Source organism: Chamaea fasciata, unplaced genomic scaffold (genome assembly GCF_029207755.1).
Source record: "Chamaea fasciata isolate MVZ Bird 193981 ecotype frontalis unplaced genomic scaffold, bChaFas1.0.hap1 SCAF_2, whole genome shotgun sequence".
Lineage (NCBI taxonomy): Eukaryota > Metazoa > Chordata > Aves > Passeriformes > Sylviidae > Chamaea > Chamaea fasciata.
The window spans coordinates 50,582,492-50,654,580 of NW_027094087.1; the positions used below are offsets into that span (position 1 = coordinate 50,582,492).

General features: G+C 37.2%; 1 long non-coding RNA gene across 3 annotated transcripts; it reads left to right on the forward strand.

Annotated features, from left to right (window-relative positions):
• Nucleotides 1-16,125: 16,125 nt before the first annotated feature.
• LOC136285937 (uncharacterized) lies at nucleotides 16,126-44,112 on the forward strand. 3 transcript variants are annotated; one of them, XR_010719597.1, is made up of 9 exons: nucleotides 16,126-16,286; nucleotides 18,633-18,683; nucleotides 29,012-29,123; nucleotides 32,263-32,419; nucleotides 36,566-36,669; nucleotides 37,466-37,501; nucleotides 39,544-39,616; nucleotides 42,707-42,770; nucleotides 43,119-44,112. It is a non-coding gene; the product is annotated as an uncharacterized lncRNA (long non-coding RNA). The 3 variants fall into 3 exon arrangements; XR_010719599.1 differs by lacking the exons at nucleotides 42,707-42,770; nucleotides 43,119-44,112 and adding an exon at nucleotides 39,995-40,099; XR_010719598.1 differs by lacking the exons at nucleotides 18,633-18,683; nucleotides 29,012-29,123.
• Nucleotides 44,113-72,089: the final 27,977 nt, after the last annotated feature.

Consider the following 72,089-nt stretch of genomic DNA (forward strand, 5'->3'; position numbering starts at 1 on the left):
TTCTTGTTCTTCTTCTCCTTCTTCTCCTTCTCCTCCTTCTCCTCCTTCTTCTCCTTCTTTTCCTCCTTTTCCTCCTTTTCCTCCTCCTCCTCCTTCTCCTCCTCCTCCTCCTCCTCCTCCTTCTCCTCCTTCTCCTCCTTCTCCTCCTTCTTCTCCTCCTCCATCTCCTCCTCCATCTCCTCTTCCTCCTCCTCCTCCTCCTCCTCCTCCTCCTCCTCCTTCTCCTCCTCCTCCTCCTCCTCCTCCTCCTCTTCCTCCTCCTCCTCCTCCTCTGGTGTAATGGATTTTTCTTCCACAAAGCTAACCCAATCCAGGAAGTCATCTATCTGCAGTACTGTTTCTTTCTTCCATGAAAGAAGTAGGGATATTTAAATGAAACTTGCTAGTTTCATTTAAAATAGGTGTCCGTTTCATCCCCATGTGATGGTGTATTAATGTTGCCCAGTAGCTCCAACACTGCCTGTCCATCTTGGTGTTTACTCCCCAGTGAGTCTGCAGGAAGAACTTTTTCTCATTTATCGAAACAAAGCAGCCCAAGCTCATTTAATCTCCTTGCATAAACCAGGAAAGAGACACGGTATCAGTGATCATCATAAAGTTCTTCTGTCCTGTTCTTATTTGAATTAATTCTGCCCAAACAGTCTGATGACTGGTCTGGAACTGCAGCTTGGTCTACTGCTCAAAGCAGCAAGGATGTCTCCTCCATTAGAGGTCACAGAATCTCATGCAGATCCCAATCAGATTCAAAGAATATCAGGAAAAAAAAAATCACCAGAATAAATTAAGCTATTCTGACATTAAAAGGGAGAGGAGTCCACAATTAAAGTAGTCTCTCTGGTCTGTTGATGAGGAATTTAATTCTTTCAAATAGTAAACATCAGTAAAAGAACTTCATTGCCAAACATGACTTGTGAAAAACAGGATTTGTGAAAAACATGACTTCTAAATTCAAAAAGAAATTGGACTGTTAAGACTCAGGATCTGTTTAATTTTGGCAAAATAAAATATTGGACTGTTGCATTTTACATTTTATTCCTGTAGCTTTGGAAGAATTAGAAATACTTTTGAGACTTCACAATCAAGACTGTTTTAATAGCCCAAGTTTCAGGTTAGGTAGTAGACCCCTGTTTTGAAAGATAAGTTCACATAAAAATATCCTGAAAAATGGCAGTGACATTCACAAAATCTGAAACTGAAAACAACAAGCTATTGTTCAACCTAAGTACTACAAAATTCTGCTGAATTCTTCACCAGTCAACTGGCATGATCAAGCTTTTTCCCAAGAAGTCTCATTTGTGACCAGTCAGATTCTGAGTTTATCTTTCTTACCAAGCATTACTCTAAAGAGATTACGTAAATTTCTAAAGAATTTGTGGGAGAAGATATGTTCATCAAGGGAGATCATGGTAGTGACTGTTAAAGTCAGTTTACTGAGGGACTTTCCAAAGCCATTCGGATTCATTCCAATGCCCTGTACAAGCCTTGGGCTAGGTCATTTATACTTGTAACCATACACAAGTAAAGTTTATGTATTCCTGTTACTTCTCACAAGGGAGTTTCAATCAAACACAAAGACAGACATTTCTTTATAGAATAAGGATTCCAGGTGAAAGCATGTAAATTATGTTTGTACAATAACCATTGGTCTGTAAGTAGTATGTCTCTTTTAGATTTGGGTTAAAAATACAGAGAAGAAAAGTCATGTGTACAGTTAACACAAATTACAGTTCTGACTGCTTTGTTTTGAAGTGGGTCATTATCCCCACATACATCTCTTTTGCATAATTTAAAATTGTGCCATTTCTCTCTGTGTAACTTTTAAATATTTCTCTGCACTAAAGTGTTCTAGTCTCCTCTCCTTCATTGAGGGAAGAAAACTAATACAAGGTTTTTTTCAAACTGGAGCATCTTTGAAAAGTATTCACACCATTGGCATCTACAATTTTCACTTCCTAGTGAAGAGCCAGTCTTGAACTTACAAGTACTAAAGATCAAGTGTGAAAATCTCAAATCAATGGATAGACTACTATATGAGAAAAAGTAGATAGTGAAATTTGGAAAAAAATCAGATTTTTTTAAAGTTCATAGTATTTTTTCCCTTCCTCTTCTTCCCCCTGCCTGAAAACAAACTAATACAGCAAATATTTCAGTGGGAAAATTGTTATCTGATGTACTGCTGGAAATGTGGAGGGTCAATGCTGTCATAGCTTCATTTGCTTAAGTCCTCCTAGAGCCACACACTAATGACTGACAGAAAAAGGCTCTTACTGAAGGAGTTGGGATGCTCTCCCCAAACCTAGATTTGAAAATATATTTTTTATTCCATCTCTGAATTTGCTCAGAAAAAAGCAGGTGACTTCTACAAATACTTAGAGTGTGATTGAGAGATGAAATTATCCCCAGCACAACATTCAGTTATTCTTTGAGTCAGAGTTGTTCATCTACCAAATTATTAATTTTTATTTGATTTACTTTCATTTGGATGTACCAAATAGCCTCCACCCAGATAGAAAAGTGTCACAGAAAATGAAATTCAAAGGCATGTGAGGAAGAAATGTTTTATGCAAAAATGCCATTTAAAAAACATACATAGTGATTATTTGGTCTTCAGTGAAACCATGATTTTGAGCCTATGCTTAAAACTCTGACCTGTGATTAGAAACTTATATTTCCTAGGCACAAGGACAGACAGAGGAATCTTTTATTAGTGCAAAATATTGCAAAGCATAATAAAAAAAGTAATGGACAGAAGCAAATATTCACTTACTCATTTCTTCTTCAAATTATAGTAATTACATTAATCTTAGCACACCCTTGAGCTCCATTAGTTTTATCAACAAAATAGTGTCTTAAGCAGAATGACAGTTTTTACTAACAAATATACTGCTCATACTCCAAACAAAAATTTAACAGCTAGTAGTCCAAAATATTGAAATTGTAATGCAGGCAACCAGGCTCATAGTTTCACCCACTACTCTCCTCACAGTCTACTTTTTTTTTCCTTTTTTCCCCCTTCTTCTTCCTTGGGTTTTAGTTCTCTTAGGGAATTGGATAACAGATGTAGACTGTGGAGAAGCCAATAGCATGTGTTGTTTGTTGCTTTCCTATGCATAATAATCCCTTGGTGCTTTGTCTGTAGCTGAGCAAAAGTGATGGAAAACATGGTGGGAGAATTTTATGACATGCAGAAGAGTCACAAAGGCCAACAATAGCAAACTTGTTTCCTTTGAACTCTCCAGAACGTAAAAATGTTAACAGTTACACTTTGCCAACCTCAAGCTGGAATCAAAAACATTCAACAGGTGCTCACCACATTGAAGGACTGCAGGTCAGTCATTTACTCTACCCCCCTAATGTAAATAAAAAAAAAATGTTTAAAGTGGTCAGATTTCATTAATCTGAATAGTGAATGAGTAATAAAATTCAGCATTGAGGTCTCAATGCTACTTTTAATGATCAGAATGATACGAAACAGCAAGTGAAGTTGCCTTACATGATTTGCTGAAAAGTGTGTTTATTTCTTATAATCTGTGAACAGCTATTGGTACACCTTAGCTCTCTTGCACTAATAGCTTCTGCCTTTAGACAAAAAGGGAGCAGAAAAATTTCAGAGCCTAGAATTGTTGTTCCCATATTTCATTTCCCTTTTGTGCTTGCAGGCAGCATCAGAGTAGTTGAGTTGTCAAACAGTGATGACAAGTGCTGTGAGATTCCCAGACAGATATTTCCATTCTCCAGATTTTGGATTATTCTGTTGAGGTTATTCCCTTCAAGGAAAAAGTATCTAATTGGGATTGTTCTACACCTCACCATTTGAAGACCAGTTTTTAAGGTTTTGAGCATTAGATTCAGTTACTTGTAGAAAGTAAGCATTGGAAGGGGAATTGTTCTCTCATCTGTTCCCTACTGTGCCACACATATCCAGGCTGCCAGATTAGCCTTTCTGTTATTTCTGACAGATGTCTGGGAAATGCCCAAACACTTGAATAATCTGGTCTACCTCGTTGATTCATTCATTCATTCATGCATGCATGCATGCATGCATGCATTCATTCTCTAATTGCTAGATCACTTCTACTGATGTTCATTCCAAATTTCGTTCCTTCATTTTTGCTGACCTTTTGTGTTTTTAGATACATTTCTTTATTTAAAGCCTCATTTTTCTCTCCCTTTTGATTTTTTAAAATTGAATTTATCCTCACTGCTTTTTCAGATCTTATGTCAAAGGCTGTATTTTCTAGATTGCTGATGATTTGAGTCAGTTCTTTTAAGTTATTTTGCACTCCAAGGAAGGAAATGTACACCATTTGAGACCTAAGCATCACTGACTAATGTGGAAAGACTTAATATTTTAAACATGTGAAGCATTTGCCCGCTCACAGACTCATGAGGAGTTGTCCATAATTGTGCAACTGATTATCCTATCCATTGCAGGACTTTGTTTTTGGTTGTTTGGAGTAAAAGATGAGCTTTTTCACAACACATATTTCACTTGACAAGGTAATTTTTATTCTGTCTCTCAGTGTGCTTCAATATGTGAAGATATTATTCCTACGTGTATGAAGGCTTTGGTGTGACCTAATTGCAGCTTTCTATAACCTGAAGAGAGTCTACAGGAAAGATGGAGAGAGACTTTTTACAAAGGCATGTAGTGACAGGATGAGGGGGAATGGGTTCAGACTGAAAGAGGGTAGGTTTGGATTAGGTATTAGGAAGACATTCTTAACTGTGAGGGTAGCGAGGCACTGGAGCAGGTTGCCCAAAGAAGTTGTGGATGCCTCATGCCTGGCAGTGCTCAAGGCCACGTTGAATGGGACTCTGAACAATCTGGTCTAGTGAAGTGCCCCTGCCCATGTCAGGGTGTTTGAAACTAAGTGATCTTTAATGTCCCTTCCAACCCAAATCATTTTATGATAATCCACAAGTTTAAAGTGCATCATTAATGAAAATATTAGTACTACCAAAATTTGGAATAGACATATTTTTCCCTTACCCGCTTTTGGGGATGTCAGCTAAGACAGTGGTCCCCTTTTGCATATTACCTACCCACAAAGTTTGTTAAATTTTTGTAAGAAAAAATTAAGTTACTCTTGACAAATTGACCTTGGTAGCTATATAATTCCTTGTTCTCTTTTGCTATTTTTGTGAAATTTGGTGTTAAAACAGATGGCCTGTTAGTCCTTTATTCCTTCATTTCTCTCTTCTAAAAGAAAAGATTTGTCATGCTATTTGGGTTCAAAGCAAAATGCTAGCAACTTGGGGTTTATGTGACCCATTTTTTAAAGTCTGATTTTATGAACTACATTAGGCCCATATTTATTTCTTAAATATGCCCCGACATTTCTTGTCCCTGGTTTAGTTACTAGTGCTGCTAAAGGTGTTTGCTGCCTGACAAATCCCTACACAATGACTTGGTGAGGACTGACAGGTGAAGGCATAAAAAACTTGACCAATCTCAGTGCCACCTGACATTCCTGTTAAGTGGCCTCACTCTTTTCAGCTTTTTTACTGCATAGGGTATTATTACCTTATGTGTCCTTTGTTGATTACCTCCCTTTTCTTGCCCTATCTTTCTGACCAAGTCCAAGTTTTTACATTGCACCAATATTTTGTGGCACCAGCCACCCATCCTGTTAGAACTTTCACCATTTCCACTTTCCTTCTTACCTTGCGATAAGTTATCAGAATGAGGATGAATTTCTACATACCACATGGAGATTTACACAGATGTTTCAAATTCACTGTCTTGGAGACAGGATCTGTGTTATAGTAACAAATGTTACTCAGAGCACTTTCAGACTATAAATTATACACATCTTTGATCAGCAAAAATTACTGTAGAGCTTGTTAGAGATTACTGGTGCATTGTATAGTAAGACATGCTCTTGAAAAGTTGGGAAATAGATTTGGCATTAAAACAAACCTGGTTAAACAGGGGAGGATTTTTAAATTTGCTTGTTTGGTTTGATATTATTTGGGAAGCATCTCAATTCAAGTAGAGAGGATTATGTGTATCTGTTAAATGTTAAGTAAATATTTAATTTACTTGACACACAAACACACTCTAATGGTCTAATTTAATAGTGTTTGATTTCCTAAATCCTCTACATCCACTCTCAAAGGTGTCAATTTTCAGACTTTAGGAAGTCCTTTTTTAAAGTACAAAATATTTGCTAGGTCTTTCAACTTATTATTTTTGATTCCTACAAAATTACTTCTTCTTTTATAAACATTTTTTCCCCACAAAACCATTGACATCTGCAGAAGATTTTATGTTAATTTTCATTAATTATATTTACTTTCATAGTTTTTATGTTGCTAGTTTCTGTTCTATTGAGCTTGAATAAGGAAAAAAGTTACTGTATATATTATATGCTATTATATTTCTTCTACTTTGTTTTTCTTTTCATTTAGCAGCTCAGTAACACGTTTACTCTTTAAGTAAGTGTTAAAGGTTTGAAATTATTATCAGTTCATTCTCTGTGGGCTAGTGAGGCCTTTAAGCTTCTGCCATAGAAATCACAAATCCATTTGGTAATACCTGGGCCTTTATTCTTAATGTCAGATGCTCAACAAGATTTTTAGTCTTATCAAGTTGTCGTCTCACCACATTCACAGTTGGAAGCAAATGTGGAGCATCATTAGCTGGGAAACGAATTTGGCACAGTGTGCCCACACTCAGCAATGTGGCAAGAAAGGGTAATGATGGGTAGGTCCTCTAATCAGAGGGCAAAAGTCATAATATGAGGAAACACTAAAGGGATTTGATGTCTGCTGTAGCAGGCAGAAGACAGGAGAACAAGCATAATCAGAGATTTTCAGTAGATCAAAATTTTTAGTTTTGATAAGCTTGTACCATTGGAAAACTATTGCATTTTAGTCTGAATTAGTAGGAGCTCATGTTCATTTAGTTACAGGAGTATGTAGATCTCGTTTATTCTATGCTGTCATTCATTCAAAGAACTTACAGGTTCATTTTGTGTTTGCCAGCTAGTTGAAGAGATGTAACCACAAACTATTTGGACACAGGCTGCTTTGAACACCAACCTCCTTTTGTACAGCTCCAGCCTTAATGATAACACTGCTAAACATAAGCATGAAAATGACCACAGATGGTAGCAGAATCACTTGGCTTCTAGTTAAAGGTGGACATATTTATCTCAGACCTTGAAATATCTTGCCTTTCCGAAATATTCATGTTTCTTGTATCTGTCTTCATGTTTAACAGTTAATAGTCACCCCAAGACAATGTTATAAAATTCTGATCTAGAAATAAGTCACACTAAGACACAGAACTGTATCTGAAAGTGGAAGGAGAATCACACTTGGGAGGGGGTGACGAAGCATGGATCTTGCAGTACTGTGTGTGCTGTGTAGAAATGTACCTAGAGAGATAACTGAGGTTGGGTGAAGAGGGAGATGTGGACAAAGGGAAAGGTGGACAAAGTGAGAAAGGAGCAGAGGAGAGAAAGGTACAAACGAACTATTTCATGAACTTCAACTGAATTACATCAGGTTTGGATTAGACCTATCTTGTGGTGAACTCATTAAGTAATGGAAATGCTTTTTTAAAATCAAAGCTCTCCAAAGGTTGCTACAGACATCAGTTTTCCATATCACAGTTCTGGTGATTTGTAACTACTCTTTACCAAAAATAAAACAAAATAAAGAGTCTCCATCACTTAAAGTCTGTTTTTATTATATTTACTCCTTATAAAGTCATTTGCATTGTTTTTTCTTTCTGGGCTCTTGTTCGTGTGAAGCATATTTTACTCTGTGGTGTGTGTAGGAATAACAGAAAGATGAGATGCAGATTTCTTTCTTTGGATTACTTATGAGGCCTTTAAATTTATTTTATAGCACTTTTTAGAAAACTTTCACTTCAACAAAAAATCTTAGTTTTAGACTAAAATATACCATAGAGACCTTTTCTGTAACTGGAACTGAATTGGGGCGTTGAACACTGCCAACTTTCCAAAATCTAAAGAAAAGTCAGGTACATTACTTGTTGGCTTGTCCTGCTCACAAAATTCTTCTCAGAACACTTTTAAAGAAATTTCCTAGGAATATGTTCTACTGTGCTATAAATAAATCTTAAAGTTTATAAAAAGCCATGTACTGATCATGGAAGTAAGATCGTGCAAACTGTGGAGTACAAATTTGTGTAGGCAGGCCAGAGAACAAAACAGGGTGCATGCAATTTTCCAGATTTTGCATTTTCATTATTCTACATAGTACTGAAGGATGTGTAACAATATCCTGTAATGTGCACTAGTTTCCAGAGATGCCTTGTGCTTTGAAATGATTCAGCAGGATATATGACCATTTCTTATCTTTACCCAGATTCTGCTTCCTTACTGTTGCTCTGTTTCACTGTGAATTTATTTCATGATTCTGCAGAAAGGCCGCGTTTTTGGGGAAAAAATCTGCTTGTTGAGCATTATTAGTGCCATAGTTATACATTTCCCACAGGGGCCATTGAATGTGTCAGGATAACATGTTGGAGACTATAGTCTGCTCTTTGACCTGTGTAATATTGCTAAAGCAGAGAGATGGCAGCAATGGATTACTTGATTACTTGTAGACTTCAGGAAACCAGCTGAAGTCACTTTTAAATATTCCTGCTTAAAAGAAAAAAAAAGGAAAAAAAAAAGAAAAGAAAAGTTGTGAAAGGAGCATCATTTTTTTAATGGAAATTGATAGGACATGTTGGCAAGTGAAACTGAACTCAAAGGATTGGACAAATCTTTTTTTGCCACAAAATTTGGTCTCTGGCCATCTAAAGCAATGTTCTTATATGATTAAGAATCCCAAAGGCCTCTTAGGGATTCTTAATCCAATCCCAAAGGTTGCTATGCTGAAACTGAATAACCAAAAATTATTTTTTTAAATTGTAAACCAAGAAATTTAACTTATTATGCATAGGATCAGAATATTTCCCAGCAAATGTGACGAAATCAGACCTGTTTCCAAGCACTTGCAGACACCTACCTAAAGACTCTGATGCTGGTACAGAAAAGTTCCTATCAAAAAATAACTCCTGCACAGGGAATTAGATCCCTTGGACAAAATTATTTGTTACTGTCTGATGTCAAAAGGAGTCTCAGTTTCAGGCATCCTTGCAATGATGTCTTCAGCTTGATGAGGTGAATTTCACAAATCACTTTTCTGTTCCTTTGTCATAACCCAGCCGGTCATGGTCCTACATCACCAGTCCAGGTCATACATAATTACTTCCTGTAGATTATCTAAACTATGTTAAAACCTCTAAATATCCTGACTATCCAAAAAACAGGCATGCTTCTATCGACTGTTTATAAGTAAGTATCTATGCACTGTTTGATCAATTATGTAACAGGAATTATCTGGGAATCTTTGTGAGACTACAACCAAGTTGTTTATCAGTACAATAAAGCATGAAACTTGGAGTACCACAGCAGGACCCACTGGGTAATTTGTCTGACATTTTTACCTGGAGAACTAATGTATCAGTCAGTCAAACATTTTTGAAGATGGTGCAGAGTTCAATCAGTCACCACCTATTTTTAGGTTGATCTATTGTCTGAGACCAGGCTCTTGTCTCTTCTAGGCAGATAACTGGCTGGGATGTTTCTGGACCACCCAAGGCTTGGATGCACTGGTTATATACACAGATGCAACCCTAATGCTCAGCCAGACCAGGGCTGCAACTAAAGAAAAACCTTGAATTTCATGCTTATAAATCACTGGCCAGATCAGTTCCATACCTTTTGACATTGGTGTGAAATGGGAAATGAATGCTGTGAAGGCTGAACTAAATGTAGTTTCATGGTTGTGCTTGTGAGGAAACTATGGAGTAAAACAAACAACAACAGGTATCAGAATATTTATAGTGGGAGATGGGGTCCTTGAAACTCTAAAATAAATCAAAAAGTGCTGACAGGTTTAAAGACATGGACTTGACTCTGGAGTAATTCAGAGAAATTACTGGGGAGCCTGGGGATTTAGTGGACCTGGTGACTCTGGTGGGTTATGTTTAAGACCTAGTAATTACCAGGTTTAAGTGAAGTGGGAAACAGAGAACAGACTACTTTACATCAGCAGCAAAACTTGTGATCTCAAGCTGTCTGACTCAAAGCCAGGGGAAAACTCCCATGGACTCAGTGACTTTTTAGGTGTTCTTGTTTTGTTATATAAACGAGAGCCTGATGCTGAGTCTTTGCACACAGTGCTGCTGAAAATATTTTGTCAAGTCTAGCAGTCTGCTTCCATTCCAGTTACAGAAAATTACCCTGGTGTTCTTTCTCTCTTTTTGTTCCCATAAAACTTCTGCCTTTAGCTGAAGTGCTAAGGGGAAGCATCTAAATTTGTTAGTGTGGTCTAGAAGGATGTGAGAAAAGATGGATTAGTATCCTGTCCACCAGTACAAATGGGAAATGACTCTCAGTAACTCATGACTGGACCCAAAGCCATTAAAACAGAATTTGGCCATCTTAGAAACTTCTGGTGAGTATATGACAATACTTTAAAAATGATACAGAACTTCAAGAGACTAAATATGCTGGCCATCATATGTAGGCTTCTGTCAGGCTTCACTGTGCTCCAAACTCATCAGCTTGACAAATATAAGTAATATTCACGTTGGGTAGAGGGTTGTCTGAGTCACAGGCATGTGGGTGAACCATGTGCTTTTGGTTACTAGCTAACTTGATATGTGCTATCCAGCTGGCCCATTTTCACTAACAAAGGTTGACTTCTGAATCCTCTGCCATAGACGACCAAACATCTACATATGATCTAGCTCCTAATGGACAGTAAGAGAAGAAAAATACTCTGTGAAAAATCATATCCAGCAGACATTATTCAATAGACCTTCTGGCTTCAAGATTCATATGCTATGCTTTCCCTGTATCAGAAGCTGAACTGCTTTTAGCATTCTTCTGCAGAATCTTTGTATGATCAATGGCAAGATTTTTGGCTCATTGTATTGCTTTAACAATGGCAATAGGCAGGAAAAAAATATGCCATAATTAGCATTTGTCTACATCAGGAGTTCAAACTTGAGTCAGAGTCAATCAACAATGAAGCAGGCATAACAGACTTAGAGAGACCCCCTTCCCATATGAGGTTTAGAAATTCTATTTAGCATTAGAATTCTGATATAAGAGGTGCTTGCTTGAAGGTCTGTGTCAAATATTGCACTCAATTCGACCCCAAGCATTTATGTCATCATAGCAGTGAATGTCCCTGGTCCTTGTGATGACTCTGTGTAAGGAGGATGAATTTCAGAATGAATGAAAACATAAATAAAAAGTGGGTGAAAAGTGAAGGAATGTGCTGCCTTTTACAAAAAAGCACTGCAATTTCCTCCAGTATTTTGTTTTTAACTTGAAAAAGGCAACCTTTTTAAACTGAGAACCCAAACAACTTCTCTTTCTTAATTTAGTCTTAGTACCCACTCCATAGATTTGTAATTTCTGCAGGTAACTTATGTGTGATTGAAACACTGAAAGAACTCTTCCTTTTAGGAATTTTCACTAGACCTATGAACTCAGTAATTATGTTCAATACTTTTCTTTAGAAAACCCCATTTCTTTCTTGACAAGCCTGACAGCTTGTTCCACCTTTTGAGTGTATTCAGTGCTTCAGAAGACCTTTATTTGCATGGGTGAAGTGGAGTTGGAGAAATTTTATTAACTCATTTTAAAAGAACTCTAAGGAATACTTGCAAATGTGATGGGGTCTTCTGTAAAATTTTGGCTTTCTCTTTTCACCCGTTTAGTTTCCTGCTTAGTTTCCCATAAGCGACACCTATTTTGGATAATTTAAATAAACATGTTCATTTTTTTTTAACCAATGAAGACAGGGAACTCAAATAAATGTACACAGTGCTTTATACATGAAAAACTTTATAGCAAGACTGACAATTTTATTGATTTTCCATACAAGAAACCATGCTGCAAGATGAAGATTGTTTCTGAAGACAGATTGTTTCTATACACATAGACAAAGAGAGCAAATAAACTATATTTTATCCTTCGTGAGAATATTGAGGGAATAAAACTTCTGATACTTGGGTACAAGCTGTGCTCATTGACATTTTTGTTCTGGTGATGTTCAGAGTAGCTATATTGTATTTGAGTGTCCCTTGTGCTGTCTCCATCTTAGAGATTTAACGCTTATATGCAACTGGATCCCAGCTAAAACTTCATACTGAAAGAACCCTTGCCCTATCAACTGCCCCTTTTGCTAGTGGGAGTAAAGAATACGTATATGCTATTTTAGCTGTCTGTGTTTTATCCATGTCTGTTTCATGTGTTGTTCATACAACATGAATGCTTCTGCTGATATTGAGAAAAAACTGTATTTTACTAAGCTAAGACACTAAATGGGGGCACCCTAACATTAAGGTTCACTTACTAAAATAAAACTTGAGATCTTTATTCTGCTTCACATCCTGTGAACACAGAGTACAAAGTGAAGAGGTGAGGTTTACTTTGAGCTGTTGAGGTGACCGAGGGTAAGAAGAGGTCAGATCATTGTAGTAGGTGTCAGCATCTATTAGAAGAGGGATTATTGCTGAAAGCCCTGTGAGGTGCCTCACTTCTTTTTGCTGTATATATCAGCTTGCTCCCACCCCCAACCTGCAGCTAGATCTACATGAGTAATGGAAGTGGGAAAAAGAGGCATGAGCAAATAAAATTAGTAAATATTTCCTAAGGCAAAGAGCAGAGGTTTTCTTTAGCCTTGGGGCTAAAGCAGTATAATTTACAAAAACGCCCCAGAAAATCTGTGAAGTGGCTCTCTAGTTATAACTGCCAGTGGCAACGAGCTGCTGTGGATGCAAAGCAGCTTCCTGAATGCTGCCAGCACCCATATGAGGGTAAGCAGAACTGTAACTTAGAAGTTAAGAGAAGTGTTGTTCTCTTTGGCTTGAAATTTCCCTTATTTATTTTTTCCAGTGTTTTTACCATGTGTTTCAGGGTGATGAGAAGTGAAGAAGTCTACACTTTCAGTCCGTGATGTTTCCTAAATCCTACTGGCTCAGGGCTGTTGTGTATGTAAATAGTGTCAAGACATGAATCACAGCAGCTGTCCTGCACCAGTCATTGATGCAAGGAGATATGAGAGGGTGCTAAGTTACACAAGAGCAGGGAACCATTGCTTATGCATCCAACATGAGATCTTCTAGCTCAACAAAGACTGAAATTCAAATGGTGGATGGCTAACTCAGTAATTGCATATTTTATGCATGAGAAATTTTTTTACAGATGGAGTGGAAATTTTGGAGATTCTGTGAAAATATCACATATTTAACATTTTCAGTAAAAATCAGAATCAGTGGGGAAAAAAAGTGTTAAGTTGTATGGAAAAACAGGGGCAAAATCTATAAATCTGGTACCTGCTCTGTGACCTACTGAGGTAAAATGCTGGGGTAAAGGAGAGTGCCCCCTCTCTGAGGTGCTGCATGGACTCCTGTGGTCATGGGCTCAAGTTGTCTTGTTGCTCTTCTCTCCAGGACCCACAATAGTGTGTGACTCAGTGCTCTGAGTACAACATGGGTAGCCAGGCTTGTTCAACAAACAGTTAAAGAGTGAGGTCTGCTGAGATCAAGATCCCAGGACGCCCTGGAGGTTATGTCTTTTAGAGGTATCCAAATTAAACCCAAGGATGTGAAGTTGGGAAATGGGTTAAATTTTGTATCTGAATTTGTTGATCAAAATTCTCTAAAACAAGAGAAACTTGGTGCATTGGGTTTTAACAAAGCAGTCAACAGAAAATGCCAATTTTTGACTCTGATAGTTGAAAAACACTCTCTACCTATAATACAGGACTATGAAATTTATATATATGGATTTGTTTTGTGTCTCTATTTTAAAGATTTTTCTGAATGAAACCTAATTTATTTTTAACTTCTTTGCATCTGCCTGCCCATATTTCAGCCTTTTTTTTCACACTCTGGAACAGAATGGAGTACAGTGCCTTCTGTATTCATGTGTGTTGGCTGAGAAGTGTCAATGTCATTTTTCTTATCCCTTTGAGACAGGATGAGTTGAACCAGAACTTCCTCAGAATTTGCTTATATCACTATTCATGTAGGATGGCTGATAATAGAAGTTCCTTTCCAGAAGGGCCAAACAGGAAAACAAACCTCTTTGCAATTATGCAATGCTCACATGGGAAAACCAAAGCCTCTCTGTTTGTGTTGCTTCTCAAAGCAAGGAAAGATCTGTCCACTAAGGGGAGATAGAAGTCTCTAAAATTTGCATTATTAATGTGAATATCATTTACATTCAAAAAAAGAACCTAAAATCAAAGATTTCTCAGTAAAAATGAAATATTTTTTCAGAGAAGTGTACATGCTTTCAGAGAAAACTATTTTTCTGTCAAAATAAAAAAAGGCCCACCTAAAAAAATGCCCACATCTAATGATTATTCCTTTTTGTTTCACCATTCTCCTAACTGAGAACAAAGCATTGAAAAAGCACAACATGAAAACCTTTTTCTTACAGAGAGCAGTAGGCATGGAAAAGGTAGACAGCTGGCTGCTGACAGCAAACCACTATGAAAAAGAAAAATCCAGTTATTCTGTCCACCCTATAGGGCCTGGGAAGCTTTGCTGCATGCTGCAGCTGCTGAAGGACTGGATGGTGTCCATGGGAATAGACTAATAGTTTCATTATCAACTGTACCTCTTCTGCTTCTCACAGGATGCCTTTGAGTTAGAAAAGCAAGAACTAGCCTATACTTTTGGGGTGAAATTCCCTTTATTTCTCAGTTCTGAGGTCCATAGGCACAGGCATTCTGAGGTGCTTAAATTTGCTTTGTCTTTGTGTCTTCATTCAGATCCCTCCCAGACACAACATAATGATCAGGAGTATGGTGTCAAGTATGTCTGACATTTCCTCCTGTTATGGTTGAAAGCTGAGGAACCATTTTGTACTGGATGCATACTCCAGGGAAAATTCTGCATGATAGTGAAGGCTGCACAGCTACAACACGAAATACTCCTTATGCCTGGGAGCAGATTGTAACCACGTGTTTTATAAAGTTCCCACTGTTGTAGAGTCCGAAACACACAGCTGCACTCCTTTCCTTTGAGACCTCTCCAAAAGGAAGGAAAAGCCTGTTCATTTAACCATGATGGGTACTCAGTGATATATTCCCATTGGTTCCAATAGCTGCAGTATCTGACATCTTTCCCACAGAATCAGAAAATGCTCATCTAAGCAAAATTGCCACCCACCACTTGTTGAGAATATCTGTGAAATTAAGATAGCAAGTAAAAATTCTGGAAGGAGACTAAGATGCAAGAGCAACAAAAGGGTTTGCAAGAGGATTAGAAGCAGATACCACAAGTAATTTTTCTCTTCTCTGTAGTGGAGCTATTGCTTGAATAGAATCAATTTAATCATTAAACTGGGCTTTCATTCTTACAAACACTTCAGAATATTTCTAAAAGACTGTTCTCTGAATGCACTGAAATATAAGTATGGCATCCAGAGCAGATGTGCAACAGTATTTTTAAATGTGGACATATTTGTTTGCAATGTAAAAAATGGGGGAATTGTATCACTGCTGGATGTTATTTATCTGCTTTTAGCTTTGACTACACACAAGTGACAGAGATCCCCTAATCCTGCCTGCTGTTGAAGTCTCAGTCACCCACTGAAGTCAACAGGAGTTAAAGGTGATGTCAAAGTCTGCCTTTGATCATAAAGATTATAAATATTTAAACCATAAAATAATAAGGATTATATATTAAAATGTATATTTCCCTATATTTTATATATATAATAGATAGCAAAATAATAAATGTTAAATGTGTTAATTTCCCAGGAGGGCCAATGGGAATTAAGGTGCTGGATAGTTCCTAGATGTTTGTCTGCTAAGATTTATGTTTGGCTCTCTGCCCCCCCCCCCCCCCCACCTCCACTGATCTTAGTAGAACAGAAATTCAGTATTTCCTGGAGTAAGTATGTTTTATTACCCCATATTAATATATGTCTTTAAAAATGGTGGGAAAGCTGAAAGTATTTTCAGCTGTATCAAATTTGAGAAATATCTCATTGCTATGTAGACTATAGGGGAGTTAAACTTGAGCCTTCTGGAGTCAGTGGAGAGGCTCCAGCTGAATTAAATGGGCTTTGGGTCAGATCCAGAAAGGCAGTAGGGACTTGCAATCAGACAGCTTAAACTTATCATAAGTTTGTCTTGGAAATTGTACTTAGAAAAGGCTGTCTCATCTGGACACAGAAAGACTCCTGAACTGCTGTCTAGTGAGAGATGCTCTCATTTTTATAACTGTGAGTAGCTTTTGCACTCAGTGTGATTTAGGACCTGCACTAACCCTAAATGTATGGAATTTTATTAATAACAGCAACATCTTACCTGGTGTAACTTTAAACAGCACTCTGATATACAGTGAATTTGGACTGGTGAGAGTTTTAATTAAATGATAATTTAACAAACTTTGTTTCATGCATGTTTACCAAAAATGTAAACACAGCAGGAGCTCTGAGAAAGATAATTACTAATCACCTTTGAATATTTTCAGTCTATCTCTAGTAACGCTATTGGTTTCATTGAACATGTTTTGAGAACACACTATGGCTTTCCTCATGCTGTGGAGGTGTGAAAAAATGTCTTGCTCTTTTAAAATGTGTTATTATGGGTTTATAGTTAATTTTATTCTCATGTGTAACTTAGACATTGTAATACATTGCAAAACAAACATAGACAATGTTCCCAGTATTTTTTGTAATTTTATTCAGTGTTTTTTGAAGGAGGCACGTGCTAAAGGTGAATTCTTTCTCTTGGTTCTAATCAGACTGGCTTTTTAAAGATATTAATTACAATAGAATCTTTCATAAATATGAAAAAAATCAGTTTAGTTACTAAGGGAATAAAGTTTTGGCACAATAATAATAATTTTAAAAAAGCAATCTTGCCTCAATTAAATTTTGAGTGTATGTAAGCAGAAGGGAAGGAAGCAAGAAAAGACAACATGCATTAAAGAAGTTTTATCATAGTGCAAGATACTAATTTTTTCCCTATTTAATTTTAACAAAAAAGGAAAAGATGTTCTGTCTGGTTTCAATACTTATTGTGACTCATAAAATAAGCTAAGATTAGGTAACTTTTTCCTTAGGCCGTGTAATATGAAAACAGTAATGGGAAAAGAGCAGGATGGAATAAAGAGAGTAACACCAAGTTCAAATTTAACAGTGTAATGTTTAAGAACATTACAAAAATACATCTACGATTTATTTTGCCCCAGAATATCTTACATTTATGTAGTGTTTATTAACCATAAAGGTCTTTTATACTATTTCACATCACATATAACATTTTAAAATAGTTCTCCAGGAGTCTATGTCTGTACTGCACTATATTGCACACAGAAGGAAGGGTGCTGCAAATATTTCTTGACAGGTGTGTAGGACTTGTGGCTGGCGAGACAGAACCTGCATTGCTGATGAAGCAGGTGTAGCAGATGACTTGTGACAATGAACTTCCCTGTAAAGGGAGTTTTTGGCTCCTGCACCTTGCCAGCGTATCATCCATGGCAGCAGTGCTGGCTTTGGAGACAGGGCAAGTTTGATATGGTTGGTCTGCAGGATATGCAGCAAGACCACAAAAGATGGGAATTAGATTTCTGCTTACTCTCACTAAAGCACAGCTTTCAGTTGGCAATGCTTGTGAAGGCTTGGTATCTCAATTTTGGTGTCCCTTGCAGGACAGAATTTAGTTCACAGATGCAGGACAGGAGCTTTGGTGTTTAACTGGTGGGAAGCTTTCAGATGTGGATTTCTGCTAAGTCTTACCTGTGACCCTTTTCACAATTAATCTATTTAAATCTGTTTTTTATAGATTTTTTTAAATGATGTGTTTGGCGGTTTTTTTTTTTTTTTTTTTTTTTTGTGTCCAGTAAAACTTTTTCTGCAGTTAAATCATTCATATAATCTCCCTCCCCTTAGACTCTTTGTTGTCCAGTAAATGGTGAGCTCATGCTGCACTCTTTACTTCACTAAAGGGTGTTTATATTCTCCTTAATGTATACTGTCTCTGCATAAATTTTGTACTTTTGAGATCTTTATCTCTGTCAAATCTGGTTGAACTGGACCAATGTATTCCAAAATTTTTTGCGAGGTTCATAGACATAGAAAGAGATTATGTAATCCTACATTTTTTTAACCTAGGAAACTAGGTTGAAGAAATTATTTTCTAAGCACTTTCAATATGATGAGAGGGCAGGTAAGATTTGAGAGAGCTATAGCAAAGTTTGCATTTCTTTCTTCATGTAGTTTAGAAGAGGCACCCATAGATCCATACAGGTCATCTTGTAGATGTTTATGACAGATAAAAGAAATTCAAAACATTGCAACCACATGTAATCATAAGGAGTTTTTGTTTCCTTCCTGTTTTTGTTTCCTCCAAATTGTGTGCATTTTAAAATCAACAAAAAGCCCACTATGTCCAGCGGGAGAATTAGCTGCAAGTGAACCGTTTGGGACAGCAAGACCACTTTAACCTTGGATGCTTTTCCATTCACAGCATTGGAACACAAATATATACATATGGGGACCATGAAACAAACTAACAGATTTTTAACTTCACCATTTGCCTTTATGTGCCCTGCTTTTGTTTAGGTGAAGCAGACTGGAAAGTTTTGTTTTGTACAGTGGATTGTTTTCCCCATGGTAAGTTTTGAGAGACATTCTATGTCGTTTTCTTGGGTGCTGACACTCATGATTATGCCTGCTTTGAAGTGTCATGACTCCTAAATCCAGTAGTGACAGCTTTCCTTTTCCTTTGCAATACAGAAACTAATTTCGCTTCTTAAAGTGCTTCTATTAGTTCTTCTCTCTCACACTAGAACAAAATGGTTTCTCAGATCTCTTTCATTTTCACCACCTGTGACATTTTCAGCCTTGGGGCCACATTAGGGATATCATTTTTCTCTCCTGACTGTGTAAGACACTATGGGGGCATCCTCCTAAATGCTGCCTGAGTCCTACTAGAGAGGTAAACCTTTACTGCTAGTCCCTCAAAGCAAATAAGACAGAAAGGGATACTATACAAAGATTTTAACTGCAGACCTATTCACCGGATCCATATGAAGGCCAGCTAATGAAAAGGGCTGCTGTTCTTCTGTATTCCCAAGTATTTTGCCTTGCGACTGCCACCTCCCCTCTTTCTAAATAATACCACGTCAGATTGGTCGAGTTGGTTGAGCTTGTGTCTTTACCACAAGGTGCATCAAAAGATTAATTGCAAGGTGTTTGCATGTGAGCCAGAGATAAATCCAATTTTGGAAATTTTACAGTTATTTTTGGAACTAGAATGCTCAGTCTTAAGTATAAAACACTGTGTCATCACATTTCTGAATTGCGAAGAATTGTGCACCGGTTTATCCACATAAAAATCCTTAATCCAAGTGACTGCAGGGTGTGCATACACCACAGTGATCTTACAGTGGCAATGGCCGGCGTTTTTTGAAAAACTGCAATAACCTTTCTTCACGTGATTAAGTAAGGTCTTCAATCCTTTTCCACCTCCCCAAGAGTCTTATGTAGGCTGACAGCATCATAGCTCCTTGTTTATTTAAAAAATGTCCAGATCACAGCCAGTGCTAATTACAGGCTTTGCTTAAAACTTATGGAAAGCATGAAGGAAAGGGCTTTAACTCTTTATTCAAGCATGTTTTCTTGTCAATATAGCTGTGTTCTGCAGAATTTTCGTGTCCAAACAAGCATGCTGAAGTATGGGGTCTTTGCTGCTTTTGGAGCATTTCAGTACCTCAAATCTCCTTTCAAGGAAGTTGTTCCTGGTTTTGCAGGGGATATAAATATTTACCGTAGTTTCATACCAGCACTTCTGATTCAATTGTTTATATTGGCAGCCTCAGAGATGACCTTGTATTTGAGGAGCTGGTGATCTTGAACAGGCTTTTTCTGCTTGCTGGTTTGGGCACTGCGCTCAGAGCCGTGGCAGCCACTGCATGTGAAACTGCAGGTGTGCGCTGTGGGCCCCTGGGCACTGTGACAGAGGAACCTGATGTGTCTAATGTGTCTAATCTGCTAGGGGAAGATACCTGATTCTGCCTGTTATGCAACAAGAGCACTGTGGCATGGGAGGGAAGAGGGACCTCTCAGTGGAGGGAATCTGTGCAGCATGCAGTTGGAAAATCCTTGCTGGAGTCTGTCTTGTGCTGCACAGATGAGGAGCTCCCAGCATGTGGAGGGATGGAAGATTTTTCACTATCTATAGTACCATTGTTACTCATCTTACGAAAACTGCTATTTTATTAAGCCATTTGTTGTTGGGTCTTTCTGTCTGAGATCCAGAAAGGACCCTTGAGTGTGTCTCTCCTTCCTCATTCCCCCACTACATGCAGAAGTCTCTTTTACGACACATATAAGTTTGCTGCCTCTCCATTATACTGCAAGTTCATCATGATGTTATGAAAAGAAAAGGGTGTAAAAATTGAAGATTTCTTCGACCATTTTCTAATTTGCATACTCTCAGAACTGGTTAGCTTTCCTAGAAATCCTTCTTTCCCTTTATGGAGAACATATTTGATAATTCAATAGTCTGACTTTTGGTTTTCTGTCTCCCGGTCTCATGTTCCAGCAGTGCCTGTTCTCCAAGTTTTGCTTTCATTAGTTGAATTATATGGCTATAGTATACCCAGCAAAAACTTCCTGAACTCTTTGACCTTAATCCAGCAATGTGCTTGATGTTAAGAATGCAACTAATCCTAGCAAAATGAATGGAGCTATTAATGAATTTAATCATGTTTTCAGGTGAAAGCTGGTATGAATTATCCTGTTGCTGTCATCCCAAGGTACTTGATTGTGCAGGCAAAGCACTATAATGATCCAGCCCGTCAATGTAAAATTTTATTCACAAAATATTCTAAGCATAAGCTAAAAGGGGTGCCAAAAAAGACTTCTAAAAAAAAGATTTAAAAAGTGAAAGAAGGACCCAAGAGGAATGCTGGGGCACATTTCTGATATCCGTACAGCCGAGAAGCTTAAGGTATTAATGAAATTATCTGAAAAGGCATCTATATGCAATAACAGGGGTTTTTTACATAAACTCCACTATGTTCCAGATAAAATATTCTACTTATCAAGCTTTGTAACACATTTACCATGAAATATACTGTTTTAAGACGCATGCAGCTAAAGATGTAACACAGAAACATAGAATGGTGAGGGACGTTAAAGATCATCTAGTTCCGAGTGCCCTCCCATGAGCAGGAACATCTTCTACTATACCAGGTTGCTTAGTGCCCCATCCAATCTGGCCTTGGACATTTGCAGGGATGATGCATTCACAAATTCACCGGGCAACCTGTTCCAGCCCCTCACCACCCTCACAGTAAAGAGTTTACTTCCAATATCCAATCCAAACCTACCCTCTGTCAGGTTAAAGCCGTTCCCTCCTGGCCCTGTCACTACATGCACTTGGAAAAAGCCTCTCTAGTTTTATGGTATGTTCAAGGTGTGCTGGGTGAAGAACTGGGTGAAGGGTAGGCAGGGCTCAGGGGGCTGTAGTGAATGGGCCTGTCTGGTAATGGATCTCCAGCAGCATTTTTTCAGGGGTCAATTTTAGGTTCAGTTTTGTTCAATATTTTTAAGCAACGATCTGGATACAAGAGTTGAGTGCATCATTAACAAGTTTGCTGGTGAAATCAAACCGAAAGGTGCTGTTGGCTCTCTAGGGAGACAAGAGACCTTGCAGAGGGATCAAGATAGATGGGAAATTTAGGAAATCCTGAATGGGATGAAATTTAACAAGAAAAAATGCCAGATTCTGCACCTGGGATGAAGTGATGCCAGGCAAAAGTACAAATTGGACGTGGAATAGCTGGAGAGCAGCCCAGCAGACAGGGATCTGGAGGTGCTGGTGGACAGAAGGCTCAATATGAGTCAGTTGTTAATTTTATTGCATGCTATTACTAGTCATTATCTGGTGCAAGCTGCCATCTGGGGTCTTTACATGAAGAACTAATGAATTTGAAAACCATAACACATGAATTGAGTTTATGAGAACAGAGCTACTACAAATCTCTCCTACAGACCGTGTCTTGAGTATATGATTGGCTTGTCACAACTACAAAAATCCATATCAATTTTGTTGAGTAGTGCTTTTGTAAACAACTGTGACCAATGTCTCTGACTGAATCACCTTTCAGTCAAAATGTCTGGAATGAAAATGTTTTTAGTAGTAGTGAAGAATAAGTAGGTATTATCTCTTTTGTCTCTTGAACCTAAACATATTTTGCTGATCTTATTAACAGCAGAAGAAAATTCGTGCTAATACAAAAATTTTTATGTTATGAGGTAATTTGTTCTGCAGAATTTTTCTGACTGAGGCTGATTCTAATAAAGTTGATCTTTGAGAAACAGTATGTCAGGCAGCAGTAAAAATAAATAATGTACTGTTTGATTCAAATTCTATCTGGATTCAGACTGTTCCCAAATTCTTGTCATAAGTAACACCATCCAGAAGTACTGATGCTTGCTTCTAGTCATATTCCAAGTGCTTTGTATGGTGTTGGAGTGAACAGTGGTGACTCATTTCAACATAGAGTCATCAGCCTGACCTGTAATTTAGACTTGAGGAAAGCATCAGACAGATGCCAAAGCCACATGTTTATTTGATTTATTTGTGTTTGAGGAGAGAAGACTTCTTTGGAACCCCAGAGGAATTGTCTTCTCTGTTTTCTCCCCTGCATCCTTGTGGCCCTTGTGGTCCTTCTGGCCAAGAGGAATGGGACACACCTTTGTGAGCTGCCAAACACTTATTAGCCTGGAGCTGGACTCCCTACTGAGGACAGTCCTCAGCTTATCATGAGAAATACAGAAATATGACCCAACAGATTAAAGTACCTTTGGGAAATCTCCATATAAAATAGAGACAAATGCCTTCCACAAGTGGAAATTATCTTCCTTTTTCAGCTTGTGAACTGTGCATTACCTTCCTTTTTTAGCTTAGTGCATGAACCTGTGGTGTGTTCCTTTCTGCAGGGTGCCAGTGGCACTTTATAATCACTTTGAGGGTGATATATAAATGTACACCTGGATGGAGGAGATGGTGATGTTGGAGATCTGTATATTTTATGTATGGCTCCTTATATAAGGCTGATGAAATAAGATTATACTGTCTCCAGTTTCTTGGTAATTTTGTTTATGAATGCTGGTGCAATGCATTTGAAAAGCTGATGTTTTGTGTCACATTCTGACATTCTATCCGTGAAAGGATGAGATTCCATATCCAGCATTATAAGCCACAATGCTGTGAATTACAACCTTTTATGTAGGACAGCCACTTAGCACCCACACAAATTTATCTGCTCTAGTCTGAAAATAATTTTCAGTAGAAATAATACTTTTAATGAGAAGAGTTATGAGGCTTGAAAGGAACAGTGGATTCACTGCTAAGTATATTTTGGGATCAGTTTAGAGTGAGAAGGATACTGGTATAGGCTTTGATCTTGCCTGCATGTGCCATCAGACAGGCTTATTTTCCTCTTGCTCACTGAGAACCTGACTGAGATTTGTCGGAATTCACACTTCTGACCATGAATACAAGAACTGTAACCCTGGTAAGGCAGTGAACTATGTCCTCTGACTGAATTATCTTCAGCATAGCTCAAAGAATGTAAAGAATGGTTTTTCATTGAGGCAAGTGGCAGCAGACCTGCAGTCTCTTCAAAGTGTTAATTTTTTTAATTGTTCTTCTTAATACAGAGCAAAACATTTACATGATACACTGCAAAAAAGAACAGATGGCCCTACATCATTTTGCAAGTGCAAAAATTATAGATGACACAGTGAATTACTCAAAAATTGCTTCTTAATTAAGAGATGCAGTAAGATTAGTGTTTAGTTAAATTCCAGGTGTCCTAGCAAGCTGTTTCTATTAGACATGTCTCATATCTAAATTGACTTGAATGTAGATGGAAATTTGGAAACATGGAATTTCTTAGAATGCTGTTTTTCAGTTCAAATTATTATACTGATGTCATTCAGGGCAGACTCAAATACAGAGTATTAAAATCTCTAAGGATTAGAAGTCTGACATTTTCTAGCTAAGACAGTTCTAACCATACCTTCATCAATCATCTAAAGTTTATTTCTAATGAGACATTTGAAAATGAAATAAAAAATAAATCAGCATACTTTAAAATTATTTAATAATTTAATGGAGGCATTAAGAACTTGAGAACAAAATAATGACCACGTGGACTGGGGAAAGAAATAAACAACAGGAATGTGAAGGGAAAGTGTGCACAGAGGGAAGGTTTGCAGACTCATGATTGGGTTGTAATTTACTTTCCACATCATTTTGAGAGAGGCTAATCTGTAGAAATCTCTTCCCTGGCTGCTGTTTATAGCTGTGTCTGGAAATAAAGACAATATTTATATTTTTACACATAACAATACTTTGCATGATAATGAAGCAACGAGAAGTTTCATGTGCTGAAGAGTAAACCAAAAACACTTCACGAGTCTCATGGGTGTCAAGGAAATTATCTTTTTTATTTTTCATTTGCCCTCTTACAACATTTATACACTATATATCCTCATGGCTTCTCTTCTGCTTTCCTTATTATAGCTTCTGTGGTTAAGGTATAGGATTTAAACCTTAACATTACAGTAAAGGTTTTATTAACAATCACTCATGAATTACTTTAGGTACAGCCTAAAAGAAATTCTTGAATAGACCCTTGAGGCTCATCAGGAAATACAAAAGTTTTGTTACAGGGTTTTTGTTTCGAGTTTGAATTTTTCTGGAAGAAGGCAACAAAAAAATACGCTTTTCTGTTCTGTGCCAAGGTATCGCAATTTGCCTCCAGTGGCAAAAAGAATATAACAAATAACTTATACTAATCAAATAGCTTGTTTTAGCTAGATCATAGCTATGCTGTGACACATTGTGACATTTACTGATTGCTTACTTTGTAGCCCAAATGTCCTTTTTTCTGTTCATTACTACTTATTAGGCATTTGTTTCCATCATTGGTACAAGTGCCACTTCTTTAAATTTAACTCTACAAGTAGATATAAATCTTCCTATTGTTAATAACCAATCTATTTCCATTTAAGTATTTCTTTCTTTTTTTACCTTTAAACTTTTTTCCTTTTTCTTTTTTCTTTTCCTTCTTCCATTTCCTTTTTTTTTTCTCTTCTGTAAATTTAGATAGTCTGTAAACATATAGGTTTAAAAGAAAGTCTTTTGCTTGTTAAAAATAAAGAAATTTTTGGTTTCTTTATAAATTTTCACAACTGCTTTATTGAATTTCTTGGAATTCCTCTGCACTCGCTGTGCTTGTAGAGAAGCAGAAATAAGAATAGATTTTGTTGATCTTAGTGTAACAAATACTGTAGATGTATAAGCTGCTTTCCAACAACTGATCTTTCTAATCCCTCAATAACAGTGAAACTTTTTTAAAAGTTACGTGATAAGGATATTCCCTGAAAGTTTGCAGGGTCTGTCTGCGTCACCATAAGATTACAATTTATGAAACACAGAAACCTACAGACAACACAGTCTTTTATCTAATCTGCTGGAGGAAGTGGAAGAGGCTTAAAGTTTGTTATTGTTGTGCACAACTCAAACAATAGCAATTTTCCAGAATTGGTAATTTTTTAAGCCAGAAAAAGAACCAAAACTGATAAACTCCAGTCACATCTAAAGCAGGTATTTTTATTGAGTCTTGCAAGTCCCCTGTGTAAAAGTTGGCAGCATTTCTAAGGTTTGGAAGAAAATAAACAGGGAGCAATTTAAACATTAGCCTTATTGAAAGATGTTCTAGAAATTTTCCAGGAAGTAAAAAAAAGTAAAAAAACCCCCCAAACCACTCATGCATAAAACTTCCTAAATTATTTACTGATAGATGAAATATCTCTAGAGGCTTCTTTGATGAAATAAAGCAGCTGTCAGGGCTTGGTCTCTTCATCTTAAGTGAGGCAGGTGAGTGATTGCTTACAGCTCTGTGAGGAGGTGTCAAGAAATGTAGCTGAACACCCATGCATGAAAGGACAAAGCTCAGAGCACAAAATTCTAATGTTCATCTTATGGCTGTGGGTCACAGCTACAATTGCTTATCAGAAAGAACTCTGGGTTATAATGTTTTACATCTTTTGAATCCTAGTGTCATACTCTGATATCTAAAAACCCCATAAAATATCAGTCTTAAAATATCATCTGTGTGGTCCTTCAAGGTTCAGATTAGCTTTTCTTTCTCAGTGTGAATATCTTATGCTTTCTATGTAAAACATTCTTGTCAGCAGTATGTCTTTCATTTGCATGTTCCTTAAAAGATTTCTTTTCAAACAGAGGTTTAATGGTGTACTGAGGTCTACATTTAAGAATGGAATACTGAAGTGATGCCACTCTGATCATTTAAACTTCCATAGCTGGGAGGAAGCTTTCTGGTTTGTTCTATCTAACAAGGAAAAATTTAATTTTATTATTCATTTAATAATTTTCAGTCAATATGTAATTATAGTGGTTTTGTTATTCTTGGCAAGGCATATTCCCCTGTCTGGCCCTATTCTCTTTTTGTGATGTGGTGCTTATCAGACAATTTGTTTTCTAACATGTTAGCCTAAAAAATTCTTCAGAAGGGGTAAATATCACTCTGTTTCAGATGAGACTGTTCTTTTTAAATATGTAAAGTCAGGACCGTATTACAGGGTAATAATTTTGCTCCATGCTTAATTATGCCGAATGTTTTGCCTTCTGGGAGACAGCATGAATGTGAGGTTTCACCCCTTTCATGCATGGATAAAAACTATTACTCTTATTTTTAAATCCCCCAAAATCTTAATAACTTAATGGATTTCCTTAATACTGGGGAGAATATTAGAAGAAAGGAGGCAGGTGTTGTGCTTGCAGACACAACCACACACTCAAGTGCACATTTTCCTCCCAGCCTTGGAGTTTGGCTGGCTGGTGCTCTGTCCAGTGGTTCTCTACAAAAGTAGACAAATACCATCTGCACTTTATCGGGCAGCAGTCGATGTCTCTGTCTCTTTCCTCACTTACTGTGGCTGAAGGGAAAGTGGACCTAAGCTTCAACCCAATCAGTGGTGGATGCTTTTGTCTACTGTGGATTCCTTATGCATTTAAGACATTGTATTTCCATGTATGCCAAGTAACAGTTACCTAATTCTACAGGAAACAACAGAAAAATCATACTAAAAACTTTTCTTCATAGTACGTATGTAAGTTTTGTTAAGTTCAACACACTAACTGTTCAACTAGACTTCTAACTTGCTCCAGGGAGTGGCCAAGACAAGGTATTTCAGATGCTGGGTGTTTTTACTGTGCAATCAAGGAAAAGCTTTTTTTTTCTATCTCTAGTCAATGTAGAGATAACCTTATTCAGTGTATTCTAAAATCTACTCTAAATGTTAAATTCTAATCTAAGGTAAATATTTATCTTCTTACATTAGTCAGTAGAAAAAACGTAGATACAGGATGTTTTTCTTTACATATGAAAAGAAAAACATGTGTTATACATACTTGCTTCAGAGTGACACAAATCATATACCAAAAAATTTATCTCAGTTGGTTACAGAGTGATCCTAAATTATTAGCTAGTCCACATACTTACTTTAAGATAGCCAGAGTTAAGTGAAATTAAGTGAGATAATTCTTAGTTAATTATTCCAATCTAGTAATTGCATCAGCACTGAAATTCTGAGTCTATTAAAACTAGAAAAAGTATTTAATGAGGCAGCAGATTACAAGACAAACAAGGAAAGTTTGCTAAGAGGTATTCAGAGGGCTGTTAAAAGCTACAATATTGTTGAGGTGGTAAATCGAGCCAGATATATTGCATGGGAAGACCAAAAAAATTAAAAGAAAAAAGCCACCTAAATGAAGGAAGTATAATGTTATTGAATGATAGATTACAACAAAAGAAAGCATCTTTGTTCCATATTTTATGCTGAAAAGAGAATTTAAAACTCACTTTCATCAGAATCCCTAGTTAGATCCAAACGCAAGAATAGATCTCTGACTTAATACATTCTTTCATATTTCATGCCTGTATTCCTTAGGAACTTCTACTGCTTGAAGATATGTTTGACTCATTGCCATGAATGAATATATGCTAAAATACTGTATGTGTGTTTCAGAACGAGAGAAGTAGGTTAAGAATAGATAAATTTTAAATTCATAGTTTATTTGACCTTTCAGCCAAACTGTGTAGTGTCACTGACAGAAAGTCTCACAAGTAACCAGATAAAATCTCTGTAGCTCTTGTCCTGAAATTGAAAAGGACAATATGGGAGAGAATTACTTAGACTAGCTCAGATTTCTGTCTCAATGCTGAATTAAGCTCAAGAAAGACTATAATAAACTATAGAAATATAGAATCAACAAAAGTTTCAGTAGTTTGAAAGGAAATTTTAAATATTACTTGGTCCAATCCCTATAGCTTGGGCAGGGACAGTTTCACTAGATCAGGTTGCTCAAATCCTCACTGAAATTGGACTGTTCCAGGGATGGGGCATCCACAACTTTTCCAGCCAGTCTTCAAAACCTGTAAGCTGGGCAAAGGTACAAAGAGAACTGCGTGGATGAACAAGGTGGGATGCTTCAGATGGATATTTCTCTATTTGATAAATACTTAAATAAAAAGTTTCACCTGCCCAGTTAACCTAATCTTCTATGTTCTTCTTTATCTAATGCTGTAGCGCAGGTAGCTTTTCAAAATACATATCGGTTTCAAGGAATAGGCATAACGGATTTCTAATTCATGTCTCCATTCTCACTACATCAAAGACTAAAAAAAGGTGGACTTCATAGCTATGAACAAGTAGACTGAAAAAAGACATGTCCAGCCTGACAGCACTGGGGTCTCTAGAAAACTTTCAAGTATCATACTACAGAAAAACCTCAAGATCACTTTCTTATTATATTCGTATGCACAGACTGCAAAAATAGATATTGAAACTGCTTATTCCACTCTTTTTTCTGACTGTCGTGTGTCTTTCTGTAGGTTGGTTTGTCTTCAAGGGACACAGGGAAGAGACACCTCTACTCACAGCACCGCTTTCTAAATTAGCTTTTACATCTCTGTAGAGATCTGGAAACACAAAGCGTGCTAGGCTGTGAGTAATTGCCAACTTGGCAAGATGAGATTATTTTGTCCACTTGTATGTGCCTGTTAGACTGGGCTAAATGCTTCATTTCTGCCACATCTACAAGTCACCATATGGTCAGCATATGGAGTCATCTCTACGGGAAACTCAGGATTGTTTTGTACCTCTTGTAGCTCTTCTTGGAGGAGAAGGAGGGAAGATTCACAGTGTAAGAATATCTTTTATCCCTCTGTATTTTCCAAGAGGTCATAAGATGAGTTTGGAACTGTGAGCTCCTAGTCTGAGTGACAATGCAAAAGAAAAATGTTAGGAAAAAGAAACCATAACTTTATTCCAACGTGAAGAAACACACACCCTCCTACTGATCTCCCATTCTCATTGCCATCTTCAAGTTGGGATTTTGTGAGGTATTAAATCATGAAAAAAAGAAACCCCAATGAAATATATCTGACAAAAGCACCCTCTTCTAGAAATGAGGGGCAAACTTTTGATAATGAAAAATACAGTTGGAAAACTTTTAGACAAAAACAGTTTGAAGGAAATATATTCATGTCTTAGCTTACTTTGAAAGGGAACGTTTTTATGTCTTCAGTGTTACTGCCCTCAGGAAAGAGAAAAAAGATGGGTCTGTTGGGACAAAAAAACCCTCAGACTTGGCTTGATCAATTTCATGTTTTCCAAACCTGAAATGATACATTAGCTGTGTTTTCAGAAAGACAGTTTTTACTAGGAAAGTAAAATCTGACTCATAAGTTAGTTTCTTGCATAAGCAATGCTGATTGCGGTTTGTATCAAGGATAACATTTACACCTCTCCAGTTGGGTTATCTAACAACATAAATTCAGTGGCTCACCTGAGAAAGTTCCTAGTTTCTTAAATACCTAGCCTTGTAGATATTTCCTGGGATACACTTGGACTGTGCTTTATAGAGGTGTAAAATTGTGAGGAAAAAGAAACTTTCCACCACTTGAATAAGCTATATGGGAGTTAAATGCTTTCCTGTCCCATTTTACCCTTAAATTCAAATATAAAATATATTGAGAATGGATTTACTGTCTCCAAATGTATTGTGAGAAGAGGTCCTATTCTGCCTCCTTCAGGAGGTTGAATATTGCTTTGGTGTGTCTGGGAATCCTGGGAAACCATCTAGTCCTACCCTCAGGAGGGAAACTTGATCTTGGAATCCAAGCCTTCTCTAGCTCTTGATACTCCCCTGGCTGCTGGCCTGGCTCCATAGCATGATGGCAGGAACAATATTTTGTTGTGTATTTGCAGTATTTTCTAAATTTCAGTAAGGAGATGTCCTCACTTTGTCTGTTCCTGTGTCAGATCCACACACTCAATGTGAATGGCACAAGTAAGAGCCCAGAGAAGCTGACTTTAGTCACAGAGTGGTTTGTAGTGGTGCAACCCCTCCCTGCTTACTTGAACCTCAGCTCAACTGCTGAATGGGCAAGGATGTCACCATCCACCCACTGTTGGGTGGATGGTGACAATGATGATGATCATGATATTATTCTTATTCTTATTCATCATCTACAGCAAAGTTCATCATCTGATTAGTTTCATTTATACTATAAGGTTTGAGTTATCAATGGGTGCTAACCTGACAACAACTACGATATTTTCTTAATTTGGTGCAAGTGTTCCTCACTTGTCCTCATGTAACTAGAACCAGGATCTAGCTCTAGAATGGAAATACCAGGTGACTAGAAAATCTGAATATCCCCCTTCCCATGGAGATCACCCCAGTGGTGATCTCACAGATATGTAAAGACTGAGCTTGGTCGTAGTCCTTGTGCTTTATATTTCATTTAAAAAACCCTTCACTGAAACTGTGCAATGTGGAAAATATACATTATTTCGATATACCCTGACATATGGTTATTAACATATGCACATATTTGCAAGGAAAACAGAGCTTGGCTTCAATGGTACATGTCTTCTGATTTAATTTGTAGGTGTACTTTGATGCTTTTTTAAATCAAATATTTATAAAACCAGTTATGAATGAATATCACTTTACCAGTTTAAGCATTAACCCAACCAGAAGGACACAGAAAAGCTGATGATTTGTTTTTTAAGAGAGAATTTTTAATGGGAATCAGTTTAGGCTGAAATTTTTCCTCACTACACATATTTATTAACATAGCTCATGTTTTCACAATCAAGAGAGTCTTTCATGGAAACATGTATGTAATGAATGGAAACCAGAGAGGCTTTGCCACAAGCTTTTCTATAGGTTTCAAATTTATTGTAAAGTTACAGTCAGGCTGATACATTTGAAGGTTTATGGCTTAGCTAATCTTTTCAGTCTTTTCTCAGGAGTAACTAGCATTTATAGGTTTTTACCTTTACTATTCATCACTTATGACAGTGCAGACTAGACTGATAAAAATTAAATTAGAAAGGTGTGTTTACATCTTCTATTACTGCAGCTATCTGTGTTCAGGGAAACAGTCCAGGTAATTTGTCTGATTTCCCTTCATTTTTCCAAGTGTTAAAAAGGCTACTCTAAACTAATTGTTTTGTCTGTTAGTGAATGTAGGACATACTTCCTTCAGGGCAAACTGTTTCAGACAGATGAGAGCAGGTGAATCATTCCACCGACTACTGAGAAAGCCTGAAAAATGAGGCTTGGCAAGACATCTTAATTTTGCTAAATAAATCAAATTGAATTCTGCTTTTACTAGTCTAGTATTTCTAAAGCCTTGAACACAGGATGGAGGTGTCCATGTACAAAGTGAAAACTGGATATACCAAACTCAGCGTTAGTCCACAGTAACTTGCTCCAGAAGAAAAAAACCTCAACCCCATCCTTGGGAGTGTAGCCAGAAGTAGCATTTCTATATTTGCATGTACTTAAATGGTAGTTTCAGGAGGTGATGTTTCTGCCACACATTCTCCCTTTTGGAGCAGAAGGGGTTTTTTTCCTTCACTAACCCCCTTGTGTGCTCATGGTTAATGACAGTGCACAGATGCCTGCCTAGATATGACACCAAGATTATATGTGGTAGCAAGTTATTTGTTGGTGCCATGGACTTTTTCTTACATCGTGAACTTTTATTTTTACTTTAGTGTGTCAGTTACTGAAATGGTGAAGGCATGTTTTAATCTGTCTTCTGTGAAATTTTTATTTTTTTTTCAGGGTTTGAGGAACCTAGGTTTAAGGAAATACTGGGTCTATAGAAAAAAGTCACACCTCTGTTTGTCTTACAATGTCAGACACTTGGAAGCACTTTTTATGACCCTATGACCCTGAAAAAGAGACGGTAGATCAAGGTGACATGTCAGTCCACAGAAAGGTAAGAAACAAGACATTGCTCTTTTATCTCCTTGAAAGCAAAATTTCTTTGCTTTTTGGTCTTTGTGACTTCCCCAGGATAATTTGCTTGCAAAAGACCTACACAAACTGAGGGGTAGGTTTATGGGAAGAAAATCAAAAGAGATCTTTGATGTTGTTCTGTGCTAGCATCATCAGAGGTAACACAAGCCTACCTCAGCACCTGACTCAAAGGCTGATGGAAACAGGACAGTCCTTCATCCACACTGTCCCATCATGCACACATGCCTTTCTTCGGAATTGTAGTCTCGTGCTTATGGCTGGATTGTTGTACTAAAACCATTTCAAAGATTTCACATTTCTCTCTTTGCTGTTCAGAGTGCACACTCTTGAGCTATTTTGGCACAAGTCTGCTCCCAAAGCGATGTTGATCTTCTAATCTTCTATTATAGTCTATTTAAAATGTAACTGAAACAACTGCGCATCTAAGAAAAACACAGTTCATACCCTTACTTGAAAAATAGGGCCAAACCAGATATTTTCTAGTATCCTTGAAAATCTATTTTCGAGCAGTCAGTTATTACATTGTGATAATACCAGTTAGCGAGTACTAAACCTTGTACTCAGCTTTGTTTTTCATGTTTCTGAAGGAAGGTAGTATGGATGATGAAATGTTATGCCACTTCCCAAGTCTAACTAGAACAAACTGTTTGGATTAAACTTAATTCCATGATTTATAACTCCTATACTGGCTGTTCTGTGGGGGAGTTTTAAAGACACAACTTTGTGAAAAAAATTGCAAAAAATCAATTGCCTGTAACCCTATGGGTTCAGTGCTTTGAGAGGTCATATGTTTCAGAGCTGTTTCCTCTCAGTGCTTGCCTATGCTGTCTGTGTGCTGATGAGACCTGTTGCTCTGCCAGAAGAAAATTCCTTTGTCTGAAGGTAGTGCTGGAATTGGAGGTCCAGCCCTAAGCCATCTGTTCATGAATCAGCTTCTCGTATTGCTCCATTGCTCTTTTACCTCAAGCATTATGTTAAGCCTAACACATGTTAAATGGTGATTGAGAGGATTGTTCTAATCCTGAGTTAATTAAGATCCTTCCAGTGACACTTCTGCTGCAGAAACTTGTTTGTTGTGTGTTATTTGTCTGTTGGCTAAAGGAGTGCTGCTATACAATCCCCTCACTGCCTCAGTGAGGTAAGGACTTGAATGTGTTTAAACTCAAGACAAGCCTGAAAACGTTGGCAAAAAAGGAAAATAGTTTGAAGAACTCCAGTCCTCAGTAATAATCCTGTTGTATTGGAGAATCTGCCTGCCATTTAGTATGCGAACCACGTGGTGCCATACTTTGCCAAGGAATTGACCATATAATACTTGACCTGGCTGCTACCAGAGAGACATTGTGATAAAATGATGCTTTGTAAAAAACATGAAGTTTCATGTAAACCAATCACTATCAAAAAAAGTGGAAAAGTGGTGCTGTTTTGCAACTCTTTTAAAAATTCCATAGGAACGTGAGTTAAATAACACAGAGCAAAATTATACTTCTACCAAGTTCTGATAAAATATGCCAATATAAAATGGAAAGGTACAAGCACATGGTCACAAACCAGAATCTTGCAGGAAAAATCAGTCTTTGGAGGCCTATTGATTAAATATTTTATTATTATTATTATTATTATTATTATTATGAATTATGACTTTTGCTCCTTTTTTCTATTGCAATGACATGTGAAAATTTTTTTTAGAAATTTCCCTCATTGTGGATTCTTTTTTCAATGGAATGTAAAAAAAACCCAAACAAATGATGTGTTATATATATCACTTGGATTTATACATGCAAGGAGAGATGTATAAAAAAACCCTCCTATAATGACAGAAGACTCACTCAAGTCAAATTTGGAGACAATTCTGAATAGAATTTAAGGCAAGGACAAAAACCTAGTGTATTAAGAAAGAGTAATTAAAATGTCTTGCATTCCCTTACTCCTGAAAACATGGCAGACCATGACTAAAATTTTGGTAGTAGCTCCTTATAATCACAGTTTTCTTTCCATATCATAACTTTTACTACAGTAGGTACTAATAAAGATTATGACATGCCAATGCTTATTTGAAAAATAAGTAAGCCAACCTTACTTACAGTTAATACTGCATTTTTCACCATTCTAATCATAGCCTGAGTTGCCTTTGTTATGTTGTATACCAGCTTGTCCATATCACAGAACCCATAATTATAGTTTTCAGTTGCTGTGAAATATGTGGTAAAGTTTTATGTTTTCATAATTTGCTTCTCTCCCACTTTCAAAGCGCACAACGCTAATTTTATCTGCTAGTACACAGCCCATATTTGTAAGAATATTAAAATTCGTGAATGATGTAAAAATTTTTGTGACAACATATGAATAGATGTCACAGAGCAATGCCATAAGGGAAAAAATTGCATCGGCAAAGTCTCTAACTGTGCAGTTTGACATTTTCTTTAAAATCTAAAACTGTTGGGCTTTGTTTTTAACTTGATAATTTAATTACAAAAGGAAAATTCCAGATTTAGAAAAAGATTAATTTGATGCAAGAGTTTTGGCTTTGTTTTTGTCCCAGAGAAAGCAGTAGTCTGCAATTTAATTTACAGACTAGTTCTTTGAGTCAAAGCTAGACGCATCTAACCACATCCCCTGCAGTGAGTCAGGCTTCTGTAGTTTACCCATGTATCTGCAAGTTGTTCGTGCACACGGGATAAATCTTTTGGTGACTGACTGAAACAGGCAGCAGTGATGGTTCATTACTATAAACATGGGTTTAATCAGCAGAATATTGCCATCTGCAACAACCTGAATTTTACAGAATGACAAAGTAATGGAATGTTTGAGGCTGGAAGACACCTTGGGAGATCAAGTCTAATCCCTCTGCTCAGGGTAGGGTGGGCTACAGCAAGTTGCTCATGGCTTTTTTCAGCTGGGTTCTGAGTATCTCTGTTTATGGAGACTCCACAGCATCTGTGGCTGAGCAACTCCAATGTTTGGCCATCCTCACACTAAAACATTTTTGCTTTTGTTTAAATGGACTTTATTGACCTGTGCTGACTCCTACCTTCTTGTCCTTTTATTCAGAAATGGCTTTTAAAGGGGAACAGACAGATATGCAATGTGGATGATGATGGAAGCAGGACTAAATTAATGGCCTCCATTTAGTCATGTGTTCCTGATGTAATTCATGTCTTTAGTGTTATTTCAGGAGGACTTTTAAGAAATGAGGGTGTAAATGTGGCTGTCTTATATCTGCGTCATAAATGAGGCCAGGAGATAGATTCCTGTGATAACTCCATGTAAAATAGCCAAGCTTCTGGATTCAACTTTCAGCAAGAAAACTATTGTTTATAAGATTTTCTAGGTGTACTTCAGACACCTATGGAATTGGGGTCTTTTTCTTCACTTCATGACAGAAGTTAGTTTGCTTAATTTGAACCTGTTGAAATGCTCATTTGATGCTCAAGCTGAAGGCTTATCCTTGGATCTGTGAAATGGCTTGTCGGAAGGATGGAGTTTCTGTTGTAACATACAGAATCATTGAATCTTAGGGACATTTGTGACAGGTATGAACTGTCATAAAAATATTTTGTCTGTGGACTGGCTGGATCATACATTTTCCTTCTTGGGGATTTGCCTGTTAAAATAGAAATTGTTTGCAAAGCACAAAATTTAAATCTATTCTCCTCCCACCAGGAAAATTAGAAACATTCTTTGATAAACCCCTAAGTAATTCAATGACACTTAAAAAGCAGTTTTACAGGGCACTAAATTGTTTAAAAAGTAAAGTATGGATAAAATAACCATTTAATTTGATAAATTACCAACATAAATATTAGCTAATTTTCAACTGGTTGTTCTAGTAAGATTCAGGCTTTTAAAAACATGGAAAGAACAAATAACAATACTAATGTACGGTAGCACTCCTGTTTAACTACTGAAGAAAAGGCATTTCACGGGATAAAAAGTGAGGTATTATTTTCTTTTGTTTCCCAATAGTTACTCTAATTAGCCCTTGGTGTTACTTTTTCTGTCTATTTTTAGACCCATTAGAATTTATGCTTTTTATTGAAATCTAAATTGAAAGAAGTGCATTATCACCTAATTTTCAGGCAAACCTTCATCTATTTTTATGCAGTGAACCACATTTACAGGTTACGTGCCACAGACATTTGCAGACTTAACAGTCAAAGACCTTGGATTAAAATGTCAAGTAATACGTACATTTCGCCATCTGAAATGGTAAGTGTATACATGAATGGGTGCAGAAAACCTGGCTGATAATTTGGTGAAGAGAGCAAAGCTGGATTCAGACCCATTAAAAATGGGTCATTTTTAATGCTCTTTAGTTTTAGTTCAGTAAGATGTTTTGGGGAAGAAATTATATCAGTTTCAATGGAGTCCCCATGTGGATGGTTCCCCTGAGATCCAAACAAGAAAAGAAAGAGGTAAAAAACCAATGAATGCTCTAAATTTATTTTTATAAAGTTGCTTAAAACATTAAAACTGCAAATGTTTACTTTCCTACTTTAATTGCATTTCACCTAGGATATTGAAGCCATATGTCTCACAACACAAAATTTCACTGCCTCAATATGGTGTTGGAAGAAATAATTTATAAAGGGGACAGAACTCCAAGTAACCATTCCTGTTAATTTTCAGAAGTGTTTGAGAATAATATTTATGTTCTCATTTTTGCAGAACATGTGAAATGATCCTTAGGCATGAAAAGCTTGAAGAAACAGTGTAGTTTGTAAAGCAATATAGTAAAAATATACTGGAAGTGATCCCCCACCCCTTACAAAAATGCTTCCTGTAAACCAAGCATCCTAGAGAGGGAATTACCCCAAGACAGGGGAATATTTGTAATTTAATTTACTCCTCTATTTCTGCTTATGTTATAGCCTGGAGAAATAAGCAAGTGTCCCAGAAAGGAAAAAGATTTTTCATTCCGCTTATTAACTGTTAAAACTTGTATGAATTCACTAACAATATTAATAAGAAATGTTCTTATAACTGACTTATTTCTCTTCTGTAGAGATTTGAAGAAACATTATGAGAAAATATGCTTCTGGTGAGCCTGCATTGATTTTAAAAAAACCCACCCCAATTCTTCTTCCAAAAAACCTTTGAAGCACAGTATTTAAAGAGAGAGCATATTTTGAGATTTCTAATATTTTGAAAAATATTAGAATTCAATTATCATTTGACTATATATATATATATATATATATATATAAATTTTCTTAATTTTTGAAGTCTAAATATGATCTATTTTTTTTCAGATCTCATTTCTGTTAGAGAGAAAAAGGTGTTTTTTTTTTCTTTAAAAACAAAGATTATGAAATGTGAGGTGCTTTAGTCATCATAGAAGTGCTTTTAACTGTGGGTTTATGAGTATCTGGTGTTATTGTTCCCTTAGCTTCCTCACCAGTCAAGGGATCTAAATAAGCACTGTCCATTTTACATGAGAGGATGAATGCCTTGTGAGTTACTTCCAGCAGAGACAGAGGAAGCCTGCAATGCTAAATAAAACTGCTTGTTAATTTACTAAAAGTTTTTAGTCAGATAACCCACACTGGCAGTGTGGTAAAAATGTGTCTAAGTGTGTATTAGAAAACAGCAACAGCAAAATTTTTCATTTTCATCAAAGTCAAAACCAAAAAAATAAATGGCCTCATTAGACTAGAAGGAAAAAGAACTTATGCTCTAATTTTTAGCTAGTATGTCTTTCCTGATGGTCAAAGAGAAAAATTATGGGGTTTATTTCCTTTGTTAAAACAACTGAAATGTACAGGCCCAAAAGCAATGGGCTCTGTACGCTGAGGACAAGTGAACCCATGCTGGTCAAGAAGAGTTCAGAGTTCAGAAAACTTCTAACTCTAACAGGAATCCATAAGACAATTAGGGTGTCTTAACCACTTGGAAGCAAAGTTATATCAGTTACATGATAGCAAAAATAGGATTACAAGGCTACCAAAAAACATAAAATGAAATACTAAAAAATTGGTTTTTTGGAAAGGAATGAAAACCCTCTTGCCTAGTTTTTAACCCTCTTGCCTAGTTCTTAAACCAATACTTGAAAGTTGAGAAAATGATGGTACTATCATCTGTATTTTACCATCTGGAAAACAGAGTGGAGTAGAAGTCACTCCTTGCTTAGTTATAACAATGGAAGGAATTTTTAAAAAATCATATTTTTAAACCCTCTGCAAACAAAGTCTAAGTCTTTCTGCAACTTGGAGTAGTTTGCAAACACAAATGGCTAACCACTAACCTTGCATAATCTTGAATTATTGAAGGCTGGTTTTTCAGGCTAATTGTTAGCTTTTTTATTATTATCAGTCCTCTGAAAAGCTGAGATGCACTGCAATAAAGTGGTGTCCTTTTCACGTGGACCGTAGAATACCAAAAGGCAACGTATTACACTGGAATGCTCATATTATTCTCCAGTTAAGCCCTTTGTGGGGTGTTTATTGCAGATATTTGTATTGGATACTAAAGGCGATGTTCTCTTTTCTTCCATCTGTGAATCGCAGATGTTGCCTATTTTGCTTTTCAATGTACCATTCTGCTTTTGGGAAATAAGAATACAGAGAATTTCTGGCTTTATGAGAGAGAGCAGAGTTTTCCAGTAAATGAACAGCACATTGGAAAAAAACAGTATTTCACTTTCTCAATGGATAAGCAGCAAACTCTTTCCAAAATTATAGCTTGAATTCACAAAATGTTTTTAAGTTTGCAGAGTGGCTGCTTGCCCAAAGCCATGTTGAGGTAATGCCAAATGCCAGACTACTTATATGCTTTGGAATAAAGTCCATATTCAACAGACTGCTGCTCTTGATTTCCATGTTTACTTCCACTTAAAGCTAACAGAAAGATGGTCTGAAATAAGTTTGGGACCTCAACAATTTGAACATGTCTGAAAAATTGCATTGATCATGTGTAATGGATTTTCTCACATGTTCTTACAGCTGTAGAAATGTATTTTGGATATCACCTTCTGGTTAGGTGGAAAACTTGAGCTGAAACGTTTTAATTTGGGAAGAACATATTGTAGTTGAAGATGCCATTTAATAGCATTGTTAAAAGTACTTGATGTGTGTCTCCTGCCAGACTGGCCTAAACAGCTGTCAAAGAATTTGTCCAGCGCCAATGGAAAAGTGTGGAAATAATCTCACTGATTTCAGTAAGTTTTGCTGGTTGACTTTACCACCATGTTATTCAGCACATGCTCACTTCTGCTTCAGGCAATTCCTCACCTTGCCACATGCTTTAACTTTTCTCTATCACTCCTATACAACAGAGAAAAAAAAAAAAAAAGGAGTGTTAAAACAGGGTGGTGTGCTAGGAACGGAAATGAATCATTCAGTGGCCCAATATTCTGCTGTGGAAATGCATTGTGATTGAACACAGTGGAATATTGTGAGTACGTGGCTGTGCCCATGGAAAAGCAATACAGTGGGTCTTTTTTACCACTTAGGAGAGGTCTTTAAAACAAGCTTCTCTGGATTTTTGGCAGTTCAACAGGATTTTGCCATAAACTTTATTTACATTTCCTCTGCAGTGAATGGAGAGCCTGGAAATAGCCTTTCTTCTTGCCAAAAATATGTGCGTATTTGTATGTAGATATAGTAGACTGAACAACATGTACATTAAAGATTAAATTTAATTCCTGATGAAAACCTACCTGTACTTGCCTGTGATCACTTAGCCTTTACTCAGAGGACTGTTAATGATTTCCGTCATAATCACACTTCCACTGGTCCAGCATTGTAGAAAGAGAGGGATTACACAATACTGCACCACATGCAAGGTTTTAGCACAGGTTGAGGAAAAACAGCTGAGATTTTTCTGTTCTTGATTAGACAAACTTGTGAAGAACCTGACTGGAAAAGGGAAGGAAAATGATCTGGAGGAGCAGAAGGGATCATAGAATAGTTTGAGCGGAAGGAACCTTCAAAGGTCATCCCCTCCAAGCCCCTTGAAATGAGCACAGACATCTTCAACTGCAATAAGCAGGGACATCAAAGGTTCCTCAGAGCCCCAATCCAAGCTGACCATGCCTATTTCCAGAAATGGGCCATTTACTACTGCTCTGGGCAACCTCTTCCAGTATTTTACCACCCTCATAGTAAAAAAACCACTTACTTCTTATATCTAACCTAAATAGATCCTCTTTCAGTTTAAAACCATTACCCCTTTTCCTATCACTAAGTTCTCTTGTCAAAACATCCTCTCCAGCTCTTTCTTAGGCCCCCTTAAGGTACTGGAAGTCTGACATAGAGTTTTATACATCAGAAGACAGTTACCCATGCTTTATAGTTGTAGATTTGGCCAAGGAAGGGAACAAGATAAATTACAATGATAAAAACTATAATTTCACTCGACCACAAAATGATTTTTAAAAAAGTTTGCCTAAAACTCAGCTGAATAATAAATCCTTTTCCATATGGATGCTGGAAGGGGATTCGACAATGGGTGACTCAAGGGGACAACCACCAAAGGAAACGTTATATTAATTGAAAGGAATTTGCTTAAAAATCTCTGATTATTAACCTATCCATGGAGAGCGAACTGTGTGGGCCTAATTCCAATATTTTCCAGCTTTAAAGAAAACTTCAAAGAACTTCTTACGTGGAGTTAATTAAAAAATTGAGATTTTTGTATAGACTGCAATGGGTGATTTTATTTTGCATAATTACTCTACTGGAAAAATAGCTGGTTTTGATTTGGAGCTCATTGAAATAAACCCTTTGAAATAATATTTGTTAGGGCTGGACCTGCTTGTTATTCACTTCTATAGAAATGAGATTTCTTTTCAAGTGTGATTAATTGGCAGTCTTTGATAATACGATTAATTAAACATCTCACCCAGACCCTCTTAAAGGTAAAACTCAGCACGCCTTCAGTTAATTTTAGGATGTTGATGGACAATTGCTATGAAACCAGTGGGATTATGCATTTTCTTTGTACATTAACCATCAAGTAAAATGACAGGGCTGAGGATATCAGGTAATTTGTACAAACAGACAGATGAGTAATGTTTGTCTATAGCTATTGGTGATATAGTACAAAAGTTAAATCTTCTCTGAATTCCATTTTTATGCATGCAAAACATATTAAATAAAAACTCATTTGAATTGAACAAGAAAGAATCACACTTTTTGTTGCTTAATTCCAGAAATACCCCTTTTTGTTTTGTATACCAGCTGTTTTCAGTCTTAAAGTGAAAGAGCCCATCACTTGGTGCTGTTGCCTGACTGTGACAACTGCTTTTATTTTGTACCTAAAGACACAAAATAACAAATATTTAAGTTTTCTTCCCACATGCCTATTACATGTGATGGGGCCCTGCTCTCCCAGAGATGGCTGAACACCTGCATGCCCATGGCACGTGGTGAATTAACTCCTTGTTTTGCTTCACTTGTGTGCATGGATTTTCTTTGCCTATTAAACTGTCTTTATCTCAACCCATGAGTTATACAGAGTTTACCCTTCTGTTTTCCTCCTCAATTCTGCTGTGAGCAGGAGAGAATGGCTTAGTTGCTGGCTGGGGTTAAACCATGACAAAGGTTCTCTGAGGTCATGGGCCCTACATCTGACTGGAGTTAAAGCTAACCAGTTTTCCTTTCTGAATCTTTCAAAAACTTTCATGTTTTTCCTTCCAACATTCTATAAGCATTATAACTCTAAATATGGTTCTCATGTGACTGACTGACTGTCTTGTTTATGTGTTTCTGTATATCATCTTATCTAGGCATGCACAGACCTCTAATTAATTTTTCCATTCCTCCACGACACAAAGCCTCAACATATGTTTGAAGGGGATAAAAAATATTGGCATATTTCTTTAGAAAAATACAATTTTTATTTTATTAGCTTTGACATGGCCATTGTTTAGGAGGGATGTTATTTTTAGTTCTTCCCAGTCTCATGGACTCTGATTTATTTTCTGGCTTACTGAAATGCACCCTTGGATTTAAACTATAGTAGTACATGGAAAACCTCATCTTTTCTGAAAGGATACATAGCTGATTTGTCTCTGGTTAATACGATTTTCCATTAAAACTTGCAGTATGTAGAGATCTGATGTTTCATATTGAAAGAGGATGGATTTTTCTGCCCTACTCAAATATATGAGGTGCATATTCCACAGAAAATAAAATAAAGCCCCAAGCCTGTTAATGAAAATTAAAGCATGGTAATGACCCATTTTTAACTCATGTTAATGTTTATTCCATTCATTTATCTCATAGTTTTTTTCTATTATTTTAAGGTGAAGACTTTCCTTCTTTATATCAGCAGCAGATAAAAGTGAGCGTTGTCAAAGGAATGTAGAGGTAGGAGCATTTGTTTGCTTAAAGATTCAAAGCAGATAACAAGGCAAGGAAGTATCAGGCCTGAAAGCAAAGATGGAAAATTGCTGAAGAGAAAGCCTCTATCAAGTGGCAAATGTATACTTCATCTCATGTCAATGCCTCTTTGCTTCACTCATGATTTTTAAGAATCAATTTCTCTATGATATTTACCAGACATAAGTTCATTTACTACATAAATCATTGAGAAATCGGGTAGAGAGTGCATTACATGCTCTTGATATACTTGCATGAGGGGAAAGGCACAATCTGTTCAGAAGGCAAATCCTTCTTGGTGTCAGCTGTAGAATTTTAAAATATTTTTTGTTGCAGGAGTCTGCCACAGATCATCTATGCTCAGAAGCCTGTGGCTCTGTAGGTTTGGCATGCAACTGGCAGGAGGAAGAGGCACTTCAGCTCAGCTCCCATCCCCATCTCCCCGGCCCCTAGAGCTCTGTAGCCACTTTTGGTACGATCACATTTGCTCTGGCAGTGTCACCAGTACTCATGCTGGTGGTCAGAGAAGGATGAACACCCAAACGTCTCTGTACTCTTTCTCTACCACCCCACATCTGGGTTCCTAGCAAGAAACACATCTGCAGGATGACAGGTATAGAACCAGGCCTCCATTCCCTCCAGCAGGAGCCCAAAGCCACACCAAATAAAGCATTCTGCTGTAGCTAGCACAGGCTTATTTATTGGCAAAAGCTCCAAATCATAGGCGGATTTAATATAAAATGAGATTTTCTTCAGTGCTTGTTCATTTTCTGTCCCGTTTCCTATTCCCATCTCTGGTATGCTGCAAAAGAGGTGTACAAAGATGCCCTTTTCGTCAGGGGAACATGCCCTTCCCAAGTTGGCTAATACCCTTAACAGTGTTTGAAGATGCATTCTGGGTACAACTGCTTACTATATATGCAAAAGTTTTTGTGTGAGCTGCTCTTTTAAGGGTGTTGTGAAAGTTGTTGGATTTACAAGAAGAGCTGAGACATGCCCACATGGCATTTGGCACATTTCTATGGAAGAAAAAGTCTGTACATTCAACTTACTTTCCACATGCCAAAAGCTTTGATATTTTCATGCAAAATAACAAGAAAGAAATAAAATATAAATTAGTGCAGAAGAATCAACATCTTTGTTTGCTCTCCTCTGGCCCAGAAGTTGACTTAAGTAATTTTTTCCCATTCTTTTTCCATTATAGAAGTTCTACGTGTACACACGTCCCCAAATTTGCTATTGACATTCATGATACTCACATATGGCAGTCATTAACTGCTGCAAAAATGTACCACAGTTGATTTAATTATTTTTCTAGAACATTATTTCAGGAATTCAGGTATAAACACACGTTCCTAGAGACACACTCTATACTTTGTATCACCTTCTACTGAGGAAAATACATACTGAATTTTGGAAATAACATTATATACCTGTCATGACTGACTAAAACACATCTGATTCATTTCCCAACAGAAAAATTAAAGGCAGACTCAGTGTTTTGCAAGCAGACTGATTAAGCTGTAGTCTTGCAAAGAAAATTAGTGAAATATATCAAGCTCAGAAAACTGGAGGAGTTTTAACAATTCTTGATTTCAGAACCAGTTCACTGGTACACTATGCCATCAAGAAATTTTCTTCTTTTGTGTATTTTGACATTAACCATTGCTGGATACAGGTTAAAATGTGGGTTTCCTGATCCATCTCTCTGGATTGTCACCCACAAGATTCTTTTCTATCACCAATTTTAAACTTATTGGTCCACCTTTATGGGTAAAGGTCACTCAGTTTTTACAGAGGTTTTGAACCAGACCAGTTTTCATGACTTCTCTACTTCTCTTCCAATGACATCTCCCTTCCTCAAGATCCTCAGGATTACTCTTGGCTGTCCTAGTCTCGTATTGTCCATACACCTCCTTTTCTCCCTGCACCTGATCTGGCCCTGGAACTGAGGAATACTCTTCAGATGATGCCACAAGACCCTTGGCTAAACTCTAACTCCTCTCTAAACAAAACCCATGGAAAATCACAACTATGTTAACAGAAATCAACACAGTAAATAACTCTCCAAGGCCAGTGGGACCTTGGAAGCATGATCAGCCCTTTGGCTGAAAAATATTGTGCTCTTCTGTGTAGAGGTTAACTGATACAGAGCAGCAGAGTCCAGCCTTATATTTTCTCAAGCTGGATTTTGGCAAATGTTAAGTCAAATAATGCCTGATATGGTGTCTGATAATGTACTGAAATAGTGTCTCATTATGAAGAACTTCTTTTGTCAATTTTTTGCAAAATTTGGAGGTATAAGGTCCATATTACCAAAGTGAGGTAAGGACACTTTTAAACTTGAATTCACCTGCCTCCATCAATCTGAACATTAACTGTCTAGTGCAGTCTTGCTGTTTGGGCTCTCCATGTATTTGTCGGAGAGCAAAAGGTAACTCCATGATTAGTGAGAGATATCACAATTTTCTTTCTTTTAGTACTTCCTTGCCATAAAGCAAGTGTCCATACTGACTTGAACAAAACTGAGGCACTGTCTTGGTGAAGTTTAATGAAAAAGCAATTCTGGATTTTGTTCTCCGCTCAATGTCATTGTCATTCTGTCAGAAGGCAAAATTATGTGTGCCCGTTAGGCATTATTTATTAATGTCCCATCATCAATATGGCACCTTTTACAACTTTTTTCCCCACCATATATTTTGTCTATTCAAATTAATTCTAATACTGTATGGAAGAACACAGACAATTCTAGAAAGCAAATAATTTGACTTTTCAGTTATTGTTTTTAGTATGCCTAAAATGCTGCATATCTATCGATATATGCATAGGATGATATTTATATCTCTATCTCTACCTCTATGTCTATCTGTATGTATCCTTGATAATTTTTCAACAAAACTAGTTTTTATGATTATTTAAGTGAAAACAAATGTTAATAATGTCCCTGAAAATTCCTGGAAACTGGAGGAATTTTTTATCCCCTTTAGGGCTGGTGATATAATTCTATGAGTTTATAAAATACTTTGTTAGGCCAGTTTACATTTTGAAACTCCCACTTTGTTGCCAAAAGTTATAAAAACAGTTCCCAGTGTAATATAAATGATTTCATTCATAGCAGCCATGCAAGAGAACACCCACAGCTCAGGAGGACCACTTCATGCAAAATGAGGTCTTCGAAGAAAGTACACAGATTGACAGAGGAGTTGTGTGCTTGGAGCGGTGTGTGCTGGGTTGAGGAAAAGCTGCTCTACCCTGAATGTCAGCCGTGGTGAACATTTTATCCAAATCTGCTTTTGCCAGAAAAAAAAAAAATCAAGTCAACTAGCCTGTTGTGCTAGAAAAGATTCTGCACTTCATATACAACCAAGGAGCAGTGTGGATGTGAAACATTTTTCCACTCACTGATAATTGGTAGGGCATGAGATAGAATGTATACATATGTCTGTGTGTATATATATTGCATACATATGCATTTCTTTTTACGACACAGTGTATTAATTAGGAGATTGTGCCACATATTAGAAAAGATACAGATATATCTGGAAAGCTGAATGACCAAAATGGGAATTTCTCCAAGCTTGCAAAAGCCCCTAGAGCTTAAATAAAAGGAAACTCTCAATTCACCCTGAGTTAGGTGCAGATTGTGGTTTCACTAGTATATCACTATCAATCATGTCATGAAGCATGTTTATGCAGAGAAGGCATGACTTGTTTGTCTCTTCAGTTGCTGTGCCTGTTTACTCGGAGTATCACTAATGTTATGACATGAAATATGCTTAAAACAACAGAAATCACAAATCAGCAACTTTCTAGCTTCTTTTGACAAGCTGTTGCATGTTACTTCACTTTTTCACTGAAATGTGCGTGCTTTGAGTTATCTTTTTTTTAAAAAAAAGCATTACTGCTTCTCTGGGTCGGCCAAGAAGCAGAAGTCTGTGTCCAGCTCTCCTGAGGGTACTGCTATTTATCTTAGAGTTTTGCAGACGTGTTTAAAAAACCCCCTTCTTTACAGCACTACTCAAAACATGCCTGTGGAAACTGTGATTTAGATTGCAATTTCAAAGTTAGTCTAAAAGCAAACAATGCTGGCAGAAAAGTACAACCACAGGTTTTCCACTGTTCATGAAGAACAGGTTTTGTTTTCATTAAGAGGCTGCATGTGTCCACATGGGAAAGGCTTCAGGACTTTCACAGGCAACAAGAGCATAACAAAAACTACAAAGGAGGCAGGATACCATGTGTCCTTGAGAGGTGACAGCCCTTTCTGGAGAGGGGCTGTGTGTTGCTTTCAAGGCTCCAGCATCCATCCAGCATTGCAGTGACCATGGTCATAGTCATAGTACCTCGTGGAGGAATATGGCATGCTGGAATAGGATTTATGGAGCAGCTCAGCTTATATTTTATCCTTGCTGCTTCCCAAAATATTCAAACTTTAATTTATTTTCTACAAGCACACAGAGATTTGTCAGTTATTCACAGGACAGTAAACCTTTGGCTTTTTTAAGGCATGTCCTACCCTCAGCTTGACACCTGTCTCCTCTGAGGCCTCAATGGGCTCATGAAGGGACTTAATTGCATACACTGCAGGTTTGACTTAGCATAGATTGTAAAACCAGATGCTATAAAAATACGTAGTAGGGGATATATTCCCTAAGTTAGCAGGCCTTCTGTTTATCTGACTCTTCTGCCTTAGACAATAAGACTAATGTAGGTTTACCCACACACTTTAGAATGAAACATTTTGATTTTTGTCCCAAAGAAGAGAAGGAACAGCATGAAGGAAGCAGAGGTATTACCTGTAATATTCTTTCTTATGTTATCTGCTCACAGGAAATGTAGGGTGACTGAAACAGAGGGAAAAGAAATATCAAAAAATAGGATGTGGTTGACATGAGGCATAGTCAGTAATTCTCTCATAATGTGAAAGTTATTTTGCGGATTGCGGAGGTCACACTCTCAAGGGCTGACGATAAAAGAAGAGCAAGAAGGAGAAAGAACGGGATTCACCACTAATGTAGCAAACACAGAGATGAAGTGGGCCAAGACATGCCAAACATTTTTTTTTCTACCCTTCTGGTTATATAGAAGAGATCTTTGTTTCAACAGTAACAGGAAAACAGTAAATTATTAAATGATGGACTGAGACTGTGGAGCCTCACTCCTCCATTTACTCCCTTGATTAAAGGTTTTGAAGTACTTATAAAATCCCTGAAACTTTGCCCCATATCTGTGTCCTCTAAGGTGCCTGAATATACACCTGTATAGCCTGTATATCCTGGCTGCTGCTGATTATCGAAGAATGTGTTGCTGGGAGTGAACATAGATCTGCATACAAGAATAACCCCTTTGTTCTAATTTATTAGCAAAATATGTACAATAACAGGAACAAAAATAGGCAACAGTGAGGATTGCCAGCAGATTCAGTCAATGGGAGCACTTGCTTAGAAGTTGCACATGGTGTTTAATAAGTTATTTGCAAGGCTTTGCGTGCTATTTGTGCTGTATGCTGGATGTATTGGTGGTTGTTGGGTTTTGTTTGGGTTTTTTTTCTAAATTGAATTTACAGAGGCTGTGTTTCCATAAGTATTTCTTTGGTGACCATACCTGATTAAGCAATATCTTCCATCCCTCCACCATGCTTAGCACAACCTCAGAATAAAATGTTTGTAGGGTTGTTTTTTAAAGTGGATTGAGAAGATGACCCAGCAGAAGACAAAACAAGTTTTCTTCCCAGCTAAACACATTCTTTATTCCAGTGCCAATTACAATTCATTAACCAGCTCTGCCTATATAGCCCCCATACCTGATTAAGCAATATCTTCCATCCCTCCACCATGATTAGCACAACCTCAGAATAAAATGTTTGTAGGGTTGTTTTTTAAAGTGGATTGAGAAGATGATCCAGTAGAAGACAAAACAAGTTTTCTTCCCAGCTAAATACATTCTTTATTCCAGTGCCAATTACAATTCATTAACCAGCTCTGCCTGTATAGCCCTGAGTGATGTGCCTAGAAGAAACGTGCTACTCAGGCAAAACCAGCTCAAGCTGTCTAAGGTCATAAATGCATAGCTGCAAGAGGGTTTTGCCTTTTTGCCCATGCCCATAGCCATTTATTCCTTGCTCCTCCAGTGCACTGGCACTGAAGTTAGGCAGACTGGGTGTCAAAAGGGCTCAAGAAGGTGGAAACCAGCTGAAAAAAAATTATTGACTCTTCCTGATTTGGCTTTGCTGAGTTGTAAAGTATGTGCCAGCATAGTTCCATTGTAGGACAGACTTCATTTAAGATTTAGTGTCAGACTTTGACAACTGTGGGTTTTTATACTCAAAGCTTATACATCCATCACCTTCTCTCTCTCTTTCTTACCTGAATAAGGCTATAAAATACTAATCCCCAAATTTCAGGATTTATGCACTTTAGAACCTGTCCTAAATTATGAATAATATATCCTGAAAATCCCCACTGACTAGAAATTTTTCCTTATTTGACAAATGAAGTAATCTTGTTTTGAGGTAAAAATAAGAAGATATTAGAGATGACAGAGTTATATTAATATTGTCTGTGGCCTCTTTCACACAGAAATGCAAAAATACTGAAGAAAAAAATCTGACTGAATTTGCACATGTTCTTTAGTCAAGAAAACAAGTAGTGACTGTGTGTTATGATGTCAGAAACAGGATATTGATGGTGATGAACCAATAATAACCCATCTCATGGACATGGATAATTTTGTTGGTATTAAAAAACATACAGAAAAAAGGACAGCATGTATGGTTTCTTTTTCTAAAGAAAATCAATACCCAGCATTTGCTGTATTTCCTAGTGTTCAGCGTGTCATAATTTAAAGCCATTAAATATATTTGTTACAGTAACGTTAAAATACTTTATTCTTTCTGTCTTCAAATAAGCCATGTATGTATTTTAGCAGTTATTACTCTTTCTCCTCACAATTTTAGTTCTACAGCATTTCCATACAGGCCATTTTTTTCAGATCACTTACTCTGCTCTCTTCTAAACTTTTTGCAATTAACTTCCACAATTAATTTATGTGTTTTATCCAATCTTCCACTCCCAACTATGTTTTATCTCAAGTCTAACATTCTTTCTGCTTTGAACAGTATGATTCCCTAAAGTGTTTTTTTTTCAATCTGTACCAGTGTTCATATATTCATGATGTTTTCTTCTAACAACATGGGTGCTCAGTTTTGGTAGTTGAATCCTATCTCTTTTTATGCTTTTTTGAATTCATATAAATATGGGGGATTCTTCCCAATAGCTATTTCATATGTCTGAGTCTTCTTTCCCAAAGTGCATTTATTGAATTTCAGTTTAGATTTTCTGAGTATGTTGTCAATTTGTGAACAACATTTCAGATTCTGTCTCTGTTCTCTGCAATAGTGGTAGTACTGCCTATGTTTAGTTAATGTTCCTGAATTCAGCAGACATTTTCCCTGTTTCACAATCCTTGCAAATAACAACAACAACAACAAAAGAATAGTGTCACAAAAAGACAGAATGGTGGTCTACATTTAATGATTCACTGCTTAGTGTTTGTTGCACTTATAAAATGTTGCTAATTAGTCCGGAGACTAATATATGTATTTTCATGAGGACTGATAATAAATGGAAAACATAAGCACATACTTTGCATGTAGTCTATTAATACTGCCTTAGAAAAGAGTTCTCTAAGGCCTGGTGGGACGACACATTCATCTTCTGGTCCATGGCATGTCTAGTGACTTGTCAGCAGTGATCTCCCACATACAGTAGGAGTGTCTTTAAACCATGCATTTTATTTGTTTGTTTTGGCAATTAAAATACCATCTGCACATAAAAGACACTTTATTACTGTTTGAAAGTTCCAAACTTTGATGTGTGGGTAGATATTTAGAGCCAAACCGAAAATGCTCCTGCTTCTAAAGACTACATAATACAAAGTCTATTCCAGTAAATTATTCTTTGGAATAATGTGGTTTAAAGTTGTATTTACTTTAAAGAATCTGATCTGCAGGAATGTGGTCTCCTCATATACCTCATGAGAGTTCAACTTTGCTTAACACATGATAGGATGTTAATCTCCATCAAAATGTATACCCAAAGCTTTTAATCAGTCAGGGCAGTGACAGAAATCATGTCATGTTTTTTCCAGCATGGCAGGAAGTACAAAAAAAATTCTCATGATCTCAGGAGAAACTTGTCACAGGGGTAAGTATACTTGTAAATTGCAAAGACTGGCGACTCAAACAAAGGAAGTTGTGTTCCTGCCTGAGTTAGAGATGGTTGTAAGATGCTGCAGAAATGGGTGCCCAGACATGCCTGGATACTCCATGCCTTCCCAAGAAGACGGTGAATCTGATTCTCAGGTCGAGGCTCTGCTCTTGCTCTTGTCTCCCATTCTTTATTCCACGAATATTTTCAGAAGCAGCTAAGAACCATGCATGATTTCCAGTGGAATTTCAAACTGTCATCACTTCCCCATTACAAGGACCTTTCTCCAGCTAAAAATTCCAGCTCTTGCAGGAAGGCCCTGTCTCACTCTTTCTCAGCTCTTTGTGCTACAAGAAGTGTGTAACAACTTCTTACCATCACCCTGCAAGCAGAGACAGGCCTCACTCCGCTCAGAGTTCAGAAAAGTCTGATCTATATTCCTGCAGATTTTTGGTCACAAGTCTTGCTCTCATAAATCCATGAAATTAATTTAAATTATTATAAACATATTAATTTTGTATTATTAAATAAATGGGAAAAAAAAGACATCTGTTCCCCAAAGTGATTTTAGGGAAGAAAGTTGAAGTGGGAAAAAAAAAACCCTTACTTTTTTTAGACTGTTCTGATAGATTTTCTTCTAATACAAATGAAAAAAAAAATGCACATAAAAAGTCATATAGCACTTTTCTTAGAGAAAGAGACATGACTGGAAATGTTTTTTCTTTTTTAGAAATGGAAGGAAAAATAATTAAGAGTTAATTAAAAAACACAATTTAAAAAATTGCCTTAGTTGGGTAACTAACGATTGTCTGTGGTAGTTTTCTTTTGGTACTGTTAGAAAAGCTTTGCTGTCTGTTAAATTCATTACAATGAATTAACCGTGACTCTTAAAACAGCATTTTACATAAGTTTTACTTGAACATGGATGCACATTACTGTTATTCATTTCAGCAGTAAAATGTTTTTTTAGGTGTGTTGGTCAAGCAGCAGTGCCGAAAGACATCATTGTGGGAAAAAATTAGGGTAGTCATATCTCCTGACATTTTTTAAACCTCAAAATTCCCCTTAAAGGAAATACAGGCATGGATGGTAGTGGGCATCCTATAATAATGAAATTATGTTGACTAACATAAGTAATTGTCTTAAAATGAAGTATTACTGGTCACATTTCTCTTTTTTCCAGTTCTTTCAGTTGAAGCCAATTTTTACCACAACATTATTATTTGTCTAAAGTAGAAAGAAAGAAAGAAAGGTCTGTTTCACATCTGTAATGGGCTGAAATTTTCTTGTGTCATTTGTGAAAAAACTTTGTGTCTTAAGTAGCTGTGTACCCATATTTCTTAAAGGAAAATAAATCCCTTGACTGAAAGCACATTTCCTAATACTGCATTTAACTTGAAATCTAGCTTATAAGTGAATGAAGGAAATAATTTTTCCTCTACTATTCAAACTTTACCTTGAAGCTCTAGCCAGGATATTTGCTCTCAGTTAGGAGTAAGCATTGTCACTTCACATGCAGCGAGTGACTTCTTAAACTGTGTGCAGGTGACTTATGACAAATGTAGAGTAGCAAGCAGGTCACAGCTGAAAGCAAATAATCTAAACTCATCAATGGATAGCTACCCACACCTTCTGACAACAAGGATTCAAGCTAAAACTGAAGATAGGAAATTCCCTGTGATTTAGGGTTTATCAAGCGGCAGATGGCTGAATTTGGAAAGCTCTAGATTTTAAACCTTGAACTTATTGATCATTAGCTTTAGTTTCCCAGTGCCATCATTCCTTGACAAACCACCCAGGTTAGTACTGAACTAAGGTACACAACTATATTATAGTTTTGATTTGGTTCTGGTAATTTCACAAGATTGCTTAAAAAAATAGTTGCATAAAGTAGTTGTGAGTTTGTCCAACTTCAGTTGAGCATAAGGTTTAACTCAGTGGAGAATTAGCTGAATGACATATCATGGCTCTGGACTTTAAAAGAGCAGACCAAGAAGAATGGTGCCACCTGAACTGATAAAACTAAAGTTCTTAATTTTAGATGAGCATTGAGCAAGGAGGAAATCTAGCAAGAAAATCTAACTGGACAGCTAACCTTGCCAAGAAGCGTAGCAGGAAAAAGGAGACAATTTACAAGAAATGCGAGTATGAGTCTTTGAAGTCAGGATATCATAGCATAAATTAAGATAAAAGATAATCGCCACTTAAACTTTACAAAATTGTCAAAATACAGTTCTGGAGGTCACCTTACCATAAAAATGACTGACCACTTCCCCTGACACAATGGTGATAGGTAGTAAAGCTACTTAGTAGTAACCCCCAGATTGGCTGAATATTTAACTCAGTTTTCAAGTAATATTAACATTGACTAGGAGGATAACACTGGGGAGAGAGGAATGAAAGTGTGACAGGCATGGTAAGCCATGGGAAAAAGGGCAGTACTGCAACCCACCCTATTCATCTCCCTGGGGAATGTCAGCTCCAGGATTTGCAGTGAAGGTTCATACCAAATTTCTGTCTGGCTGCAGGTACGTATAGCAGACATAGGGAGAGAGAGCACCATATTAGATTTAAAAGCAGTAGTAATGCTTATAAATAGAAAAGGAAAACATCCCAGCAGTTGCATTTGCTGTCATGGTTATTTCTTTCTCAGCAGCACAAAAAGATTTAGGAAGCATCTTGAAAGGGAGAGTAACGAAAACACAAATGTTAAAGGGGAGTGTCGTAAAGAACAATGCACATTTACCAGAGTTGTATGTGCCAGACTAATCTGATAACTTTCTCTCATATGAGAGCTTATTTTTTAGGCAAGAAAATGTAATAGATTTTATCTGTCTGAATTTTTTAAACACATTAGATGGAGTGTTTCTTGAAAAATTACTAATTAGGTGGAAGTGATGTGGATAAGCACAGGAATTTTGAGGTAGGTGATGAGCTGGCTGAAGAGAAGATAACCACATAGCATTTTGAGATTTCAAGGCCACTATCTTATAGCTCACCTTTCACTTTCCATTGGCAAGCAAATGTTAGAACACTTATATGCCGGAGACATATTCCTTGTAAAAGAATTCATTGGGAGGATGTTGAAACTGCAACATGTGGAAAGAAACCGTGACTAAAATGAAAGTTCACATGCACAGAACCCAGTAACAAGAATTTCTGATGTGGGAGTTTGGAAGCTATCAGAGTACAGTAAAGGGTTCAAATCTGCAATGATCCACCAGCAATTTCTGACTTAGTCATGTATCACACAAGATACATGAAGCAGAGTGTTAATGTCACGCACTGAAAAGCACTAAGGAGGTCACAGTTCATGTCCTGTGCTCAGGTCTAGCTAATGTCTTTTAAAGTAAATGAGGTTAAATTATAACAGTTTGGCAAAGGACCATTTGCTGGAGGCATGGACAGCCTGTGAAGGGAGCAGAAAAAATAATTTGGCTTACATGGGAAAAAAAGGCAGGAATGGAACAGAGTTATTCGTACAAGCTAAGGTGTAGTGGAACTACACGAGTCAAATGAACTATGTGGGTGTAAGTGAGAATGGTCTGGCTGGGTAACAGGCTTTTGCCTCCAGAAGGAAGAGGTTCTGTGACAGCCTTCTAACACACATAAAAGGATGCAATAACTGTCGGCTTGCAAGGTGAGACTTTACAGATTCCTGAAATGTCCTGAGAACCACCACTCTGTGATGCTCCATGAGGCTGAATTCAGCCCCAGTTTAGAACATTTCCCCATGCCTTCTGACTCTGACACCTCCTCCGATTTTGGTGCAGATTTACATTTATCTGCAGTATCAAAGTTTAGAAACCATTAACTGGAGTCACCCACTAGTGAGAAAATGGAATATCTAAAATCCTTTCCAGCATTTTTCTAAATCTTTTCCTGAATAATTGTTTTATTATTTTTTTCCTAAGGCTCTTCAAAAAGCCAGTACTGAAACAGGCCTGACAATAATTAAGTTACCTGAGGAGCTACAGGCTCTCACTAACCTACGAAAATATTTATAAGTTAATACTGGGTTTGGGAAGATATATTTTTGAATTTTGAATTAAAAAAAGAGAAACATGAGGAAGACAGTGTTTTTTAAAAACACTTAGAAGACAGCTTCTGAACAGAAAAGGGGGCTAAAAATAATCACAGTTATTAGAGTGAACTGAAGCTTTTTCAGTATTTTCTTTATAAAACAGTGTTTGAATAATCTTTAAAGTAACAATATAAAGCATTGATCTATTTTATTCCTTTGTAGGAAAGATAGAAACATAATACTGCTTTTGAAATCTCACATTTAACTTACCCAAAGAGGCCTGCAAATAGTGAATGATAATTCATGTTCACTTTCTAAATCTAAAACTATGGAATTATCAATTTTTAAACTTTTCCCCCAACATTTGCACATCCAAGGCTTTGCAGATCCAGTGTGTGCATGTCCTGAGCAAAATGTCTCTGAATTTTCAGTCTATGAGGTGCTATGACTATTGCTTTTCTCAGGGCTAAAAAGAACATGATGGAAATGAAGGAATTTTGACTTCAGCCTGTGGGAAAATCTTTGGTTTGACATTTCGACATCATTCACTAAAACATAAAACACTCAGGTTTTTTTTTAAGATCCACAGATTGTATCAAAATTTTTTGAATAAGCATTGGAAATCTGTAATCTGGCAAATAAACACTACTGAGGCATGTAGGACACACATGCTTGTCACACTGCTGTTGCAATGCTTCCTGTAGGGCTTTTGACTTAGGTCAGCCCAAGTCACCCAGGTAATCCAAAACTTGTGGTTTGAGAAACAGCATGGGTCTGTCACTCTTCCTGTTTGGAGCGACCTTAACAATCCGTTCGGTTGTGTTTCCATACCTTTGGAGTCATGTCAATGCCAGGGATTTCTGATCACGCTGCATTTACTGCTCTGGAAGTAGCAATTTTAGTTTTTTATTGCTCTGTTGGCTAAAAGGTCTTTACACTCACAGTGGAATAAAGTGCCAACTCCTGTTTTCTGTAAGCAGGCAGAGTATCTTTCTCTCTGAATTCTGAGAAAAAAAAAATTATATTAGCACCCAAGTACCCAGTTAGAAGTCCAGACATCTCAACTGCATGAAGTTGCTGCAAATTAGAGGATGCTCACTAAGTCACTGTATCACTGTAAATTGCTGTCCTGATGACTGCAATGAAAGTAGTCCAACTAATATTATCCCAGAATCTGGATTACTCAAAGCATGTAATTTATAAACTTAATACAGGGAGTAAATGTTTAATTCTAAGTTTGAAAAAGTTTTATTTTGTTTCATTTTCTTTTGTTTGGCAGTGAATGAGACATAGATACCAGCAGTTGACTGGTGGGAGCCTGCAGGATGCATTATGTCACTGCACAGCTGATGTGATCAGTTGCTAGTTTTAAATATTCACTGAAAGTTTCTCTTTGCTAGTTTTACTTAAGATTCTTTCTATGTATACTTTCTTGATTCATTGCAGTGTGAGTACACATGCAGGCAGTGACTAAAATGGATTAATTTTCTCTTCTAGGAGCTTTTGAACTCATATCAAGACTGAAATACCTGAAGTATTCTGTTTTGCTGGAAACTTTGTTTTGATAGCTCACATGTGGCAGGGGAACCACCCCCTCTTAGGGTCTAAAGGTACAAACTGATGAGCAGTTAACATTTGTTTATCCTGTTTTTGACACATACAAGAAAAAGAAGTTATTTAGGTATTTTCTCCTTTTTGGATTGCAATTTTACTGCTTCTTTATGCAACATTTATGAAGTAGATTTTGAGATATTTTCAGGCGCAAAAATCTATTTGGGAGCCATGGCAAACAAATCTCAACTGTTTTCCAGGGTCCCTGTGCTAAAATCTCTGTCATTTGGTGCTTTGCCAGTTGCTCCAATGAGCCCAGAATCAATTTTTGCTATACAGTTCACAGAACTGGGAAAACCAGAAGTCCTACTATTGCGAGCATGCTGGTAGAAAGCTTAAGTTAAACAACAATTTCAATTCCTTTAGCAGGCAATGAAAAAAGTCAAAGACCTTTATTTTCATTTTTTGTCCATGTTTAGTACTGAATTGGGTAAAAATTTGCTCTGTGTCCAATGAGTCTTCAAAGTTAGGTACTGCATTGCATCCACTTTCTGCTACTTCTCTCAGGAAATTGTCTCAGATTCTTTGAGGTTTTATGAGGGAGGTACAGCTCAGACTAATAAATGTAAGAAGTCAGCCAAGAGATTTGAGTGATGGAAAAATTTTTGACAGTCATGATGCTCTCTGTGAGAAGAAAGAGAATAAAACCAAATAGTTTCAAGACGGCATCTGCCGATGGCAGTTTCGTGAGGGAGCAACATTTTATATAAAATGAAATCGACCAGGTGCTGTGTCCATGGTGTGGTATTGGACTTCACTTCTCATTGTCTGTATAATCCATGGGGCGGATTGAGAATAATCTGACAAAAAGAACCCAAGTTTTGGTGGGTTTTTTTTAACCTGGATCACTTTCCCAGCCTGAGTCACTGAACAGCTGCATAGGCCATTGCAGCAATACAGAAGCAGCTGTAGGGCAGACATGAGTAAGGGAGGGGGAAGAGAGAGGAGGAACCAGGGAGCAGTAAAGCAGGTACTGCTGTTGAGTGGAGTTGTTACTGAAGCTCTGGCTCCTAGGAGGGGAAAGAAATGTCTGCCTGGAAGGACCTGGCAGTATACACTCTCACCTGATATGGCCTGGAAGCCCGAGTTTCCATGATTCAGTCCATAGTCTCCACTGACTACAGAGCTTGTGTATCTCTTCAGTGATGGGCACTCTCATCAAAACAACTGCAACGAAGTTAAGAGGAGTGTGAATTTCATACTTGATGGTTAGAAAGCCACACTTGGATCTATAATCTGAATCTAAAGGTGAAACATGCTTTGACTTGTGGTCTTGCTTTCTTGCTGGTATTAGTGGGCTGGAGTTGTATACTTTTAAATTTGGTATTACAGGGATTAGTAGAACAGTTAGGAAGGCTTGCTGGATAAGTAAATTTTCTAATCCTGACTCCAGGTTCTTCATGCATTGTATGGATGCTGGAAAAGAATCCACCATTTGTACTCTGCTTCAAAAAATTGTGAAAAAGGAAAAGCTTAAATCATCTAGCAAGAAGGAGACACACATTCATGGGCAGAGCCATCTCTATCCAGAATATCTTGAAATTGAAGTGACCTGTAAGGATCATCAAGTCTACTATTTCAGCTTTCAACTTCAGCTCTCATCTTTAGAAATTTTGATATTCTCCAGTGAGTCTTGGAATACCTTCCAGCAGAAGTCCAGTTTCAAGAAAACATGATACTTTGCCATTGCAATCAGCACTCAGTGAAGGAAGTTTGCTCCATATGCAGAGAGGAAGCTGTGAAGCTTAATTTGTGGTAGTGTCAATTACTTCATTTATTATCTTGAGCAAGGGACAATGATGACTAATTGCAACACATGAAATTCAGATTAAACATACAGAAAAAAAATGTTCATTTCACGAGGCATGTAAAATCTCTGTTGTTGGAGATTTTCAAGAATTTACACAAAAACCTGACTGACCTGACATGGTTTTAACTATAATCCCACTTTAAACAGGAGATTGGATTGTGCCATGACTAGAGTTCCCTTCCAAGCAACGTTTCTATGGTCCTGCACTATATTACTTCACTTCCAACTGCCTGATTTCTCTGACAGTATCTGAACATCTTTTTCAGCACCTGCCATAATAATTGGTCTTAATCACTTAGGAGATTTTGATGTTACTGTAGTGCATATGAATAAATACGACATTTGGGGAAACTTCCTGTAAATTCTACTGTATTGAACAGTTATCTAGCAGTTTTTGGTCTACACATGAGGTCTTGAAATGCAATTTGTACATTAAAATTTGTGTCCTGCCTTATTGCTGGCATACTGTGTATCTGAAATCCATGAGTTCTTCATCATGTTGAAGAACTGTAGTCTGGAAATAAATATGAGTGTTTTTTTAAAATTCTGTCTGTAAAACCTTGCACCCTGAACACTTCAATGGTGTTTTTCTTTACCCATGAGCTTTTGAAATACTTTTTGAAATACTATTTGCACATCGAAATATTTGTACTTTGAAATCTACTATGCAAATAGTTCCTTTCATAAAATCAAGAAAATAGAATGTTAAATATGCGCAGGAGTAGTTGCCAGATGGCTGGAACAACAGTCTGGAGCTACTAAATGGAAAGCATTTCTCTTTATTAGTTCAAGGCAAAAACGTATCTGTTAGGCACAGCCCGAAGTCAGGTATTTAGCCATAAAACACCTCCAAGTTCCCCAAGAGACAGTCAGGAAATGATCTTTAATCCTATTGAGCTGAGACACGTCTGTGGTTAGGTTGAGAGAGAGATGTACCTTCCTCTCTTTCCTATTTCTGCAATCTAAAGCAGAACACAGTGCCAGAGGGTGGGGAGATAATATATCTGTATATGTAGTTCAAATTCTCTGGCTTTCTCTTCTGATTTATGGCACCCTTATGTAAGAACAAGCTAGTAAAATTTTTCTTTTATCCCTCTTCCTTCTTCCTGATTATTTTGTCCTTAACTTTCAATTGGCTACCTTGAAGCAGTATCAAGGGAAAGGAATAACATAGAAGTAATCATAGCATTATTAAATTAATGTGCATTTTTTTTATATCAATGTACATTTTATTTATATTAACTTGTTGTCAACCATGCCAAACCCTTATAAGATGTTCAAAACAGATCATGCACCTTAGTAAAAAATGAAATATTCAGTTATCTTTTTAAACCTCTTTCGATGGAGAAAATATAAAATATTTTTCAAAACCACAGATCATTTTTATGGTGTACCATATATTAACACAGAATTTATAGCATGAGTCACTAAAGAAAAATAATCAAAAATTGCCCTGCTCCACTTGTGAACTACCGAGAACAGTTCATGCACTGTGGAATGCTTTATTGAAGAGAATGTTGCAAGTAACTGAGACAGCACAAGTTTAATGATGTAACTGATTATTTATATATGGTGACTTTTCAGTGAGATAGTACAATAAAAATATTACCACACACATTAATTATAAGTTTTAATATTCCTTTGAGCAAGTCAGCATTGCAGATGATTCAGTTGTCTTCTGAAATCAGAGTTCAGAAACCCCTCAAAAGTGTCTATTTTGAAATTAGACATTAGGCTGCCCTCTCTGAAAGTTCATATAATTTCTTACTCTTAAGAAGAGCATTATTTATTTTCCCCATTTTTTTTTCCAGAGCTGCCTCCCAGCCATCTGTACCTTCCACTGTTGCCTGACGTTATTCTGCTCCAAAGACACATTCTGCTTTTGCTAAACTTCCGTAGGTATTATCTGTAAAATTAACTCGAGATGTATAATTATTTTACAGTAGGTATGTATTTATTAGAGGACTGAAATCAGATCAAATCAATCTGCTCTGAAGGCCATGTCTACATAGCAAATGAAGATGTGGTTGCAATTTATGCTAGCTTTAATCAAATAAACCCAGGAAAAAATATAAGAGTTCAGGTTTCAGAATCGACTAATGTCCCAGTGGGCTTGGACTGACTCTGCAAATATCCTTGGCAGCAGTCTATATTCATACATGCTTGGGAAACCTGGGCAGTATGGAGTTAATGTGTTGATATGCCTCAAAAGCCAAAGGCCAATCAAGTGGACAAGTTAGAAGATGTGGCTGGATGAGGGGACTGTACAGAGGTATGGCAACACCTTTTTGGGGGCAGCTTCTGGTTCATAGTGACTGCACAACGTAAAGTTGTACAACAGCTGTGACTGCACAACATGAAACAGTGCAAGTGCGGAAGTGGGGTCGAGAAGTGGTCATGCACTGTGCACTGGAAGTCAATCTTGTCGAGGGGGAATGACACCATCAAAAGACAGTCAAAACCCCATTGGTCCATGCACAAAAAGTTCCAGGAATGGACTGCTCATGCTCACTCATTTACATGAAGAGCAAGAAACCTAATCCCAAGAGATGGAAAACTTGCCCTCAGGACCCTTCACACCCTGTCAACTGAATCAATGGACGCAGGACTGGCGATCTTCTTTTTTCTCCAATCTGATGTCTCTGTCATGCTCTGCTTCTTGCCTCTAAATTTTTATTCTTTTATTTCTCTTACTGTTACAAGGTAGGCACGAAACATATACCAATTTCCATGCCAAGTGTGTAGTTTGTTAATAAAACTTAGTGAACTTGGTTTTTTGGACCCCTTTTGCCTTTTGCCATTCTTTTCTTGACCATGGATATCTATGCATCTTGGATGCTCCATTCCATGTAGGAGTGGGATGAAACATTTTTACTGGTTTCATAGACAGAATGTCATATCACCATCTTCTTGCAGGGACATCCTTCATCTTAGAGTAATACTGTTTTCATAAACTTGGAGAAATACTGCTTGTGGGTAGATGATATTTGCATACATGTAAAATTTTTGCCAGATCATTTCCATAGAAGCTCTTTGCAGTCACACAATACTGGATGGATCCAGTGATTGAAGCACAGGTTAAAGAAAAAAGGAAAAAAAAATGCCTACAAATCTCTTTATTGCTACTTTGTAATAGGCTGCTTTAATCAAGTGATGAATTCAAATTGATGCATGAAAATTTGTTTATCAGCTATCATTGATAAGTATTTTACCTGATGATTCCCATTTTTGGGGGTTACTTTGGTGATTTACCTTCCTTTTTTCAGCCATCTGAACCTTCTTTGCACACCTCAGGTAAAAGATTCTGCCCCACCCAACATATAGAAGACAGAGATATAAACAGTTCATTTACAGGCATGGTCTGAGAGAGGGTAGGCAGGAATGGATGCAAATGTAAACCTCCTTCAGGCATTTCTAAAAAGGGAATTCTCCTCAGCAGGAGAAGGAAATCTCTTTTCCTTTTTTGCAATTCATTTCCATTCCCCTCTCCAGATGTTTACGTCCTTTGGGCTGAATATTGAATGGACAATTTGTGTGATTGAGTTCAGAGTTAGCCACCAAAAAAATTCATTTGAGAGAAAGAAAAATAAATATTTGATTGGTCTTAAAATGAAAAATAAATAGCCTTCCTCTGAAACGTGGGGACTGAGTATTCTTTCCAGTGCTTGTTCTCCATAGTTTAGTACCTTTACACACTGCAGTACAAAATCCTGCTAATTTCTAATCCTGGATGAAATGAAGATTTTAATTATTGTCTTAGAAATCAGAGATTTGCATCTTCTGATGTTGGCTATACTATGGCAGTAGTAGTGAAAAAAAACTCCATGCATGTAATATTCAATTAAAACTGTGAGGGTTCTTCTATTTGTGTGTGGGTTTTTTGGTTTGGTTTTTGGGGTTTTTTTTTTGTTTGCATTAATAAGGCTGCTAAGTAAAAAGAACCAGGGGCATGCATTTAGAATACACATATCTAATTATTGCCATATTCATTACTTTCACAGTACAAGTTTATTTACTGGAATAACTAATTCACTAGTAACATAGAAAAAGAGAAATTCAAATAGAAATAGACAAATACTATGAGTCGACAATCCCCACAAAGTTTCAACACAGGCAGTTGTCAACACTGACACTAAAAAGATTTTCTGCTGGCTTTTTCAGAAATTCAAGCAAGGGGAAAGTCTGCTGAGGACAAATGAATGAAATGAGACAAACCAGGTGTCACAGCAAAGGTGATTAGCAGCCACAGATGGCACAGGAAGGTGAAAAAGGTTGGTGCAGAATTGCAATATCACTTCTGTATAAACTGAGCCAAAGAGCAGAGTGATCTGCTCTGTAATTACACTCAAAAGGAACAGGAAGTCAGTAGGTGGTCTCACAACCCAGCTTAAAGTGCATTCTTTGACACTGACTTCATCTTGAAGGACAGGCTGTTGTCCCTGTGGCTTTATTCTAGCCCTTGTTTGTTTTCTCATGTCTTTGATGCTCTTGTCAGCAGCAAGTCTGGAGTTGAGGATGTACCTAGCAAAAGGGTGTTGAAGAGGGAGAGCTTGAGAGGCAGCAGCTCATGTGCTACTGGTGTGGCTGAGACAGTAGCACAGTCCCCAGGTTTTTAAAGGAGGGCATGGACAGACAGACTGTTACCATACCCATATAAATTCCAGGACATTTAGAGCAATGGCAGATTCAAACACATTAAATAAACCTCTTGGCTCATCCAGGCATAAGTTTTGTGAATCATCTTAGCATATTTATCTCAACTTTTGCTTTTAGGGCACATGGTTCAGCAAATAAAAGAACTATCTGTTTTGGTCTGCCTGTTGTGCTAAAGAAAGACCAGGCAGATCTTTGCTACCTCAGTGAAATGGATTTCAAGATCTCTGCAGATAGCCTGCTGCAGGGCTTTGCTCTCCTGAGAATTGTGAAGTTATTTCCTGAATCCATCCTGTGGCTCTGATTGCCAGTAGAACTGCTTGTCATCCTTGCAGTACCATTACTGTGTCTTTCTTTTATCCCTCCACTTCCAGCTGCCCCCAAGTTCATCTTTCTCTCCAAAAAGAAAAAACCTAGTTCCTTCTTAGTTTTCTTATACTTTGTTTGCTTTTTTAAAACAAATTAACCACTAATTTTCCTTAATGTCTTATTACTCCATACTTTTTAATGAATCACAGAATCTGCCTTCTTTTTTAAAATAGAAGAATCACATTTTTTACATTTTTTTTTTTAAATATTAGTGACCTTTTGCATCCCAATCTGCCACTCCTCTGCCTAGTCAGATGTGTCTAATTGAATGTATCTAATTCCTTCAATGCGTTTTCCAGTTTGGTGTAACTGACCAACTATAGAAATATTCAATTCTTTTCTGATCATTTCAGGAAGTTATTAACCAAACCCAGAAAATGTATTTATGGGATCCTAAGAGAAATGTATCAAGCACTTCAGGAAAAATCATGGGAAATGGCTTTGAGAATCACTCTTCAAACATGTGTACTCCTTGTGATGTTTTCCTCTATTCCACATTTCCTTGGCTTGCAAATGGAAATTTCACCACAACAGTGTCAAAAGACTTATAGAGACATAAAGCCAAACAATACCATGTGTTGGCTTTCCTTTACCATCCAGCATGACAGAGATGAGAATTATTTCAGTGGCTGAAAAGCGTAATGGCAAATATGGTAGCACAATGTAATTATTTATATTACACTCTTCATGCTGTGTTTCGCCCTGTCATTAGAGGTCTGAGGGTGGATGTTGTCCACATTTCTTAGACATATGGTTTTATTTAACTACGGTAAACCAGCAATTTCAACTGGAGGACATATCTTCCTAATCAGGAATTGCCTAATGCTACTGTCTAGGCTGCAGGAAAAAGACTTTATCCAGCTAATCCTTGTCACTAAAGGGAAGCTGCACGTGATACTATGAAATTTAGTCCAACAAACCTTCTGCAAAAGAAATCATAAAAGGGTTTCCATGCCATGAGTGCAGAACTAGGCAAAAATTCACCATGCAGATTACAGTAAGAAAAAAATGGTAAAGACCAAGGGCTGTATGAGAGGATGGGAAGGCAGCATTGTTTCACAGTTGCAGCTCAGAAAAAGTGAGCCTCTGAAGTGTTTGAAGCTGGAGTAAATTTTTCACTAAAGGTTAATTTTAAAAGTTTCTCTGTACCATAGATAATCTAATTTTCTCAGTGTCTACATTATCTACATCATCCTCTCTTGGAAGTAATGAGAATTTGCTGAAAGTGCCTCACACAAAAATAGGGACTTTGGGACAGCAGTTTTTATTATTTTATATGAAATTTTCACTGAAATAATTGTGCTGTGTAAATCTCTGTTGTTGCATTGTTCATAAGCCAAACATTTTTCATTTTACTATGTGTTTTCCTGGTCCTCATCTGTGTCCCAAAGTGTCAGAGCATCTCTACTATTCTCTTCAAGAAAAAGAAAATAAAAGACAAGACAGGTAATAAGCCCAAAGCCAGCACAAAGGCGGGCATAAACCTTAAAATATTTAAAAATTAAGCTTAATAGGATTACACTAATGTGTGAACATCTGCTACTTGTTCCAGAAGTACACTCATACACAGTGATGTATGACAAAGATAGAAAGATGAAGATTTGTAGAAATTTTTTAGCCTATAAATCATAGTTATTCCAGAAAATGATGTTATTTAGTGTGTATGAATTCCAAAGACAATACGAATACAATGTCAAACATTATTATCATTATGGAAAGTAACATCATGTTTTACAGCAGTTTGGAATGGAGCATGAAATGGAAGCCATGAGCAGAGCCAGTGCCCCAGGCTCTTGATCCTTTTCTGCTGCAGCATCCCTTGCCTGAGAGCAGGGAGGCAACTCCTGAGGGGTATGCCTTGAAGTGACAAGCTCTTAACCATTTTCTGAAGGGCAGCCAAGCCAACCCTTCTGAATACACTCCAAAGACTCCAAAGATTGCTAGGAATTTTGGACACTCGAACTTGTGTCATTTTCCAGAGTGCTTTTCACCTAAGCTCCCTTCACCAGCTGCGGGGTGTCTTGGCACACTCAAAAACCCTGTGCCTGCATCTCTGGGTGCTTTGGACATACCTGCGTGGTGTGCAAGGCTGTGGCTGAGTAAACATAACCTGCCTCCGATCAGAGGGGTACTTCAGCCTGACAGACCAGCTGGGCTGCAGTGAGACACTGGCACAGATCAGCTCAATCCACACTGAATCTGTCCTGTATCCAAATATCCACAACTGTGCAACCAACAGGCCATTTTTTAATCCCACTAGTTTGAAATACCTCTAAAAATAGGATGTGGGAAGCAAACACAATGCTGTTAGACGTAAGACTGATCAAATCATAACACTTGAGTATGATTCAGTGTCCAAGGCCACCAGTTATTCCATGTTTCTGCTTAGTATAAGCTGTCTGTCTGGGGGTTCCACCCACTTGCTGTAGTCACAGTGAAATCATTCTTCCTTTACTCTTAATAATGTTTTAAAGAATATTCTTCTCGAACGTAGTTCCTCAAAAACGCACAGCATAAGCCCTCAATAATTCTATCTTTCATAAGGGTTTTTTTTTAATTTAAAAAAATATTACTGCTATAATACTACTAGGAACACTTTTCTCATTAAAACTAAGTTGAACATTTCTTAGCCTTCCTTTATTAGGTATAAGTTTAAAATAAAGACTCCCTCTGATTTCCCACTGGTATGTTGTCCCTAAAGCAATGCAAGTCTTCCACCAGAAAACAAATCATAATTTGACCAAGTACAGCCTTTATACTGGTTTTGCTTTGCACAGCAAATATTGTGCTTCATTTAATTTTTCTGTTCTTTATATATTCTGGTAGATTTTTTGTCTTTAACTATACCCACATTTTAGACTGGTGTTTCATATATATTTTTTTACAGAAAATAGCTATCAACGAAGACACCATTTAATCTCCAGAGCTTCCTTGTTTCTTTCTGCATCTGTTTTTAACTTTGGAATCAACTTCTACAAGATCCATTAGAAATGTACCATATTATTCCAGTACCCTACTTTTCCTTATGTCCTACACAGCTGCCAGGTTTCTGCTTGTTGCTGATGTTGCTTTTATTAGATGCAGTTTCAGATGCAGTCATCTTTCTGCTCCATGAGGCCTATAATGTTGATCTTTCTGATTCTAAAACCATCTGTATGCAGAGATGGAACTTCTTTTGGACACAATCATACAAGTAATAATTTCAAACCTCTAAATGTCCAGACACTGCCCAGAAGGGAATAGTTACTCTATAAATGATTCTGATTTGGAGGTCACATTAGACTACAAATTTTGATACACATCTAAGGAAGTGGAATGTGTTTCCTGAAAATTTTATTTTCTGGAAATCATCAAAGCTTCTATAAATTTGAAAAAATTTGAAATAACGTTCTGAGGTGTTGTGAGGTGACCTGACACCTCCTAGAGGCTGGATACTCTAGTGAACGAAGCAAGGTGACAAAATGTTTGCAGGGAAACTGAGGGTGCTTTACCCTGGCATCTCTGCCTTACAAAGTTCAATTAAAACATTGGTCATAAAGCTCAGGAAAATTACCTACAATGAGTACAGAAACTGCTTTTGAGGTCATGGTATGGGGGATGGAAGACATACCTGTGTGTTTTAATGTACATGGAAGAGGTGCTACTTGGCTTCTTGGCTCTCTAAGCACTTCTGTGGCAGTGGAGACAGGTAGGCTGCCAAAGAATGGAAAAGCAGCAAGGGCACATTCCTACCTCTGAATTCAATACCAGTAAAAGGGAAATCCCTGTGATGAGAAAACCACGTGTGATTAATGAAATTAGCATGCTATCTGAATTTTGTATAAGAAAGAAGCTGGGTCTAATGCACTTAAGTTTAGAAGTTTGTTATGTGTGTAGCTTGTACATATGAATATTCTACTACTAGCTTGGGACTTATGGAGCAGATTCCCAGATCCTTTTCAGTTCATAAATTAACTCACTGGACTAAGTCCAAGCAAGTGCTCTGTCTGAGTTGAAGCTCAGTGCTTTTAGAGAGCACTCGTCAGCTTTCTGGCAGGCGCAACCCTGGCCTTGCACTGCGGTGCTTCCAGGGGTCACCACTGCAGGGCAGATCACACAAATGCACAAACCCATGCTTACTTTCCTGAACAGAGGCCTTAAGCACAAGGGTACAGAATATTCTGTGTAATGACTCATGATTTATTTGCTCCTCCTCCTTTTTTTTTGAAAACTTAATATTTTGCAGCAAAGGCTTGAGGAGCTGCTGTGCTTGATGAGTTTCAGGAGGAGCTGTGTAGATCAGCCCTGCATTCAACTGGGAAGGGAAGATTTTCTACAACCACTCCTTTATTTTGTCCAGGTTATGCTGAATACATGTCAAATATGTATAAAGTTAACATGACAGCAATGACTTGTGTGTAGAACCTAGCCTAGTGGGGTGTTACACCCATGGACTGGCCCAAAGTATTTTCTTTTGCCTGCTTTCTTTCCAGCACCCTGTGTACTTTAATGTGGTAAAGCTTCAAAAGGACAGGTGCAGAGTGCCTCACCCTAGCAGAGAAAGTCCTATAGAAGCTGTTGATATAAACCTCTGCAGACTGAGGTGAAATCCAGGCCTTTTCTTTCTTCATTGAGGACACATGCTAGGTAAGAGATGGCTGCCACCATCATAGTCTTCCTTGCCGCCTTCTACAGTTTTTAAAAAAGAAATGTCACTATTCCGCCTTAATATGTTTTAGCCAAAACACATTCATAATCATCAGACCTAACAGATCAGATCTGTCGGTCGGCTTAAGCAGATGAATATGTGAATTTCAAATGAGTGACAGGATAGGTGTCAGTTTACTGAGCTCTGAAGTGTTTCTGGGACTATGAATCCAGGTACCAACGATTTTCAAAGCAAAAGAACAAAACATGCACAGGACCTGCATATTTTTAACTTTAGGTGATCTGACCATTGAAATGACTTTTTCTCAATCACTTGGGATTTATGAAGCTAAATTCCATTTAAATATCACATTAAATGCATGAGTCTCTTCCTGGATTTTAGCCAGCCTCCAGGCTAGGAAGCTATTTGGCCTAGTGGTTTAATGGGTATCTTACTGTGTGAAAGTTATCAGCATGCTATAAAGCAGAGTAAGTAAGCCAAGTTCTCTCAGTTTCACACAAAAATTCCCTTAACCTCCTGAAGCCCTGTAACATTTACTTTGGTGCAACTTGGAACTTCGCCCTGGGAATAAGTTTTCTTTTGCAGGCTAATTTATAGCATTGCTTTGATAAATGGCAAGAGAAGAGCTAATTACTGTATCCTAACAATGTATATTCATGCTTAATGAAAATGGTAACAGATCATGGTTTGTGAGACTGTGAGAAACTTATAATGGGGAAGGAAGAGGTAGCTTGTTTATATGCAAAGCCAGTGCTGTCATGCTCTGTTTGCATGGCTCTGATGAATGTGTCCATCAGTGATGTGCTGGGTACAAACTGTTACCTCTTGGAGTTTGCTTTCAGTGATGCAGGAATGGGAGCCCTGAGTACAGCTGTGTAAAGAAATGGCATGGAAGTTATTTGATTTCTGAGAAAGCACAGATCATGCATCTCTGCAATGGGCTGCCTAAAGGTTCTCCTGAGAAGAGTGTCAGCAGAAAAATCTTCTGACCTCATTGTTATATGGAGTTACAATTAGAACATCTGAAGCTTACTGTAGTGTAGGTAAAAGACCTCATTTGATGGAGGAGATTCCCAACTGGTGAACTTGTTAAATATGATTGAGGGTGATAAAAGAAAAAAAAAAAATCTAAAATCTTGTTTCACTTGCTGCTTTGCTAGACCTGCTGAAGATTAGCAGTACCTTTATGTGATGGAAATACTGAATGAATGGTTTTATATTCTATAAAGTTGTGCAGCAGTTTGCAAAGGACTGGCAATCCTGGTAAGCTCACACAGGTGTAACACCTCCAGACACCTGACCTCTCTCCAAATGTATGGTTTTATTTTCTGAACTTGTCTATGTCAGACATCCAGAGTAAACACGCACAACTTGCATTCAGAGTAGAAAATATTCTCTTCTCCAGGCTGAACTGTCCCAACTCTCTCAGTCTTTCTTCAGAAGACACATGTTTCAGTCCCTTCATCATCTTCATGGCTCTTCACTGGACTGTCTCCAGTATATCCATGTCTCTTTTTTTACTGAGGACCCCAGCACTGAACCCAGTTTTTCAGATTTCTCTTGTTCCAAGGAGAGAAGGTTCACCTCTCCTGACCTGCTGGTTAAGTAAAGTTAAGTAAATGGTTAAGTAAAATCTGCAGTTGACATGGCATTTTGGAAGGACTTCAGTGTGATGTGTCAGGAGGAACCTGTCATCCCTGTATCACAGCAGAGTCAGCTGTGGGACAATTACCTTGCCAAGACTGAGGCATAAACTCAGAATTTCAAAAGCTGGGGGAATAGTCAATTTTTAAAGCAAAGTACTACTGTGTAGTTTAGCAGCTTCCAATACTCAGCAGGAAATTAAGGTGGAGGTAGGAATCGTAACTCTGGATAAAGGGGCCTAGTTTCTGTTCTAGCACCATTTTGCACAAGTGTACTCTTACGTAAAAGCTGGTTGTTGATCAGGAGTTTAGTGTTACAGGTGAAGTGTGAGCTGGCATAGAGATTTCTGAGTGATATTGCTAATGTTTCAGAAAAGGGTGGTAGACAATGCTAGTAATGCAAGTATTGTTCATTACACCGTCATTAATTCTTTCTCTTTTGCTGGTATTTTGAAACAGATAAATCCTATTTTTATCACTCTTTAAATGGGGAAGGAATGTATTTCCTTGCTAGTAGTAAATAGAGAATGTGATAATATTTATAAAAATATTACCTGATGAAGGTTTAGAATATTTTTTTAAGTTTGTGCCTTTGAATTTTTCAATCCAGACATAAATGCTGAATCATAAATCTTGATTTAAAAAAACCTTTTGGAAAATTCAACCTTGTGATTTTATGAATAATTAGTTAAATACTTTTTGTAGATAATTTCTAATGAGAAAGGACTGGGTCCTTTAGTGAAATGACAATGAAATATCAAGCTGAGGGCAATGTACTTAAAATGTATTTACACAGCTTCGTGTCCAGAGATTTGCTCATTCTGTAGGTGAAGTGTCAATTAAACTATGATGAGACCACCAATGAATTCTTGAGTCAGTGACTGAGTGAGTAAAGTACATAAAACTGTACTTACTGTCATAGGGTAACATAACTTGTATTTTTTTTCCAATAACTATTGGATAAACAATAATTATAATATAATTTTATGGCAGTCAGATGTTCTATAAGTTTGTGTAATTGGTTGTATTCTTAAATGGTGTTATGAAAATGAAGTTACATCTGTACTAATGATTAACTTTTGTCTAACAAGCTGTGTTGAAAATTTTTAAGGAATTAATCCACATGAAACAAATATCTTCTTGTTTTCTTTGTCAAAATAAAAATTAAAAATAAGTCATATTTTATCAAAAAATATCTGATAATACCTCATTATTTTTAGATGTTATCACATTTCATCCCATTTTATAGATTTTGTCCTGAAATTTCTTTCTAAAACACCAACTGAAAGATCCAAAAATGCTGAGATAAATGTTTCTTCCATTTTTAGTCAATTCCATTTTTATTCCATGAGCTTTATATGGGTTAACATAAATGATTAATCAAAATAAAATTTAAAAAAGTTTTGGTATAAGACATATGTTATTCTTCTGAATACATTTCCTCCTTTCCATTAAACATCTTTTTATCTTCTTTAATTTTGTTCCTTTGAAGTCTTAAGATAAATCAGTAATGCAAAGTTTAGCTGCTCTAACTACAAACACATGGAGATAAGAGATCACAATGTTTGTGAAGAATCCTAAACAGCAGTAGGACAAATGACTCATGATGCTTTTTATATCTCAACACACTGTAGTATGGAATAAATTAGACTGAATTGTTGGTCTGAGGATTACAATATATCACCTGAGATTTTTGGTTCTTTTTTTAGAAGGCAACCAATATTTCTGAAAATAGTTTTTGAATTCTTACTGCAGTTTATGCTTTCTTTATAATCACCACAGATTCAGTTAAGAAAATTTAACCCAATGGGCCTCACATGAACAAGAATCCAAATCAGTAGTGAACAAATTCAGGTTACATATTTATGTCTATTTTTCTTTCATTTTATTCAACTGCCTGAGCTAGGAGTATACCACTTAAATTTTATTTTTTAAGGTGGACATTGACTTTTAAAACATTTCCCCTCTCTTCAGTTGACAAATTGTCAAATGATTTGAAAAATACATAGGCACCCAAAACTGGAAAAATTTCTGTGGTACTCAGTGCTGAAATGCCTAAAAGACTGATTCCTGACTCTGGGATGAGCCACTGGAGGCAGGAGAGATGGAGCTGCGGAAGTCCGCACCTGCTGTTTGACTCACCAGGTCCTCTGGCTCTGCAAGTGCTGCAGATGAAACCTCTTCCTTGAGTTTGAGAAACTCCAGCCTCTTTGTGTGATTTATGGGATTATGTGAAGCTATAAATCTTCTGTTACAGCTAAAGGCAACAACGATAGTTTGTGTAACAATTTGCGTCAGCTTTGCTTGACCACATCTGTGTCAGTGCCGAATTGCTGAAGGAC